The sequence below is a fragment of the Mus pahari genome, chromosome X (assembly GCF_900095145.1).
Source record: "Mus pahari chromosome X, PAHARI_EIJ_v1.1, whole genome shotgun sequence".
Lineage (NCBI taxonomy): Eukaryota > Metazoa > Chordata > Mammalia > Rodentia > Muridae > Mus > Mus pahari.
This window is the reverse complement of record NC_034613.1, coordinates 61594566-61656165: the sequence shown is the minus strand read 5'-3', so window position 1 is coordinate 61656165 and position 61600 is coordinate 61594566. Positions and strand designations below refer to the sequence as shown.

Sequence of the window (61600 nt, the reverse complement as noted above, 5' to 3'; positions counted from 1 at the left end):
AAAAAAAAGAATAAACAGGTAATATGTAACTTTTAGCTATGAAGTCCCTGCTGGGCTTGTATTTTGTGCTGGGCCCTATATATTGCAATCAGACACATACTTTGTGCTCAGCCTGTACAGTTAGACAGTTACACCAACCTTTCTCTATTTGAATATACAAATAACAGTAACTGATGACCATCGAGACGCAGCTAGTAGCCTATGAGGCACAGACACGTGAAACAGGAGAACCAATGGCTGCAGGGCCTGGCATGACACATGACATGTTTGGTGGTCTCTACTAAAACAAACTTTCGTCCAAACCTCTCGCCACTCAGTTCAAATTCTGTGTTCCTTCCACTTTCCCCTCCCCCAGGACCAACAGGATTGGTTAAGGCAACAGAACCCTCCTATTAGGGAGTAGGGGGGGGGAGAAGGGGAGGTGATACCAGGGTACAGCCCCAAAAGGGTCGTGTGCAACTCCACGGGCGTGGGCGGGGCCGGCATATATAAGATCTTCCTGCCCTGGTCTTAGGCCCATTTCACATCGAAGCGTCTGTGCTAGCCGGTCTCCTGGAGTTCTGGCCTGGCGGCCTCTTCAGCAGGTACCGTGCTGCCTTCCCCCTTGGTACCCTAAGGATTTCTGCCACTTCTAGACATCACCCATTCCATTTGTGTCATTTTTATGGCCTTCTGTTTTCTTCCACTAAAACTTTTTGGAAATGTGAGATAAGGGATATGAGGAATGAAGGGTACCTGTGAAGGGGTGCAAAGCATAACAGATTTTTGTTTTCTGGTTGTTTTCTCTTTGTGAGATAGTCTCAAATTTCTGGNTTCAGGTGATCTTCCTGCCTTCTGAGAAGCTGATTCCCAGGGTTTGTTTGGGTTTTAGAATAGGTCGAGGTAGGGGAATTTAGGTGTAAGTGAGGGAGGTATTTGGCAGCAAGAGTGACTTTAGACTGTCGCTAGGATGTGCTGGTGGGACATGGATGGCACGGGACCTGGCAATAAAACTTGAAAGGTAATTCGAAGGTCCAGAGCAGGGACTGGGAGATGGCGGCGGGGGTCTGGGAACTTGCCGGAACCGGGAAGGGGTAATACTTGGGATAGTTGAGAAGTTGCTGGAATCAGGATTGGTCAGTGTCTTGTTCAGAGCTGGAACTGAGATAGATGGTGGGTGGCCTAAAATGGCGCTGGAACAGGGAAGGGGCGGTCCTTGGGACAGCTGGCAGGTTGTAGGGACCAGGATGGAGCTGGATGGCNGCAGATTCTGGAAATTGGAGGGACTTTTCATCCTGAGTGGGGTCAGTGGAGTCTGTCTCAACANCTCCCCCTAGTGGAGCAGTCGCTGAAATGCATGCGAGAATTTTTTTTTTTTAAAGTAGCTACTGCCACATATGCAGGGACTTCTGGGATAGCATTTGAAATGTAAATGAAGAAAATATCTAATAATAAAAAATAGCTACTGCCGGCTTAGCTTTCAAAAATGACAGATCCGCCTCAGCCTACTTTAAGTGCAGGGATTAAAGATGTGCTCAGTCATACCCAGTATGGGGCTGTCTTTAGATTCTTGAGCAGACTCAGAATTAGCACAGCCTGCATGGGCAGGGACATTCAGGACAGAGCATATTAAATATCCTTTTGCCTTGCCATGAACAGATCAGTGGCAGGAACCAGCACCCTGCACCACTTGTCTGGATGGAGCCAGAAGCCTGCCAGGATCAAGCACCAGNGCAGGAAAGTCACCATATCCACACTTCAGTTGGAAAACAGCAGGGCGAGCATCTATTTTGGGAATAGCCTCTGACTGCAGCAAAGGACTGGTGAAGGGGTTTCCTGCNGAGACTCACAGACTGCAGGGTAGGGCCATACCTAGGATGAGAGTTGTCTGTTTACTTTCTGGGGTCTTTTTTTGCCTCTGATTCCAGATTCCATACTCTGTAAACCCATATGCTTAATCTATCAGCACTCACTCCTCAGTCTCTGCCCTATCCTATTCTCCATACCTGTTGCTAAGATGCTTCATTAGTGGGAGGGCCATGGCATCACCTGTTGTCCATAAAAGGCCTTACCCTATGTGGTAACTTCTGGTAGAAATCTAGATTCACACTGTTCTTGTGTCCATGTCACTACTTTAGCTTGTCATCCATTCTTTGCACCCAGCACTGGGATCACATCTGCTGAGTTCCAGTCACCTTTCTTATCTGTTGAGCATTTCTTCAGGTGGAGGAGAGTTTCTTATGTGCTGCCANTCTTGAACCTAACAAGGAATGGGCTAAATCCAGTATAGCACGGAGTGGGTGGCAGAGTGCTCTCCTGTGCTTTCCGCACTGGCATTGGTCTTTGCCTCCTGACATCGGCATTTTCCCCACAGGTACTTGCAGAATACACAGTGGTGTCCCTGGACTTCCAAGGAGGTTGCTGCAACCAAAGGTCAGCAGGGTTCAGTGAGGTTTGGGGAGNTTTCTGTGATTNCACAAGACTGAATGTCTGGGAAAAGGAAAGGTAATGGGAATCATTAAGTAANATCTTNACTTCATTTGCATTTCAGGCTGTGGAAACCAGGACATCACTGCCTTTCTATATGGCATTGGCGTAGAATCTTTGACTCCTAGAGTTAGGTCTGCCTATAGAGGGAGGGAACAATGACCGTGGCTCTCTTAGATGACTGCTGTAAGGGGATGGATCTGGACCCCAAGAAGGCTGTGCTCATTGTGGGCATCCTCATGCAGTGCACTGAGGCTGAGATAAAGGATGCTCTGAAAGAAGGCTTACCTCCCTTGTGTGCANACAAGGTAATAGGCAGGATGTTCAGGAGGGAAGATGAAGCTAAGGCAGTCTTAATTGAACTGCCTGAAGTTGTTGATTATACTATGATGCCTACTCATATACCAGCAGAGGGTGGGGCCTGGGAAGTGGTTGTCAAACCCCGTAGCTCAGATGACGAGTTTATGAATAAGTTGATCTACTTTCTAAGAGATGAAGGACAGAGAAGAGTAGATGTGGGAAAGCCCTGGGGTTTAGCACTGTCCCTACAGGGAGAATGGAGCTAAGGAATGTAGACCAAGACAACCCAAAAGGCTTGAAGTCTCTGTGTAATAGCAGCACATGTTACAAAAAACTGAAAGTATTTTCTGGCAGTCCCTTTCCAGGCCCAGGAGAAGAAAGCTTTGAGACCTGGTTAGAGGAGGTCACTGAGCTGATGCAGTNGAGAAGAAAGCTTTGAGACCTGGTTAGAGGAGGTCACTGAGCTGATGCAGTTATGGCAGGTGTCTGAGAGGGAAAAGAAGCAGCGCCTTATAGAGAGCTTGTGTGGCTCTGCCCTGTCAATCATGCAGGCACTGTGGGCTAGCAATGACTCCCTAACTGTGGAGCAGTGCTTGAAAGCCCTAAAGCACATCTTTGGAAGTAAAGAGGACTATAAGTTCTTACAGTTCAGGTTCCTTCAGTCTTCTCAGAAACCTGCAGAGAGGATACCCGATTACCTGCTACGTTTAGAGCCCCTGCTGCAAAAAGCAGTGCAGCAGAGCCCATTGTCAACACACAGTGCAGATTCAATTCGTCTCAAACATATCTTATCTCAGGTCTCCATGACCACTGGNCTTCGGGGAAAGCTATCCCTCTTAGATCAGCAAGGGTGCCCACCTACTTTTCTGGAATTAATGAAACTTGCTCTGCTTGAGATGAGGAAGAGTGGGAAACCACTGTGGTAGTGGAGGAGCAGAATCAGGCAGAAAAGGAAACCAGCACATGCGAGGCAGCAGATCAAGTTGGCACCCAGGCAGAGTATCGTAGGGAGATCAGCACCCAGACCACAGGAGAGGAGATCACAGTGAAACGGAGTCAACTGCTATGGAGACACAGTGCTGGGGAAGAGGGACATAGGAAGGAATCAGGTTTCTGGGCTGAAAATGAACCCGGTGAGCAGAAACCTTATGCTACAGCACAGGAATTGGGAAACGAGAGAGGGGCTTGGGCTGTGAGCCACCCCAACCCCAAGGAAATATAGGCTCAGGACATCCAGGAATTCCTTCCTGTGGCAGGCAAAAGAGATACTTTGACAAAATCATGGAGCAGCCCAGACAAAGGACAGGGGGCATGAGTGTTGCAGAAGGGCAACAGGGCCAGAGTAAGGCACCCAACTTCTTACTAGCTACAAATGATTCTAACAAGCAAGAACAAGTTCCACACAGCTCAGTGACTACCAAATGGCAGGTCCATGGGGAGTGTCAGAGACAGAAATGGGGAGCTAATATGATAACCAGACCACAGTGTAATCCAGACCCAAGTTGGGATACTAGTGGGTCACAAGATGGTGAGTATGGGTGCTCTGAGCTAAGAATGCTCACTGGCACTGAAGCAGCACAGGGTGTGGAGGAGCCTGCCACAGGGTTGTCTTGGGCAGAGGACACNAGTGCCTGGGAACAAGCGCGGCTAGGCAGGGAGACAGTACCCAGGAGAGGAGGCCNCAGGATCCAGCCTGTCTTCAGGATCATCTACACTGCTCTAGGGGAGCCCCATGAGGGCAGCACCCTTGAGTCCTTTCGTGAGTGAACTCCCCCCGGCCCCCGTAAAGCCCCCGGGTCTCTGGACCCATAGGACCCGGGAGGCCAGTGCCAACACAAGGCAGTTTCCTCCTTGACACCCTGACAGGAGGAGAGCCCCAGGCTGGGGCACATGGCACTACAGGGTTAATGCCCTCAGCTGGCCTGAGAGCCTGGGAGTGTGCAAGACAGGTTTTGTGTGAGCAAACAGGAGATGAAAGAGCAGCAGGAAGAGGGCTCTGTGTGTGTGTCGGGGGCTGTGAGAGAGAGAGAGAGAGAGAGAGGAGTGTGTGTGTAAGAGAGAGGTGTTTTGTGTGGCGGTGGGAGAGTTTGTTCTGCTCTCTTTTGTCCAGGGCTGCTGGAGAATTCCAGAGAGCAAGCAGGAACAGCCAGGTGAATACAACTCTGCCAGGCAGCTGCCAAGGCTGGCCCCAAACCCTGCCGACCTGGAGGGTGGCCTGGCAGTATTGCCGAGGTGCCATCCTCCATCTGCCACCCATACCAAACAGGTGGACGTCACAGAAAAGGCCATCTCAAGGGTTCTGCCGGCTGCCTGGCTCTCCCAAAACAAAATGCCCCTTCCTCTCCCCCTCCCCCTTACCACTGCTGCCCAGAGGCAGGCTACCCCCTGCTCTGGAGCTCTGCCCCCTTATCTGTTAACCTCATAGTGACCCAGCTGTCCAGTGAGTCCCTTTCCCCATCGAGTGCTTACCCACCACCGGATGCTCCTGTATAAAGCTGTGAGGGAGGGCAACTGGAGGCCCTGACTACCTACCTGGTCAGCCACCTCTACACCCTGGCACATGTTGTGAGCTTCTGTGCCAGCCTAGGCTATGCTAGCTGCTCTCCCACCCACCTGGTGTTGTGAACTCCTTGTTAGCTTTCCTGGGTGTACATCTAGGCCAGCTGCCTGCTGCTTGTTCTCGTGTGTGTGTGTGTGTGTGTGTGTGTGTGTGTGTGTGTGTGTGTGTGTGTGTGCTCTAACCTGATTAGGTGCTCCCTAGAATTCCTGAGCCTGGTTCTGGAACCATGGATGATGACTTCAACTTGGGACTATGTATGATGTTCACCTGTTATTACTTATGATTTTACTTTCTAGGGTTGGTGGGTGTTGCATGCTATACTTCCATCTATTCCCTGTGCCTGGACTGTGTATGCTATAAGGCAGGACTACACTGTAGTGGGTGTTTTCTTGAGATAGCAGAAGGCCCTGTGTGGGCAGAGCCTTTGGCTTCTAGTGACGACTCAAAGTTTCTGTTATGTTTTTAATGGTTTTAATACAATTTTTGTTGAATAAATTTCATGAATGTTCTGGCTATGTTATTTCTGGCTACGTTCTGCCTCTACTATGAGTGAGTTGGGCAGCAGTAGTGGCTTGGTTGACACTGGCATATATGCATGTCAGAGACCATGAGGGGCTGTAGTGGTCTCCTAGGTGGGAAGGAACCAGGCTACTGGTAGCCAATGGGTATGGGGTACAATAGCTGTCTTCCTAGGGCACTCGGCACGAACAGGGATAAAGGAGCTATGTGCTGAAGGGAGGATGAAGTATAGAAGGCAGGCCCCAAGATTCCTGGTGCAGCACTGTACTTGTAGAGAGCACAGGGCATCTATGTGATGTGTTAACAGGTATGAAAAGATGCCCCTATAAATGTCATGCCTAACTCAGACCATGGTGTTTTCCATCCACCTTGTTCAATCTACCTCCTGACTGGTTAGGAGCCAGCTTCTGTCTCCACTGAAGCGTGTTTGAGCACTGTAGGACAGTGCTTGACAGACATGGGTGTCACAGGAAAGAGTGGAAGGAAGGACTCATTCCAGACACCATGTCATAATGTTCTTCCATTCCTTTGGTGGGGATATATTTGACTATTTACATGCACTCATGCATGAGTGCACTCACATGTACATGTGTTAGTGTGCATTTCTGACTGACTAGGCCAGTGAATAGGTATGTGAGTCACTGTGTAGGAGCTTCTTTTTGAATGTAGGTAGTGTGTGTGCTCATGTATCAAAATTTCTGGGCACAAGAAAACCAAGAAGGATGACCATCGTGTGGATACTTCATTCCTCCTTAGAATAAGGAACAAAATACCCATGAAAGGATATAGGTACAGAGACAAAATTTAGAGCTAAGATGAAAGGATGGACTATCCAAAGACTACCCCATCCGGGAATCCATCCCATCATCAGCCACCAAACCCAGATACTAATGCACATGCCAGCAAGATTCTGCTGAAGGGACCCTGACATTGTGGCCTCTTGTGAGGCTATGCCAGTGCCTGGCAAACACAGAAGTGGATGCTCACAGCCAGCTATTGGATGGAACACAGGGCCCCCAATGGAGGAGCTAGAGAAAGTACCCAAGGAGCTGAAGGAGGCTTCAACCCTGTAGGTGGGACAACAATATGAACTAACCAGTACCCCCTGAGCTTGTGTCTCTAGCTGCATATGTAGCAGAAGATGGCCTCATCGGCCATCATTGGGAAGAGAGGCCCCTTGGTCTTGCAAACTTTATATGACCCAGCACAAGGGAAGGCCTGGGCCAAGTAGTGGGAGTGGGTGGGTAGGGGAGCAGGGGCTGGGGGGTATAGGGAACTTTCAGGATAGCATTTGAAATGTAAATAAAGAAAATAATAATAATAAAATTTTTTTTAAAAAATTCTGGATGTGAATGTTTGTCTGTGTAGGTTAGTATGATCACATGACATTGTATGTGAGAATGAGTGTGTCAGAGCATGAGGCTGGACTCTGAGGGTTAAGTGTCTTGAAGGTGAGCCATGTGTATGTCTGTGAATGTAAGTGTGTGTGTTTGTGTGTGTGTGTGTGTGTGTTACTGGGTGAATGTGGCTGTCATATGTGTTACTATATAGCTTGTGAACCGTGTGTTATAAATTTGGTGGGTCTGATTGGATCAAGTGAAGATGGAAGGAGGTATCAGGAGGCAGAACTTCATTCGCACAGATCCGTGTACCACTCTCTCATGGACCAATATTATCCGTAGTGGGTGCTCAGGAAACACGAGTGAGTAGGCAATTCTCCCCTTTCCTTTGGGTTTACAGCTCTGAGGTTACTTCCCCTAGGAAATTTTCTTTAACTTGAAAATCCAGATTATACACCTCTTATACTCCTTTAGTGGTTATTACTGGAATGGGCTTGTTGACCACTATTTTCTCATTGGAGTAGGAGAGCTCTCTGTCTGATACAATTAAAAAGAGGCAAGGAAAACTTTATATGCCCCAGTACAGGGGAACACCAGAGCCAAGAAGTGAGAGTGGGTGGGTAGGGGAGCAGGGCGGGGGAGGGGTATAGGGGATTATGGGGATAGCATTTGAAATGTAAATGAAGTAAATACCTAATAAAAATTAGGGGAAAAAAAAGAGGCAAGGAGAAAGCCTGTGTATAAATTCATACTAAAGCCACACATCATTGTGGGACCATGAAAAGTAGCCTGGTCCTTAGCTGAGCTAAGGCTAGAAGCCCTGGAGACCATAAAGGAACGGTAGGAGCTTTGCTTCCGGGCACCAGGCTCCTGTCACTAGCCACAGACCCCCATAGATTTCTGGCCATCAGTCACATAAAAGCAATGCTCCAAGCCCTCCCCATGTAGATGAGGAAAAGGACATGACCTGTGGTCGGGTAGGCTCAAGACAGAGATTGCCATTCTAATGAGGTATCTTGAGGCCACGAGGGCTTAGCCAATAAGCCTTCCTTCCCAGACACTCCTCCCTGCAAAAGGTATTTAATCTCAGGCCCACCCTGAGAAGTGGGGTATGGTTTTACACATCCACTTTTCCATGGCAATAAATGATTTGGAACTACAAAGTGTCTCNATTCATCGGGATCTGTGGTGGGGAGCCATGGAGAAGGCCTTTGTTTACAGAGCTGCTGTNTAATCTGAAGAAGGCNTCTCTGCACTCCCAGCCACAACCACCACCAAGCCTAAGCCACAGCCCACTGAGCCAAGGACAACCACAGTGGGACCGGCTGGAGCTCCCTCCTCCCACCCCTCTCCAGTCCCCCCCGACCCCAGGCTAGATTCAGCCTTTGGGCCCAGATTCCGTACTCAGCTCTTCCTCAACTTCTAGCAGCACCTGGGTGTCCAAGAGCCTGGGAACCCCATGGCACCAGTCTCTTTGTAGGCTTGGGGACCCTGAGTCAGCTCCAGCTGTCCCTTGCCTCAGACTTTGCTCTCCCACCCCAGAGTAGGGTCCTGGGGCTTCCCTACTGCCCAACACTTGCCAGGAGACAGCATGGGGTAAACATAGTCAAATTTCCCATGTCCCAGCTCCCCAAACAGCTGTGCCCCATGGTGGAGCAGACTTGGGCCCTACATATCATCCTGTTTTGTTTTAGACAGGCTCACTCTAAGTAAGAAAAACAAAACAAGAAGACAACAATTTACTCCTTCTTCAGTGTTCCAAGATTATATCAGGGATCAGGCCTGTCAACTCAGAGTGGCCCGTCTCCTGAGTGCTAGGGATAAAGGCATGAGCTACCATGTCCAGTTTTGTTTTGTAGCAAGAATGGCATCTGGTAAAGCACATGCCTATAACTACCAAGTTATTATACTTAAGTACACACATACACACAGATTTTTTTAAAAAAGAAGTTATAATACTGGTATGTAACATCTTAACATTTATTATAATTTGTGTACATTAATGTGGATTAAGCAAGGATAATTAAAAACAGCAATTAAAAAGAAGAAAATCAATGCAAAACCATCTCTCTTTAACTGCAGAATTTTGTATCTAAGACACAAAAGGGCTGATTTGGACTCAAATCAATACTAACCTTACAAGCTGTCTTTGCGTATATTTCATATTTCTAAAACTCCTTAAATGGCAGAGTACACCTTTAAGGTGGGAAATCCATAAGATTTAGAGCCTCTTACTCTTGTCTATGAGGCCTGCACTGAAATGCCCAGATAACTAAGGGAGTGACTTAGTTTTCTCTTACTAATTCATTTGGCACACATATGCTATTGCCCACCATCTGCTAAGTCCCATCCTAGAGCTGAACTTGAGAAAGACTAGTTCATAATTAGTATTGGGCCCAATGTACTCCTTCTTCCCTTCAGAGTACAAGTAACAGATAAATAGTCAAATAAATAGAATGTTCTTTTCCAATTACCTGGTAGGAAGAACAAGTCCATTCAAAGTCTGGAGAGAGTAAAAAGCTATCTTATAAGTAAATCCAACAAAGAAGCCTCAATTTTGCATCCCCAAGTCTTGAGGACTATTTTTCCTTTCAAGGAGCTTCCAATGTAATCCTGGGCCCAAAGGCAGCAGAGTGAGGTTGACTTAGAGCAGCATATTAGCAAACTGCAGGGATGAACCTGCCTCTGCTGTGCTAGACATCAACTGGTAGTGTTTTGAGTACCTGGGGACCTAGAAGTTGATGTTAGTTTGAGACAGATTCAGGACTAGAAAACAGGTCACAAAAAGCTGTATGATCAGGGCAGAGAGCCTACTTCACATTTCACTGGATAGCAAGCTTTTCTTTGAGGAGTTGCATAAGCCAAATTTGTTCCTGGATGAAAGCCTCTGGAGGAGAGGGAAAGGGAGCAATTAAACTACCATAGTGTTTCAGGCAGGGACCCAAGAAGCCCAGAGATGAGGTGAATTTCACACTTTTCAAAGCCATTTCTAACACTACGCTTCAGGGAAATATTTCACAGTAGGAAGAGAAATCTCAAGAAACCTTATCTGTTTTCTTTACCCTTTTGAGATCTACACACCTTAAAAACTGTTCAGAGAATAAAAGTTCAGGAATACTGAGGGTAAAGATTTTAACCAACTAACAAAATTCAAACAGACACAGATATCCCTTTGGTAGAAGCCTCCTAATATTGTATCTTACCAAATTTAAACCTGGGTAAACTTTCCAACATATGCTGACATACGTTACTGGAAAAACCAAAGGAGAATGGGAGGAGGTAATTTAAATCTGCTACATAATTCAATCAAAAAATTAACTATTTTAAAAAATGTGAGAAATTTAAAAATACACACACATACACACACACACAAAGTGAATAGACAAGCTAAACATTAGCCTATTGCCAACCCTTAGTATTTAATGCCTGTAATTTCCCTACCAGGGATCGTCAACAGTTTTTTGGCTTGGCCCCTCAGAAGCCTCAGAAAGTCTACATACGCTGATTCCTAGACTTGTACCCGTGTATAACATACTAGGTCATCTACACTCATTAAAAACATGTCTCAGGGAAGTCAAAGTGGACTCATTCATCCTGGAAGCAAGGATTTCATGCCTGAATTGAGATATTCCTAAGGTATAAAAGGCTACACAAAATTATAACATCACTGCTATACAATCTTAGATGTATGCTCCTTCAGCACAAGGTAGGCAGAAGTACAGTGGAACCATGGAGGATGTAAGGGAGGAGGAGCCAACAATTTGGGTCAACTGGACAGCCAAATATAGCTGGGGATCATCAGTTTCTTTTCAGCCTGGAGGAAACAAAAAAGGAAATAGAGGTACTGGTGAGACTTGAAGTACTTAATCCCTTATAGCCAGGGTCCCTTGGGATGGGTAACTGTTGTAGTGATTGTGAGCCCAAGCCCAACACAAAAGCATTTCCTGGAGATAAGGCAACCTTCAGGTAGCCAGAGAGGGAAAATATGCTGTGTTCCGATACTTGGGATAATCCCACTGGCTACTGGCCCAGAGAGTGCTTTTAGTCAACATCTTGGTTACTAAGCCTAAATCTAAAGCTATGCAAATAATGCTTGAAGATGGCAGAGACTGGTACTAGAATTTGAGAGCTGAGATGAGGTCGAGATTTTACCATATACCACCTACATGTTTGTTAGAACCATTCCCTTTCCACATATTTATTTCCTTGTCACAAAATAGGCCCAGGTGTGTCAGGGTTAACAGATTTAGCTGAGGTTCTAGATGGGAGAGGTATTTCTGTAAAGGAAGATACTATGACTCAACAACTTGGAAAGGGTTGTGGGGGTGGAGGTGAGGGTGGGGAGGGGTTCATACATTACTTAAGATCTCAAAGAAGCATAGGGCAAAGGACAAGGACTTGAGATTCTCTAATTAGATGGCTGAGAAGCATAGCAGCGTTCTGAAGTAAAACCTAGGTCCAAACCAAGGCAAATTTTTGTCTTGCTCCTTTAGTTTAATGCAGCTCTTGGATGCTTATCCTATGAGCTTCCAGAACTCACCTAGAAGAGCTTCTCATAGCATTTCCCACAGTGGATGGTGTCACGGTGAATGAAGATCTGATCTAGGAGATCACCCATCGGTTTATTGCAAATCCCGCACTAAAAAAGCAAAATGGATATGGACTTCCAAGGAGATAAGACATTGCAAATATAGATATTAAACATGATTTATAAAACAAGATAAACACACAATAAAACACCAAAAGTAAGCTGGTAGTGACTGGGGAGATGGCACTTGCTACAGATTTGATCTTCAGAGCTAATATAAAAGCTGGGTGCAGGGCTGGAGAGATGGCTCAGCGGTTAAGAGGGCTGACTGCTCTTCTGAAGGTCGTGAGTTCAAATCCCAGCAACCACATTGTGGCTCACAACCATCCGTAATGAGATCTGATGCCCTCCTCTGGGGTGTCTGAAGACAGCTACAGTGTACTTACATGTAATAAATAAATCTTTTAAAATAAAAAAAAAGCTGGGTGCAGAGGTACAAAACTGTAATCCCATGGCTGGGATGGCACACATGGCATTTCTAGGGCTCTGAATAATATTCCTGTTCTTAAGTAACACAGCAAGCAACCAAGGAAGACGTTCAGTGTTGCTATTTGGAATACTCACAGTTTCATAATCAGCCCAGGTTAAAATCTTGACTTTTATTTATTTATAAGCTGAATTACTAAAACTTTCCCAGCCTCTGTTTTCCTCACCCATAAGCTTAGGAGAGGCTGGAGGATGTGAATGTTTAAGGTCCAGAAGAAGGTGATAGGGAACATCCCCACAGAAGAGGGGATGTTTTATTAGCACAATCCTTCCCATAAACCTGTGTCCCTAGGAATGTCAGTGGCAGGACTTTTTGTTTGTTTGTTTTGTTTTGTTTTGTTTTGTTTTGTTTTGAGACAGGGTTTCTCTGTGTAGTCCTGGCTGTCCTGGAACTCACTCTGTAGACCAGGCTGGCCTCGAACTCAGAAATCCGCCTGCCTCTGCCTCCCGAGTGCTGGGATTAAAGGCATGAGCCACCACGCCCAGCAGTGTTCATGCTTTTAACCCAAAATGATATCCCAGGCTTCTACTATGACACAAGGTATGAATCTACTGCTTTTTCTCCAGCATGGATTTCAGTATAGATTACAAGCAACAGCAATGCTAATATATATATATATATATATATATATATATATATATATATATATATATGACTTATCTCTTTTGTAACCTGAAAAAAAATTCTTGTAAGCTTTGGGTAATCAACTTAAATCTACCTCTCTTGGATCAAATAGACTCCAGATAAATGCTGTCAATCAACAGCCTGTTTCTGCATCTGCCTATTTCACTTATTCCTGAGAGTTAGATCGCACCCTATTTCCCTGGTCATGGGGCTTCCCTCCCTCAACTACCAGGACCTTGGGCCTGGAAGTTTCAAATGTACACCTAACAAAAATATTCCCCCCAAACTCCTTAGCTTTATCTTCTGCCCCTGATATATATATACATTATATATATATATTCCAACATCCTCCCAGCTTTAGGTGTTCCAAGACATCCAAGACAGTTCCAAAGCAGCTAGCCCCAGGTAGTCCAGCCTCAGACTGCTTCAATTAAGCCTGCACTTTCCTAGTCCCAGACAGTCCTGCAGAGAGCCTGGACATTGAGGGAAACAGTTCTTCCTGGACTTGGCCAGCATATCAACTTTCCTGGGTCCTCAAAGATGTCAATGCCTTCAGACAGCAGGAAGCAATCTAAAGAGCACAGCACCCCCATTCCTGCTTCACCATCACCCTTCCTTTTTCCTGACCTTTTATAATAAAAGAGAAGAATGTTAGAAATCAGGCACTTAACCAGACTACTTCTCAGAGCCTCAGAACCTGCAGATACCAGCCAGGTGCAGGTGCATTTCCACTGGTGCTACAAGTTCCATATTTTCCCTACGCAACACACATATTGTGGTGATTTGAATATGCTTGGCCCAGGGAGTGAGTGACACTATTAGGAGGTATGGCCTTGGAGGAAGTGTGGCCCTGTTGGAGGAATTCAATCACTGTGGAGGTGGGCTTTGAGGCTTCTTTGGTCAAGCTCTGCCCAATGAGGAGGGTAACCTTCTCCTGGCTACCTTTGGATCAAGCTGTGGAAGTCTTGGCTCCTCCAGCACTATGTCTGCCATGCTATCTGTCATGATAGACTGAATCTCTGAACTTGTAAGCCAGCCCTCATTAAATGCATTTAGTGTCATCTATGTCCTAACTTGTTCCTTTTCAGTCTTTCCCATGGTAGCAAATAATATCACATTTCTTTACCATGAGGCTTATGCACCCTGGGATATCTTTTTTGTTTTGTTTGATTTGGTTTGGTTTGGTTTATTTTGGTTTTTTGAAACAGGGTTTCTCTGTATAGCCCTGGCCGTCCTGGAACTCACTCTGTAGACCACGCTGGCCTCAAACTCAGAAATCCACCTGCCTCTGCCTCCCAAGTGCTGGGATTAAAGGTGTGCACCACCATGCCCGGCTTGGGATATCTTTTGAATCCTCACAACTTGCCAGCTGTGAGCAATCCAGTCACCTTCTTAACATCTTCATTGTCAAATCCTTGGCAAGTGACCACTCTCTCTAGATTGATTTGTGAATGAGAACTCCTAGAAAAAAATCTGATTGGCTGCTTAGAACATTAATGATGTGGAAAGGCTGGAATAGTGAAGTTCAAAAGCCTAATTACAATTATCTTGGATTACCTTTGACCTACTAAACAGCAATGTCTTGCTTCTTCTCATCCTCTCACTAAAAGAAAAAGACCTCACATATTAAGAAACAAAAAACACTTCTGGAATCTAGCAAGTTAATCAATCAATGAAATGCTAAGTGTGTACTTAACGTTTCAACCAATGTTGTTAAAGTAGCTTGATTTATAGAATTCTTTGTTGTGAGAAAAACAAATGAGTACTTAACCCCAGCTGGTTTTATGTTTGATTAATGTAGCTATTCAACTTACAAAAGTAAAACCAAAACCAAAACCAAACCCTAACTATAGGTAAGATTTCCCTTCAACTGGAGAAATTTATCATCTTAAACTGATTTATTTTAAGCACTTAATTAAAAGCCATAGGTTATATATAAAATAATTAGAAATGAGCATTAAATTTAAAATGTAAAATGATCTGTAACAAAATGATAAAATTGTTCATAACAGTAAGATGTAAAACTTATATGTAAGGTCAACAGTGACACTAAAATGAATTTAAATTAATAAAAAAATTAGAGGTTATATCGAAGTTACACATGCTTTCTGAGATAACTGTCTATGTTCATCTCTTCCTCTGACTTGCCACTTCATTTTTATCTCCTAACAATGAAATTCTTTATCAAAGGGGAGGACAGTGGCCTGTATTAAGTTATTACAAATTCCCATGTGTAAAAGTCACTTTCACTTGGAATGCTAGACCCATGCTTACCTGTCATATTTTTCTTTTAACATTCATGATTAAGATTGTACTAAAATATCTTTATTATACAAGCCAGTTCTAAAATTCCTTTCAAATTCCATACTAAAGCCACAAATGTCAGTTTGGTTTGAGTTGAATTCCATAAAGCTTAAGGGACCACCTTAGACTGCTAAGTGTTAGGTATCAAAGAAATCCATATCAAAGCAAACATGGCAGCCAGGCTCTCCCAGTACTTGTTATAGAGTTCTGGTTCTTCTTAGAAATTCTTAGCTCCATCCCCTGTGTAAAACCTCTCCAGGATCTGCCCTTCCTCCAGTTTTTCTTTTCCTATAAAACCCAGCCCCTGTGGGTACATGCTGTCTTGATTCTCTTGGCTCCAGCTTCTTCTCTTGGCCTCTTGGTCTACAGCTCCTCTCTCAGTTCCCCCACCCTGCCCTTTTCTTCCTCTCTCGAACTCCACCTGTCCTTCCCCTGTCATGGTTCAGTTCAGTCTAGATTCTTCCAGATGCCTCTGGCTGTTCTCTCCCTCATATCTGCAATAAACCCTTCTCAGCAACTATACCTAGGAGCAGTCATGTCCTCATTTTTCACTCATCTCATGCCGAAACCATGGGAGTAGCATATATTAATTCCTTTCTAAGGCACCTGGCCGCTCTGAACTAACCTGCTGATTTGACTTTCCTAAGGTATGTATAGATCATTTGTTTCTGCTGGATTCTGCCACCTACCATATTATACTCCAAATTCCAGACTCCACTTCAGACACACCTTCCCTCCACCTGCTCTAACCATTTGTCTTTCCTTGTCTACTTGGTAAATGTCTCTCTAGCTCCTGCTCTTTGCTATACCTCCTGTACACTTATCATGCATCTCTTGGTCTCTCTGGCTCCTGGAGCCTCCTATATCCTCCTGGGATGCCTATCACCTGGGTACCTCTCTATCTCTCTGACCTGTTAAGCCCATGTGGGCACCTCCTATCTAAAGATGTTCCTTCTTTTCCCCTCCCCAAAGCCTCTCCCAGTCCACCTCTTCAGCAGTTTTCTCCACTACCTTCTGTCTTTTTCTACTGGATAAATGCCACCCCAGAGTTGTCTGCTTTGTCTACTATTACTACAAAAATCACACTGGTGTGCTAAGATGCTCCTCTTGTCCTACTGGGCCCCTGTCTTATAGAAAGGTGTTGGGAATTGCAGGCTGGTCTCCAGTTGAGCTGAGGTCTGAACCCCAGGAGGGTGATAATTCACCTACATGACACAATAGGCATTCCCTCATGCTCCTGGAATTCTGGCTCCTGCCTAAGTTACTGCCCCCCACAGCCCCTACAAGAGAAGCATGGCTAGACGTCATGTAGGCAATGGTCCAAGCTTCTGACCTTCAGGCTAAAGTCCTACCCAGTTACCTAGCAACAGTGAAGACCATAGAAGGGGCTGTTAGGCCCCACCTCACTCTCTTACCTCTTACTCCTCATTCTCTTACTTGTCTCTCTCTTACCTCTCACCCCTCACTCTCACCCCCTCTCTACTCTCTGTCTTCTCTCCTCTCTCTGTCTTCTCCTCTCTTCTTTTCTCTCTTACTCTCGTTCTCTCTAGCCTTTCTTCTCTCTCCTCTCCTCTCCTCTCCTAGCCTTTCTATAATAAAGCTCTAAAACCACAGAGAGTCTCTGCTCATCAAGATCCACTGCACTCACTCTCGCAGGTGTTGGGAACCTCTCTTCTCTCATCCCTCTCTCCTATAACCCTGGTGGCTTTAGCAAAGTAGCTCCGGGACTCCCTGGTAGGGCCGCCCCTTGCCACCACCCCCCCCGAAGAGTGGGTCAGAGTCTTGAATGCTCACCCAGGGATGAGTGGAAGGTAGATAGCAGCCCTCCCACTCCTGACAGACCAGAGAATAGGTAAAACTCTGGCGGGGTATGGGTTTTCCCTTCCCCTGGACCCCCCTATTTAATTCCAACAGAAAGGGATGCCTCTCCTTTGTGATTTGATACATTTCTCTCTGACAGTTCTCTCATTCTGCTTGGGGACACCCTGGATTGAAATTATTTCACCACTACACTTACCCTTTCCTTGCCTCCTCTCCCCCAGAGTTCTATCTCTCCTTATGCCCTCCTGGGCCTTGTTTGGCCCATCCTATCTTTTCTCTTGGACTCAGAGATTATTAAAACCTTGCTGTCTTACAAGAAATCCTTTGGCCTCAGTGCAGATCAATCAATGGCCAAAGATTGGCACATTAGATTTTCCAACAACTTTTGCCACTGTACAAATGACCCCAAAATCTTCTGTCTAAACTTGTTCTGCTCTATACTCTCAAGGTTTCTCATCTCTAAGGTTGACTTTATTTTCTACTGTTAAAAGTTTTCTATCTCTATAAGTTCTTTGCTTTCTACTCTCAAAACAAAAACCTCTTAAGATGTTTCTGTAAAAAAAAATCTCAGGATTTGTAAGTTCATTAGGTATGGTTAAAAAATCTGTAACAAAATTTAGCTTTAAAGTTATAATAAAAGGCTTATAATGAAAAACACTGATATCTTAGTTTGCTACAACTTACACCTGTTTTAAAAAATAGATCTACATCCACATATAAGTGGACATTAGCCACAAAGCACAGGATAAGCATTCTACAATTCACAGACCCAGAGATGCCAAATAACAAGGAGGGTCCAAGGGAGAATGCGTGAATCCCACTCAGAAGGGGAAATAAAACAGCCACTGGAAGTGAATCAGAGGGAGAGAACTGGATGGGAGAAGGGGTAGGGAGGTAAATGAGGCAGGAGGATCAGATGTAGGGAAAGGTGGGGCAGAAGAGGGCTGGGAAAAAGAATGGAAATCAGGGAGGTTCGTCTCAGGGATAAGCCAGAGACCTGGGATGGAGGAGGCTCCTGGGAGTCTATGGGGGTGACCCCTAGCAGATATTCCTAACAGCTGGGGATACAGAAGACTGAAGTAGCTACTAGCTAAGAAAGTGCTGCTGATGGAGAATTGTCACCAACAGATTTACTTGGATAAGGATCCTGCATGCTATACTATGAATACTGCAGGTATGTGCACTGGTGCAACCAAGAACATTACAATTGGATTTAAGGCCAGCTTCATGGAAGGGAATTCATATCCCATACTGTAAGCCCTATCAAAGGCAGTGAGTGACTGGGGAGTGCATAGGCCCTACTATGGAAAATACTGCTACTGACTTATTAAGTAGACATTTGTTCATGGCTACAGACTATGCTGCTGTTAATTTTCATCAGGAAGCTTCTTTTTGCAGTGAGAGATGGTTACTGTAGACTTCTAACTAGTTACAGTGCTGACTGATAGAACTGTTGCTGAGGCATGGTAGCACAGTGCTTAGGTCTAAGTGGGAGAAAATAATCATGCATTTATACCACAATCTTCCAAGAGCCAGGAAACATCAGAAAAGATGGAGGAGAAAAAGATGTAGGATTCAGAGGAATGGATAATGTGCTGTGGAACTCTGTTGTCCTGGCAAGACATGAATGTCACATCTTAAAAATCATAGCATTTGTGATTACTTGTGTGAGATCTTTATAAGATTGGGCCCAATAATCGATTGTAGTACTCACAAGGAACCTTGTAGCTTCCATGAGTCATACTACTAAATGCAGGAGGCCTCACCCTACTCAACTCCAAGAATATATAAGTAGCTAATGATTGCTAAGGGGCAGGTACTTTTCTTGGTGGTATAGCTATGTCATAAGTTACATATCCTGTAATTAACCCCAATTAAAGTCATTGTTTCACCCAACTTGAATTGAGTGAAATAATTTCTTTTATCTGTTTTTGGTGCTGTATATGGGGTACAATGACATCTGTTCACATGTTCACATGTGCCCTAGGAAAATTTAATCCTATCCTCTCATTCTTGCCATCCTATTCATGCCCGCTAGACTCCCACCCCACCCCTTTTTTGCCTCCATTTTGTTATTAGCCATGTGGAACTATCACCACTCTCTCTGCAGCTCAAAGTGCTGATGAGCCTCTGAGATTGTTTACAGCTGTGAACAGAAATCCAGTCTCTTCTACACTTCCATGGTCTTTGATGTCATCATCAGAATACTCACACCTCTTTCTTACCTTAAAACAATACTCATGGCAGCAGATGCCAAGATGTTCAAGGGTAATCTTCGGACAATCTTGGATTTCATGGCTACAGTAAGTACAGACCCCTTCAGTTGGTCTAGGAGATAGAAACAAGGACCAAGCAGTCAGGCTGGTTCCACACTTCTGATATGATGTAGCAGATCTTCTAGGTTTGGGAATCTAGGTATTCCCAGATTTCCAATGTGTTCTGTGTTCTATAACTGGGAGTATAACCTATGCCAAAGCAGTTTTTCAACTTGTCACTATTCTCCTAAACCAGTCCTGACAGCCTCTTCTGCATGCCTGGGGCCATGGAGCTCATCCTTTCTTCTATCAAGGCTACCCATCTTTAGTTTGATTGTATAGCCTGCTCAGAACTCATGCTAAAGTCCTAGAAGATACTTCTTGATCAGTTGTATCCTCTGTTCCAAGATTCTTGAGAATCATCTCTGCTTTTCCTCCCTTTTCTTTTCTTCCCCCAATAAGAACTGCTGAAGCAGGCTTTATTCTCTGATCCTACAGGCTTAAATTAGGAGTTCTGTCTTCCAGAAATGTAGACATGATTCCAACAGAAGCCATGGTGTCACTAGTAACCAGGACCTAGCACTGCCATGGGCACTGATGTTTTATCCCTTTGTGGTGGTTTGAATGAAAATGTCCCCTCAAAGGCCCATAAGGAAGTGACACTATTAGGAGGCCTTGTTGGAGAAACTATGTCACTAGGGGTGGGCTTTGGGGTCTTAAGATGCGTAAGCCATGCCCTGTATCTCACTCTTTTCCTGCTGCCTGTGGATCCAGATGTAACTCTCAGCTACCTCTCTAGTACCATGTCTGCCTGCATGATGCTGTGGTTCCTGCCATGATGATAATCATAAGCTATTCCCTTTATAAGAGTTGCCATGTTCATAGTGTCTCTTCACAGCTATGGAAAGCCTAAGACACCTTGCCATCCTGCTGCTGGTTTATAGCCTACTCTCTGGATGTAAGAATTGTCTGAGAATCCACTTCTCAGTATATCCATGTTTCTCCCATGTTCGTTGTGTACACTTGTGCACAAGTGACTGGGGTTGTCCTTGGAGAGAATCCCAGTCCTGTAACCAAGCCCAGTGACTAATCAGTAATGTTAGATTCAAATATTGGAACATGGAGAGTCAGAGAACCATGGTATTTGATCTGTCATGCTACTAGAATATGATATATGTCATTTGCTACTATATAATTGTAGAATTCTCAGGCACCTGAACAGTCTACCTTCCATGGTTTTTACAAAGCTTGAGTGTATCCTCCAGAGATTCATGTGCTAGAAGCTTTGTCCTTACTATAGCAATATGACATATGGTAAGACTTTTAAGAGGTAGGGCCTAGAAAGAGGTAAATAAGTCATTGTAAGTGCTTCCTTCTTTGTATGTTTGTTTTTGAGACAAGGTCTCACTGTGTAGCCCTAGGTGGCCTGAAACTTGCTATGTAGTCCAAGCTGGTCTCAAATTTACAGAGATCCACCTGCCTTTGCCTCCTGAGCCCTAGGAATAAAGGCATGTGTCACCATACCCAGCCTTGGGCATTTTGGTAAAGTAGCATATACAGACTATGAAATTATCTGATAACATGACTTACCAAGTGATTTGTGACTGTCCAGAATTCAGTAATCTGGTATAATGGAAGGGACATCTGTCACTTTGTCTATATACAAGCTCCTGTACTTGTTTGTGTTGAGGTAAAAGGAGCACACTGTTAAGATTTGCTTCATCTTAACTTTCTCCCCAGTCTAGCTGTGGCTTCTGAGTGTAAACCACAGTAAGTTAGATCTCATAATAAGTGAGAAGACACATGGCAGAGGAGAAATCTCTATAACCTGTTAGTAGTCAAGCCCCAGGATTCATTTCTGGCTCTGCCAGTAACTAATTTCCTGTAAATTATTCCTCCTTCCTTTTTTCCTCACTGTAACCTGAGTAGATGCACTCCCTGATGCAGATTCTATTCTTTCCTATTCCAAGAATTTAAAAATAACCCTTTTTTGTCCTTAAGGCCATCCTATTATTGCTGACATCTAGTGATCAGTTCCATGGCTCCAGGACATTGTGCATTCTTAGTTCTGACTTCTTGATAATAAAACAAACAAACAAACAAAAATATTTTTCTCTACATACCAATCTCTTGTGTAGTTGTTTCTTTCGGCATCTATTGAGATGTGCAAGCTAGTCAAATGAATCATTAGATTCTATTCTGAAGAGTCTATCTTGCTGACAAGAGCCTCCTTAGGCTCTCTTTCGGACCCTATTCTTCATCTTGGTTTACAGGCTTCAGTTGCCATATATGTGACATCCTGATTGGAGTAGTAACACCTTATGCAGTGTTCCACTATATGACACAACTGCAAACAGATCAAAAGCTTCAAAGCAGCAGAGAAAAACCCATGTGGAGATCTGCCTTAGTACTCTCTCACCTACATAACTGGAAGACCTCTGTCAAGAAAGCAGACATACCTTTCAGAAGGAGTGCCTTCATGTGGGGGTTTCTTTGCCAGATCCAATGAGTCTTCAATGCTGCTGGAACTGTAAGAAGTGTAATGGAGAAGAGAGCACAACATGACCCACATCATTATCATAGTCATACATAGAAGACACTTTTGTCATTAGCCTTGTGGCCACACACAATTAGAGATATGACTACACTGACAGTCATCACCATTGTGATCAGAAATCACTTTTGATACAAAAGCTTATACTAAGGAAGCACACTTTTCTTGGTGAGGAGTTCTTTCATGGTGAATGAAGAAGACACTCTGTGGTAAGATTCTTGAGACTTATGTACCAGTGGGACCCTCAGTTCCTTCGACCAGCAGAAAAAAAGTAGTCTTACTACATATGGTAATGTATGGGCTACTATGGGAACTTTCAGGAGCCTATACACTGAAGAAATCAGAATGTATATATACTGCCTACTTTTATGACAACTTGATACAAACAAGAATCATTTGAGAGATGAGAACACTTTGGGGGAAATGCCTCCGTAAGATCAGACTATAGAAAAGGCTGTAGGGAGGTTTCTTAACTAGTGATCGGCATGGGAAGGCCTAGCCAATTTTGAGTGGGGCCACTCCTGAGCTGGTTGTCTTAGCTTCTTTAAGAAAGCAGGCTGAACAAGCCATAAAGAGAAAGCCAGAGAGCAGCAACCCCTCGCAGCCTCTGCATCAGCTCCAGTGCCACCTGGGCTGGTGCATCAGCTCCTGCCTCCAGTTTCCTGCCCTGTTTGAGCACCAGTCATTGATAGACTATGATAGACTATTGATAGTCAATGATAGACTGTGATGTGGAAGTGTAAGCACTTTCCTCTCCACGTGGTTTGTGGTCATGGTGTTTCACCTCAGCAGTAGCAACACTAAGCAAGATAGAAACTGGTACCAGGAGTGGGGCACAGCTGTGACAGACCTGACAGACCTGTTGTTTAGGGGAGGGTTGTGGGACATGAGAAATTTGGCTAGAAAAAAAAATCTATTGAGCTGCCTAAGTTTGGTGAGCTGTTCTGTGGTAGCTTGGAAGATAAGAAAGCTGAGAACAATGCAGAGGATGGAGGCCTGGCTTGTGAGGTGCCAGAGAGCAGTCACAGGATCACTTAAAGACTCTATGGAGGCCTTGTATATTTTCATTAAGAGTCTGTGGTATTTATGAGCTGGGACAGACTGACTGACTGTGAATAAGAGGAAACAAGCAGCATTAAAATGAAACGTTTCCTATACTGGGATAATCAATGCCAGTTTGCTGGAATTTAGTGGGGATCACCAGCATCATGGAGGTGAAACCCTCTGGGAAGTATGTCCTCAGCATTAGCACTCAGAAGGTCTGTTCCAGAGGTGACCAAGGCTCCACCTTGTGCTGGCAGTTGAACTTGGTAGTCACCCAGGTGGCACTAGATTTCATGGCATGAGTCTGGAGGGCAGTGGGGGCTTGGTACTATATGGTAGGACTGGAGACCCTGAAGAGAGGCTGGGAGAGGCTATTATTGGTTAAAGTACAGTCCAGTTGCAGCAAGAGACCCCAGTTGGCTTAACAGCAATATGTTTGTGTGTGACCCCCTGGTCAATTGTGCTGGCTAGTTTTATATTAACTTGACACAAACTAGAGTGTAAGTGGGTGGAACAGTACTGAAAAGACTTAGAAGTAACTTCTTGCATGGCATCAGAAAGCAAACAGACAAGAGGTTCAGTGGGTTCATCTAGCATGAAAGAACATGGGGGCTAGATTTTCTATCCATCTAACTAGAAAGAAAATCTGAAAATCCATACATCATGCATTAGTAGGCAGTTGCAGTATGCTGTCACTTACTGGATTATTACCCAGTAGGTACTGTCCACTAAGTCCTGCTTGAGGTAGCAGGATGTAGGAATGAAGGCAGTACTGGGCCTAGTACGGGCTATGACAATAGAGCAGGTGAAACCTGTTCTTACCTGTCACAGTGTGAAAACACTGGCTTCCCAGAAGACACTTCACTAGTATTCATGTACTCCTTCACGAAGAGAATCCCTTTGCTGTAGAAGGAGCACAGCAAAATAGGAATGTGTACTAGAAGATTCTAGAGGACTGGGCCTGGCCCACAGAGGAAAGTCAGTGCCCCTAGCCCAGTGTGAAGGAAATGCAGAAGCTCAAGTGAAGGCCTAGGGTAGAAGGGCAACTGGGTTCCACAAGCCGCTGCAAGGGAAGCCTCTGCAAGCTTTGGAAACAAGGTTTGCTTCAGGCTGGCTCAGTGTAGCCCCACCATTAACCCTCATTTCCATGTTCCAGTCCCCTGGCCTAATCAGCAGAGATCTTACACATACTGCTCACTCAGTAGACTCCCTAGAATTACATCCCTTCTTGTAGGCTAAAGGTATTCACCAGTATAGGTAAAGCAGTGAAAGAGGGGTGGGAGAGATTAGCCTGGCTTCCCTGGCTTTCATACAGATGGCAAAACCTGCCACTGGTTCTATCTGCTAGCTTTGTATGTTCCACATCTTGTTGAGATGTGAAGGAAAGCATGTTACAGTCCTGCCAATAGGTTTGGGGAATGTAAAATTTATACTTGAGGGACTAAGGACTATACTATATCTGCACATATGCTACTGGGATGCTAGGAGCTGGAGAAGTCATAAAAGAGAAAGCAACAGAGAAGGAAAGTGGCATCCTTTACTTGCAAGGATATTATAAGGAAACCCCATGCTTAAGGACACCAAGACTTGCTAGATGGCCCTTCTTACACAGTTGAGCTGGAGTCCACCTTGCTTGAGACACCAGGAACACACAACTGAGATTGTTCAGAGGTGTCAGAAACTGTAACAGTGACCATGCAGCTTGATGGGCTCTTCAGCCTGAAAGAAATGAAAAAAGAGTAAGCATGCCTCTACTTCTTGATTCAAATAGGCCTTTATGCCCTAACCCCAAACTTTGCTACTTCAAGACCTTTAAAAGCATGCCAGTGTTTTGGGAACTGTGTGTGCAAATCCCTTATTATTGCTCTTGAATGACTCATGGGTGAGACTGCCATTTTCCAATTTTTACTCTGAATTCTGGACTCCACGTAGGGTATTGGTGTTGGTAACTTGCCCATCAGGTTAGTGTGGCAGCCAGGGTGGAGGAGCAGGGAAAAACAATCTAGTTTGCTAGTTAAGAAATCAGACAAAACAATCCTTTTGTAGGATTAACTTCCTCATCCAATATCAAACTCTGGTGAACTGCAGGCCATGGGAGGAGAGTAGATGGGCTCAGGGATTAATGAGGAGGCAGTCACCTTGGCTGCAACACATGGCCCTGATCCAGGACACTGACCCCCTAGGTAGCTCACAAGTACAAAGACTGGAGTTTGGATCCCCAAAAGGAGTGAAGGTTCATCTTATGGGCCCTTCCTGTTTCCTTCTTTTTGTGTGGGTTCTTTCTTTCCAGCTGCTGCAGATCTTCCTCATAAATAACACTTTGACTGAGTTCCTCTATGTCATATTACAAGATTTTTTTTCTTGGCTTATTACAAACAGCAAAACAGTATGCACAGTCTGCTGATGAACAGTACAGACTCTGTGCTCTGACTGTATCCTCATTCCTGCCAAGACTCTTGGAACTGAGATATGGAAAGGCAGAGGTGAGAACAAGACAGTGGGTCAAAATCAGGTCTGGCGGCAGAAGAAGCCAGGAAGCCCAAAAAATAAAGGAGTACTGAAGTGAAAACTTAAGGCTTCTTTAAAAAGTCAGTTATGTTGGAAGGTGTTTTGTTGGGGCAAACATGGGAAGGAGTATTTTTTTTAAATAGACACAGATTAAAGACTGAGACAGACTCGTAAGGGAACGTTTAACTGAAGCAGACATAAGAGAAAGGATTTTTTGTATGTATATATTGGTCTGTCTTATACTGTGTACTTGAGCTCTATTTGTTGGGACTCTATAGAGAGAAACATATTAAGAAACTTTTGGTGGTGTGTTATTTTGTCACTTTTGTGTATTGGGTTGCTTGACAAAATGATATCAACTGAGACAGACACATGTGCAAGACCAGTGCAGGACATGTGATGTTTACAGGGCATATAAAAAGGACTTAACAGACAGTGACAGAGGCAGAATTTGGCTTGTTTATACAACTAGTTGTATAACATTTGTTGGTCTGTGTCTTTGTTGATTTTTGTTTTGTTGATAGAGACATAGTTGAGAACTTTTCCTGGTATCTCTTTGGGTGTCTCTTGACTTGAGCCAAGACTGAGGCCTGACTGTCTCTGTTCATTTCTTATTTCAACTCTATCGAATTAAACTGTTGGTGTATCTATAACGTGTTTGCGAATGGATTGAGCTATCATTATTAACCTATGAATTAAATTGTTGATTTTTAGACAATATAGACAAGAGTTGTTTTAAAGAACTTTTAAAAATTATTTTCAATATCCTTTCTTTCCCACTACCCCTGGTGGATGGTGGGCTAAAAGAGAGGCTAAAGTATTTAAGAACCATCATTAGAGTAAGCCTTAAATAATGAAAGTTACAGAGTACTGAGGATTACCAATTTAATCCCAGCCACTAATAGATTTTATTTATAAATAAGAATTGACAGAATATTTTGGAATGGAGAACAATCATACTATACTTTGGAAAAATATATAAGCAACCTTGGTGTGGACAGGCTCTGCTCTTCTGAGGCTAGGAATCAGAATGCTCACACTGTGGGAGGCCTGAACTGCTCTCAGAAAAGTGGAAGGGGAAACACTATTTCCTACTGCTTTACACCTTGGTCTTTTGGACTCTCACAGAAAACTTATGACCCTTGTTTCCTCAAACTACTGCTGTCAGCCTATTTCAGTTACCACACAGTCCTAGGTCAGCACCACAGAGGTGAATTATTGACTCACTGGTCCCTTCTCTGGCCATCCTGGTAGTAGTAACAGTGAAAGACGCGCATCCACTGGCAGCTTTAGTTATGGCAATAATCTCATTCACACCAGGCTCTACCTTTCTCAGACCTTATAACCCCATGAATAGAGTTGTAAAACACCCCATATCCATAACTCCAACCCACATCAGTTTTCCTGCTTCAACTGGTTGCTGGATAACATGGTGCTCTCGTTCAAATAGAGCTGATGGTATGACTCCAAAAGACCACCTGCACTCAAATCCTTCTGCTTTTTTAGCCTCTCATATCTGCGAAGAGAAATAGGCTTGTGCTGTAAGTGCATGTGTTTTTCCTAGATTGTGGCCCCTGAAAGCTGGGACAGGGGCAGTAAGAAGGTAGTGTGTCTCTTACATGTTGGTACAGTCCTCTACTTTGATTTGCTGCTCGGGTCCACTGGGGCTACTCTGTGGCTCTAGGATGCTGAGATCTGCAAGTTGTTGAGAAGCCACAGTTGGGCCACTTTGTCCATCCTGTAGGGTGCCAGGTATTTCCTGTAAGGCCTTGGTGATCTTGGGGGCTGCATTTTTCTCCTCACAAGAATCTGGAGCGCTGAGAAAGAATGAATATTGCATATCATATGCAGAGAAGACCAGAGGCTTGACCTTTGCTGATCTCTGGTATCTGAATGTTACTTCCCAAGGGCACTGGGAGACCCATCTTAAGAGGCAAGCAACCCCCCAATTCCCAGAAAGCAAGCAGTTTTGAAAAGTGTCCTAAGTTAAACCACCAAGAATTGAGAAGATAAAGAAAATTGGAGAGTTGGGGTCAGGAGGTCTTGCACAAGCTCATGGCTTATGCCAAGCATGTTCCTGGTTTAGAGAAAGAGTTATGTTCCTTCTTCATACACCAGGCCCTCAGGAAAAGCCTTGGATATATCTATGCACTGGCTTCCAGACTGTTCTTGTATGCTCCTCTCACTTGTCAGCTATAAACTGATAACCCTCAGGTCTCTACTCAGTGGTCAGATCGTAACTCAACTCTGGCCTACAAGGGCTTCTTGTCACCTGGATCTTCTACAGTTCCCACCCATGTTGTGACCCTTGCAGAAACCTTGGTCATAAACAGCAGGAGACCAGTGTAAGACCTTACCTGCTGGCACAAGCATCATGTTTGATGAACTGATTAGGTGCACTGGGGCTGCTCTGCAGGTCTGAGATGCTGGGATCTGTAGAATGTTGAGCGGCTGTAAGTTGGTCTCCTTGACCACATCTTGTATCAGCAGGCATCTCTTGCCAGGCCTCGATGGTCTTAGGAGCCACATTCATCTTACAATCAGCTGGGGAGCTGGGAAGAACAAATATCATTATAGAAAGAGGCCCAAGGCACTGGCTCTCGTTGTCTGACTGTACTGACATAAATAGCTCAAGCTACATCGGAGGACATCAAGGAGGGTATGTCTTCCTCAGTTTGTCTGCAATGTACTCTCAAAGGTGGGGGCCACAAGAAAGACAGTAGATGGTGTTGCACTCGTCTCTCATCACTACTCCTGTCTCTTTGTTTCACCATCTTAGAACCTGCAGTGCTCTGGGAACTATTGAGGTATGGACAGAATAAAAACACATTATCAGTGACTACCATCCCTGGGAGGTTCTAAGCTGGCAGAACAAAGAGAATGCATGATGGCCATGCTTTTCAGGGACTAGGTTGTAAAACTAATTGAAATTTTCAACCTCAGGTAAGAGGAAACTAAAACTCCTCTGCAGTGAAAAGAAGCCAATTGTCATCTCCAGCTCTGCCAGGAAGAAGTGCTGAGTAAACAGAGGCAAGATTCTTCAGAAAGGGAAGCTTGGAGGTAGGGCAATATGGGGAAATCCTAGGCCTTGAAGCAGGGCAACTGCACTTTCAGTTGTAACCCTTATAGGTCATGAAAAAGATATTGGTCAAACACTCACAGGATGCCTTTCTATGCAATATAGCATCCTGAAGGGGGTATCTTAATTTCCTGCCACTAGGCCTCAGCTACTGCTAAACTGGAGTGGGGAGAGAAAAGGAGGCCCATGGGATGTGATATTTGTTGAATTCTCTGAAGCCTCCACAGACTCTGGTAGCTTAAAGCAGCCACTGCCAATTTTTGACCTAACTACATACTGCACAATAAGACAATGCCACTTTCTACACAATGTAATCTGCTGCCTGACCACAGTTGTCAACAGTGAGTACATGTCTAACACTCACCTTCGTGTGTCAAATACAAACTAGAAAAAATCCACACTTGCAACACAACAAAGAAGAAACCAATCTATGTCTTAGATCTAACATGTGATACCAAAATTTTGAAGGAAAAAGGCAAGACAGTGTGCTATCAAATGACTGAATAAACAACAACAACAACAAAATGGCACTGGGGAACTTTATGTATCTTGAAGGTTTTATAAAGGTAGTGTCTTAGTCAGGGTTTCTATTCCTGCACAAACGTCATGACCAAGAAGCAAGTTGGGGAGGAAAGGGTTTATTTGGCTTACATTTCCATACTGCTGTTGATCACCAAAGGATGCTGGACTGGAACTCGAGCAGGTCAGAAAGCAGGAGCTGATGCAGAGGCCATGGAGGGATGTTCTTTGCTGGCTTGCTTCCCCTGACTTGCTCAGCCTGCTCTCTTATAGAACCCAAGACTACCAGCCCAGAGATGGCACCACCCACAAGGGGCCCTCCCCAAATGATCACTAATTGAGAAAATGCCTCACAGCTGGATCTCATGGAGGCATTTCCCCAACTAAAGCTCCTTTCTCTGTGATAATTCCAGCTGTATCAAGTTGACACAACGCTAGCCAGTACAGGTAGCATTTGATTACTGTAGCTATGCAGCACTCACAAAAAGGGACCTATCATGACTGCCCTCTGAAAGACCCAACAAGCAGCTGAAAGAGTCAGATGCAGATATTTGCACCCAACCAATGGACAGAAGCAGCTGACCCTTGTTGAATTAGAGAAGGCTAAAAGAAGCTAAGGAGAAGGGCAATCCTGTAGGAGGACCAGCAGTCTTAATTAACCTTTACCCCTGAGATCTCTCAAACATTGGACCACCAAACAGGCAGCATACACCAGCTGATACGAGGCCCCCAACACACATACAGCAGAGGGCTGCTAGGTCTGTGTTCATTCAGAGAAGATGCACCTAACCCTCAAGAGACTGGAGGCCCCAGGGAGTTTAGAGGTCAGGTGGGGTAGAGGGTGGGGGGATCCACATGGAGATGTGGAGACAGGGTGGGATGGGGAGGAGGTGTGAGATGTGGAGTATACAGAGGGTGGATGGGGGGAACAGGGAATGGAATATGGAGTGTAAAAAATAAATTAAAAATAAAATTTAAAAAGGTAGCATTTGATAATATTTTGTACACACCCCTCAGCGTCCTGAATGCTTTACATATGTAAATCCATTTAACTCTTTGAACTGTCTATGGTAGAAACTATTTCCATTATTGTTCATATAAGAGCTGAATGATATGCCAAAGGTCCCATAAAGTTACCTTGGGCTTAAATTCAAGCTCAAGAATCCCTGCATTTAGTCCACTCTGCACAATCAAATGAACAGTGGGTAAAACTCCTACAGCTTCTGACAGTTAAATTAACATTGTCACCTGGGTCTGTCCTCAAGCCCATCAATCACTGTTTATCAAAGGAAAGAGGACTGTGAATTCACAACCGAGGGGAAGTCAGTCGTGGGTGGAGGACCAGATCGCCCTTGAGGTCCAGGTGGGTACCTCAGTGTTCATTGCAGACTGTCCTTGGGTTTGGTCACTCCTAAGTAGGCGACTGTAGCTAACAGACCTCTGAGATTACTAGTAGGGGGATGGGTAACGGGAATGCACTGGTGCAACAGGGACCATTTGTGATCTTGCAGCGCCATCTGGCGGCTGAAGCTAGCACTGCCTCAGGAGGAGCCCCTTAGAAGCTGGTCTCTGGAGCAGCCATTTTGTACTCTCCTTTCATAGCTTGCACCTCAGCCTGAGCTAGCAGCTGCAGGAAATGGCCGCGCGAGTAGGCGTATTCTTACCCTGGAGCCGGCTAGCTTATTCATGCGCATGCGCGCGCCCCCGCAAGCAGCGATCAAAATCTGCCTGCGCAGTCTGCTGCAGTCACGGGTGCAAGCGTCCATATTCGTGGTGCCTGTCTGTGGCAGTCTGTGGCGGTCTGACTAGATCTATACTCACACACTCCTCAGTGTGTGTGTTCCCCCAAGTGAACACAAGTTGCTAGAGGAAGGCTTGTCAACATTAATATTAACGTTTTTGTCTGGATAATAATACTGTGTGTGTTGAGAATGAGGCATTATTATCACGTGTCACTATAGGTCGTTTAGCAGCATCCATGATTTTTATTCTTTAGAAGCCATCCTCGGTTGTGGCAACCAAAAAAAAAAAAAAAAAAAAATTCGGTTACTACTGTATGACTCAGGAGGGTAGGGATGGGCAGGACAAACCTCTGATTAAGAACTGCCATTTCCAGTGTATACTGGAGAAGAGAGGAAATTGAAATGCTTAAGAAAAATGCTGGAGACATATCCTCTAGTCTCCGAGGAACTACTGTCCTCTCTCTACTGGCCACCACTGACGTGGCAAATGGGTGGTGTGCAAACATACATGTGCAGGCAAAACACTTATACATATAAAAAATTTTAAAATTTTAATGGGAAAAAATCCAAACATAGCCAGTTATTAAATAGTGTCATCAGAAATGTTTGCTTTGATTTTTCAAACAGGTAAATATTAGAGCAATGTTACTGTCTGGACCTGGGCTCTGTAGTAGGACAGATTTAGAGTTTATTCCTATTTGCTCATAACATGTATGGACCCAAGTTTTCTCCCCTATCAAATTGGACAATCAGAAACCTTTCTTAGTTTGGGGAATGATAACACCAGATCAAGTACACCAGCTGGAAGGTGACATTATTATTATTATTTTGCCAACATCTGCATAAATTGCCTCCATGTTGCTTACTTCTCTCTTTACAGAAATGGGGCAATCAAAAAAGTGACAGTTCTACAAATTCCAACATGGTTCCAAACTAAAATGGAGTCATCCCTGGAGACAAAGGCTAGTTATGCAGATGAGTATGTGGGGAAGGCAGACTTTATTAGGTCATTTGTTAGTCTGTTTTTTCTGCCTTCCCCACACACTCATTCTGCCTTCAAACACATTTCATCAACTAGCTTGCTGAAGTTTCTCGGAAGATTTCTCTTTGAGGGTGTTCATTAGGACTCAGCTACCACAGGTATGGTTTTGGATAAATCACTTAACCTGTTTGTTTTCCCATTTACCCATCTCACAGGGTTATTGACGCAACTGTAAGGTACATAAAGACAACATACTGTAACCATCATCAGCTATTATTTTCCTCAGTTCTAATCATTAGTAAAATTTAAAAGAAAAAAATGGTGCATAACAAGGCCTATAGCTTACAGATCCATTTTCCACACCACCTCCCAGCATATGATTTATTGTAAAAGGCGACTGTAGTGTGATGTTAAAATTTAAATAACTATTCATCTTTAAGTCTATAAACCACAGCAGTTCTTCTTTGGATTAAAACCTGATAAAGTTTCATTATATGGAACAAGGCCCTGATTCAGTCTCCTTACTCATTAGTATTCAGCTACTCTATGCTTTGGAACATGTTAAGTCCCAGGTCCCGATAAGAGACCCTGTCTCACAAAATACGATGTATGGTGCCTAAGGAATGACACTAGAAGTTGATCTCTGGTATTGACACACATGTGCATATACAAACACACACACACACATAAACACGTACATACACAGGAGCATATACATGTGCACATACAGACATGCATACACATGTACACCCACATATACATACAAAATCAAACTAGTATAAGTAAGATAACTGTGACAGAGTGCACTAAATCCTACAAATCTACAAAGATACTTCATGTTATTTTGCAAATGAGTTTGAGGTTTAGTTTCATGTAAAGCAAATGGAACAGTCAAAAAGAAAGCCACCAGAGCCAGACTAGATCAGATGTCTTCTACAGTAGCCAATTGCACTCTGAAACAGTTTGCACCATTGTGGTACAGGAGAAAGAAAAGGCTGGATAGGGAGTCCCAACTGCCGTGCAGAACTATAGGAGCTAGAGACCGGGGTTTGGGCTTAATTTCAAGGAAGTAGAGAGACATTGAGAAGTTGAAAGAGGGGGATAAACACATTGTGGTTTATTTGGAGAAGATCTTTCTGATGCCTGCACAGATAGCAAAAAGTTACATTAGTGGCAACTCAGAGAACTGAGTCCCTGCCTTAATGGTCTTTCTTTCTTAATCTCCTTCTGTAAAAGAAGAAAATCCAACAAGAAGTAAAACATCCATGGGCAAAGGATGTGGTATTGGTAATGGTGGTGGGAAGCACTGGCATCTCACCCTCTTCTTTCTGCACCAATGCCTGTTTCAGCACTTTGATTAGGCTGTGACCTTAATTTAGATGACCTGGGAGCAGAAATCTTTCCCTTTATAAATTATTCTGATCAGAGCCAATCCAAGTCCCAGTGGACACTAGGCAAACAAGAATGGAAACAAAAGGTGAAAACTCAGAGGGAGGTAGCCACATTGATGGTCAATGGTCACTATAGAAAGACACAAGGAATTTTGGGCTGCTAGTAAGCCAGAGAGAGAAGACAAAACCTTTCCCATTCATCCAAGCTCCCCCTCCCAGGGATCACTCCACTCTAGGGAGAGGGTTCTAGGGCTCCCAAATGACAACATAGTGGGGGCCCAAGGACTTTGAGAGGGATAGCCTGGTCTGGGGAAATATTATAGTTCTGCTCCTTATAGACCCACCCCCTCTCTCTAGCTCTACTTCTTCCGCTTCAGACATGCAACAGTAGTATGTATGTATGTCAGCTGCTAACACTGGACCCAGGCTTTCAGAAACCCTTAGGCTGAGTGCACAAGGCTTTTTGGGAAGACCTGCAGAGATAAGAAATGACTTTACTCCTCCACCCACACTCTGATGGAGGCAGTTACTTCATCCTTAAATGCCAGCTGCCTTGAAAGAGCTGAAAATTTCCTAATGATGAACTGACCAACTCACAAATCCTCACTATTAGTCACTGTTGTTGACTAGGGGCCAGACTCTGTTCTTCCAATTTTCCACACATTAATTCTCACATCGACTTCAATATCGTTATCCATGCCCTTTTTCCAGATGAGCCACCTGATGCTCAGAAGGCCTGAGTGGTGTCTTCCAAGTTCCACAAGTGACAAGAAATGGAATGTTGGGGCCTCCCAGCTCTTTGTCACCACTGGACACCTGCGGTTATAATCTTCAGATCTGCCAAGCCTTACTGTCTATACTAATCGCTCTTTCAAAGCCCAGATCCACCTGCGGAAAACTTCAGACCTGCCAGAGCTGCTCTGCTGTAGCCGTGTCTCCACCACCTGCTGAGAAGACCGTTTGATGTCCCAGAAGACAACATCCTTTGGACCCGCCTACGGACATTCACCTGTGCCTCCATGTCCCAGAGACAACATCCTTTGGACCCGCCTACGGACATTCACCTGTGCCTTCAAAGACTGGGGATGGGGACTAGGGTTTTTTCCCACGCTATATAAACTGAGCTCCTACATTAAACTTTGAGCCTCGATCAGAATATTTTTGTCCTGGCTTCCAAATTTCTCTCACACATTCCATTTCAGACCAGCCCGCCTCTCAGGATGAACCCAGACCAGATTAAAGTGAGTTTTACTACAGGCAGAAACTCACAATGGAACTCAGCTTTCTTCTGAGTTCTTGTCCTAACCCCTCAGTCAATCCTGAGATCATCAGGAGCCCTGTGTTAACAAGTCCAGACGTCAGTTTCAGCATTATTTTGGGTCACTAGTGGGTCTCTCCCTCAGACTTACCATCTCTCTTCCCTCAATCCTGGGATACCTTCTACTTCCTTTGCCACATGTTTCTGGTCTCCTTTTATCTTTTCCCCTGTCTGTCCTTGAAACGTCCATGCTTCAGTGTTATTCCCAGTCTGCATAACCTGCTAGGCTACTCACTGTACTTTCATGCTATCAATTTAATGTCCCCAGGTAGATATGTGGAAGGCAGCATGGGGGGTGGGACAGTAAGAAAGATGACACAGAGTTAGAAGACTGATGATAGAGCTGGCCTGTCTCCTGCATGCCCATCCCAAGGAAAAGGAGCTTGGATCTTTGTGCTCTTTGATGGATGCGGCCCCTTCATCCATTCTTATTCCAAGCACAGGGCACTGTGGCATTGTGAACTATGGAGGCAGACCCAAGGACCACACCCAATTCCCAATGCCTTTTCCTATAAGCAACATAATTAAAACTCTGGTTTTAATAAAGGGTTACACAGACACATTGACCCCACCCAGCTCTGCTGACCAGTCTTGTCACTTTCTGAGGGCATTGAGGTACATGGCATGGCCAGCACTATAGGCTGATCTCGTTCATATTAGCATCTATCTGTCTCCTTCATCAGATGAAGTCAATAGTTCTTGCCCAGGAAGTCCCAATCATGATTAGATCCCAAGGCCAGGTCTTTGACCTCACAAAATTACATTGCATAATTACTCATCATATAATTATTTTAAAAGTATATCAAGATAGTGATGGAGAAGCCAGGTTTGCCACACTTGTTACAAACCAGTCTCCTGCTTCTCTCTCATCTTGAGAAAGGTTAAAGAGAGACAGGACAGCAATGGGGCCTCAGTACCTCGGGGCTTCCAGGTCTGGGGCCACCAAGTGGAGTTCTGCTCTGGGGGTTGTAATCTGCAGATGGACAATCTTCTCAGTCGTCAAGCTGTAGGCCAAAGGAGAGACTGGAGAATGTGTGGAGGAGAAGCTTCTGCTCCCCTCTGTGTCAGCATCCATAGGCATTCTCCTTCTGGGGCCTCCCTGCAGTGTGATAACCAAACCCATCTACCTCTCCCTCCTTGTCCTCATCTTTTCTTTGTCCTTAAGCCTTCTTGGTACCAGTCTCCCACCCAGAGCTAACCCTAGGCTACTCTCAGACAATGAAGGGGCTTCTAGGTGGGCATTCTAGCAGATGTGCCTGGTAAGGGGAAGCTGCAAATGAGCTTGAAGTGGAGACAAGGGGTTTGACACGGTCAGTCTGACATTTTAGAAAGGTCACTGGGGTAGCTACCACTGCTAGACCTTCCCTGGCTGCCAAATCCAGCCAGCCAGGCCAGTGAGAAGCCATATTACCAGCTCGTAGACTAGAGCTGGTTCTTGACATGTACCTGGGTCCCTGGCTTCCAGAGGGGCTAGGCATATTTAGCATGCACTCAATTAGAATGTCCTGAGATACTTGGGTCCTACCTTCATCCACACTGGCAAAGAAGGAAGATGTAAGAAGTGCTGGAGACAAGTGTGTCTCTCAGGTAGGATGAACTTGGCCAAGTTATAGAAGTACCAGGTGCAAGCTTAACAATGGGATGCTACTGCTGCAGTGGCCAAGCCCAAGATGAGTGACTGATTACCTGCTTAAGCCAGGGTCAGGTCTTGCCAGAGCAGGTGCTTCCTGTTTTTTCTCAGGAAGGACATCCTCATCTACCACATCAACCCTGTGGGTGAAAAAAAGTGGCACCTGTGGTCTTCTCAGTTACCTTGGTGCTTTCTGGCCTTTGAAGGATGTGCTTTCACCAGTGTCCAGATGAGTCAGGTGACTCTAAAACCATTGGAATATTCCCTGGAACCCATGAGTCTGACTTCGTTTAGAAATAGGTTCTTAAGAGATGCAAAGAGGGTAAGCTGTGTGTTCCTTGTTGACAGACAATCCAAATGTTCCAAGCCCAAGGCCTAGCCACTGCAAAGGCCCAAAAGTAGACATACAGCACTGTGTGACATGACACTAGCTGACTAAAATACAATAAGCAGTGAGAAGTACGGGGGTTGCCAGCACTCTGCCCCTCCATAGACAAAGTAACAGAGAATAGTGTGTTCTTAGCTGTGGCTACTAGAACAAGGTACAACCGACTGAATAGCTTAAAACCCCAGAAGCGGAGGTCAGAAATCTAAAATTGAGGTGTTGGCAGGGTTGGAACAAATTGTATTTGCCTCATTCCAGTTTAGGCCACTGTCTTCATTCATGTGGACTTTTGTGTCTGTGTCCACATTTCCTTAGTCTCGAAGGGACACTACCATTGGATTCAGGGCCTACCCTAATTTAGTATGACCTCATCTTTCCCTGTTTACATCTCTACAGAAGTTGACCTGTGTCAAGTAATAAGACCCTTACCTCACTCAACTAGACTACCGATATAGGACTCATTCCCTCTTTCACCCTGTTTTCCCCATAGGACCAATCAGTAACATCACAGTCAGCTCCCATGGAGTTTCTCTTGTTGATTCTGGTCCTAGATAGAGCACAGGGCAGGGCAAGAGCAAAGAGTCTTGCTATATTGGTTTCTTGGTGCCTACCAGCTTGTGGAAGGAGTGAGGACATCTGCTAAGGCCCCTAAGCAAAAAAAGTATTCTCTCAGCCAGGCTCCTAACTGCACAGAACTGGCTAAAAGTGACACATGTGTCACCAGTTACCCAGGTCTTCACCTGGCCTCCAAAAAGATGCCTGAGTTGGCATCACATGACTCTCTTTGCTCAGAGAGAGCTTCCCTCCTTTTCCCAGCATCCCTACTGACAGCAGGCTTGCTATCTTGATAGTACCTGGCTCCTGAGGCTTTCCTGACTGATACTTACCTTTTTGCAATGAATGGTGACTGTAGCTCCTGGGTAGGACTGCTAGAAAGGAAGCAGAATGGGGGACATGTTGGAAAAAGGTCAAGGGCAGGTGTCATCTTAGCCCCCATCCGTAGAGGGTCCTGAACCTTTCCAATTCTCAGAACCTTACCTAATTTTAGTCTGTTTATCTTTCTAAGAAATGCATCTGAGAACCCTGGAGCTCAAGCTGGAATTCTCATGGAGGTATTCAACTCATTCTTTCACCAGTCAAAGAAAAGCTGAAGCCCCAATCAAAGAAGAAGGACCCCAGAACATGGAGTCAGTAGTGGCCAAGGTAGGCTCAAGCTCACGGGGACTTATTCCTGGACAACTCACCTAGTGGTCTTCTTAGCTGCTGAGAGGACGTAAGAGTGCTCCCGGGGGGCTGTCTTCCTCAGAACACTGATTGCAGCCTGGGACCTGGGGTAGTATAAGGGGGGACATTTGATGGGTGTCAGTCTAGCCTCTCTGTCAGTCTAGCTTGGGATGTTCAGTGGCTGACTCAGGAGTACACCATGGGGTTGAGAAGGATAAGCCAGGGTAGCACTGCTCTAAGAACTATTCAGAGGGACAATGGATACAGAGGGAAGGACCCTTATTTAGGGAGCATGTAGCATGTGCCCTGCCCAGCAATGCTGACATCTTCACAATGGTTCATCGACTCTCCCAACCCAGGCAAGTAGGTGCCAACATACTCCATCACTGACTGAGCCCGGCCACTGCTCTGGTGATTTGACTAAATGCACACACTTAAGCAGGTGACAGAACAGCATTCAGTAGGAGCCACCATCAGAGCTTCTTTATTCATGTGCCTGTCCCTTGCACTATCTAGATTTCAGGCCTTGTGCAAATGTGGTCTTTTGCATAGAATGGACAGCCTTACAGGGCCTTTAGCAAGGGGTTGTCACTATGCTTTCTAAATCACATAAGGCAGATGTTGGGCTTTAGTCTGGATTCCTTCTTTGTAAGCACGGGGCATTTGAAATTCTGGATCCATTCCTGAACTCAAAGAACACTGCAGACGTCCCTCCTAGGGCACTTTGCCCTGCAAAATTTTCAAGTTCCCTGGGGCCTTTTGAATCTGCACATGAGCCTTTTTTTGTGGAGCTGTGTTTCCTAGATTCTATCCCTAGAAGGTTCTCAAAAGTGCCTCCTGAGCTGGCCTAACACTGAAAGATCGTTCCTAGACTTCTGGAAAGACATGTGGTGTCCTCATGATTTGTGTCATGCATTTTGTACTCTGGCTTGTATGATTCCTTTCAGCAATCTATGAAGACTCTGGCATCTGCCCTGCCCATGGGTAGGCCCATAACGAACACCATCACCTCCGTTTCTGCTCATCTGGGGTGAATGGCACCTCCTCTTCATCAGTCCCTGATATGGAGCTGCGCCTGATGTTGTACGGTGCTCTGCGGGGGAGAGATGCAGGTATGACTCTTCTTCCTCCATGTCCTTCCTGTTCCCTGTTACAGGCTACCATCCTCAGCATCTTGATTTATTGCTGTTGCAACACTGAGCCTTAGTTCATGGCACTTGCTCTAAATTAAAAACCAGCACTCTTTTCTCCTGTTTTTGGTCCAACAGCCAATTGCAGTTTCACTACTTCCCTAGAAATACCTGCCAGCTGTGACATAAAACAAGATGATGGGGGCAAGGAATAATCTGTATAAAGATGTGGACTAGTGGGAAGTACTGGCACAATCCAGACATCTATCTAGAACCCCCTTCCAATCTAGGGTCCCTTGGAAGGAACCTCAAGGGAAGTTCAGCTTTAGATACAAAATACCCACACCAATAGTCTACGGGGACAGTGGCAACCTAAGAAAATCTGTGCCTCAAAGCATAGCTCAGCCCAGCCCAAGAACCTGAGACCTGAATGGGGAAGGGAGCTCATCTACAAAACCCAGAGAGTGAACAGCAGCCCCCATAGCTATAGCTCATGGTCCACTGTCTAGACCCATATGCTCCTTCCAGAAGCTTCCAACAGTCTTTGCTTTGTCTCCTAAAAGGAGTGTATTGGGCATGGCCATTCATTTTTCTAGAGTTTTGTCATCCTTTGCTCCAGGCCACATCTATAAGTAGCAGGGGTTGTTAAGCCACTAGGAATAACTCTTCCCAGGTTGTGCTCAGAGGTAAGTGTCTACCTGCCTTCAGTAGGTCCAGTATCTGGTACCATTGTATACTCACAGTTTCTTATAATCTTCTGTAGTCATCTTATAGCCAGACGACTGAAGAGGATGACCAAAATTAGCTGCTCCCAGCTGCCCAGAAGCACTAGAAGAGCAAGTCATTTCCATCTGCCCAACCACAGGTCCCCTCTTGCCTCTAGGTTTACCAACACAGCCCAAGAGAGACAGGACAGGGGCCAGGCAGTCTGAATAGGGCAGACCCAACTGGGTAGGAAAGAGCCCACTGGACTCCTTTCCATAGCTTCTCCAATAGTGCCCCAGTTTTGACTGGTATCAAGGTGTTTGGGTAACATGATGCCTTGGCATACTGGAAAGGTGAATGAAGCACATGGCTCAATGCCCTCAGCAAGTGCAAGGTGCTTGCTGTGAGACCAAGGGGACAAGGGGTAAGTAAAATGAAGATGTGTGGTCACAATCTACATCTCTGTCCAGATCCCCTCTCCCTGAGTGAGGATCTCCACCTCCCAGCCTCTGTCCCTGAGAAAAAGCCAGACAGGACATTCCCTTACTGCTTTGCTAGCCCTCTCTCAGACTTGATTCTGAACAAGGCTCTCCCAACCTTCCTATTGACCATCTAGCCAGGATGTACCTTCTTGGAACTCCGTTGGTCTTAGAGGGGTGATGCTGGGAGTTAGAAGAGCTATCTATTGTTCGGGTGAACACTCCCCTACAAGAGACATCAGAAGGTATTGAGAAGTCTGGGTGTGGCTCTAGTGGCATGAGGATGCAGATAGGGTCTGGAAGTCACTTACCGGATTATGTAACCAGCTGGAGCCCTTGTGTTTGGAGACCTGCCAAGAGAAAAGGAGACAACAAAGGAATCATGGCCTTACTATGGATTTCAGACCACTTATTCCATCCGATTTCCAACTACAACAGTTGATAGATCTCCTAATACAGTGGCCAGGTGCCAACTCTGCTCCACCTATCTCTCCTTCAGTCTCTTCCAGGAACACTGCCATGTCTGACTCCTCCACAGCCATGCTCAGCATAGCCTAGCTTACAGCAGGTACCAGGCCAGGCTTGCTTTTTGGCTGGACATTTACTGCAGAGTCTGTTCTCTCCTGGATCAGACTGAAAGTCCTTTGGTCAGAGCCTAGGCTGATGCAAACCTGGGGCTGTAGTGATGGAAGGTAAAGTCCCATGGCTTTCCCTCTGGCCCTTGAAGCACTCACTCCCAAATGGCAATGAAGTGTGAAAGCAGAAGGCAAGATGACAAGGACTCAGCCAAGAATTGTTCTATTCAGCATATGAGTGCTCTGGGCAGGTCTAATAGTACCACAGAACTCTACTATTCACTCCTATACACCTTGTTCTTAGCAGATTCTTGGAGATGGCCAAGTTGCAGAAACACTAAAAGTAAAGTTCAAAGAACATTACAAATGCCCTTCTCAATTCATGCTCCCTATGTGTTCCCTCTATGAGATCTACACCTCTTTGCAGAAGAGTTCCTGGGGTCCATTTAAGAGTCAGCTTGGTAACACCTCTTACCTGGCATTTGATTCATCTCTGACTGGTGAGAAGGATGTGGCTCGGTTGTGACTTGAGAGTGGCTCTCTGCAGAAAGACAGGTCCTGAAGATAGTGGCTCCCATGCTCCTCACCACCTCTTACTCCTGTGGCTCTATCACAAAGTTAGCCTGATGTGTACCACCATTTCACCTCACCTTCCCCTTTCCTGACCCACTTTACACATGCCTCTCAGCACATAAGATTGCGATATTTGTGGCTGTGTACAGCTTTTCAAGTTTTAATGTCGCCTGGCTAGCCAGTGTACACATAGCCTGACCGGGCTCTAAATGGTGGCTGCAATAGTGCCTTCCCCTCTGGCCTTCTATCCTGGACTTACATGGTATGGTCCTCAGAGTCGTCATGCTTGGTGATCCAGCTCTGGTCACCTTTCAGTGTAGTCCGTACTTTCATCTGTTTTAGGATATTATTGCGCTCCTCTTCACCAGATGGTACAGGCCTCCCTGGCAGGGGCAAGGCTAAGAGCCTTAAACAGGGAACCACAGCCCCTAGACCCAAGGCTCTTGCCAGCCCACCCATTATGAGGTCATCCATTAGGTGCATGGGCAGTGTTCATAGCCCTCTAGGGGTTTGCCTGGGACAATTCAGGCAGACATGGCACTCAGGCTCACCTTTCCCAATACCTCCTAAGGAAGAAATACTCATGATGTTTATCTTTCAGCTCTGTAATCAGTGGATTCAGTGAGCTCCTGGGAACAAAGACAAACACAAATTTGTCAATACATGAATTGTAATGGCTTGCGGGTCACCATTAGAGTCTGGATGTGGTTTGTCCCCTAAAAACTCTTGTGTTGGAAGCTTGGTCCCAATATGGCAGTATTAAGAAGGGACACTTAAGAAATGAAATTTGGGGGAATGGTAAAATGACTCAGTCAGAGCAGGCCATGGTAACATACCCTTATGCTCTAGCACTGGGAAGGCAAAGACAAGAGGATCCCTGAGTCTTGCTGGCCAGCTAGTCTAGAAGACCCTATCTCATAAAATAAGGCAAACAGTGATAGAGACACCTGATGCTGACTTCTGATTCTGATGTGTGCATGTGAACATGTACACAAATGTGCATCCATACTTAGCCCCTTTACCCACACATTCACACCCATTCCCATCCCCACTCCCTCACACAAAATAAGTTTGGATTAGATAATTGGGAGAACTTCTGTATGATGGAATTAATGTCCTGAGAGAAACTGGTTAGTTGTCATGAGTGTTTGTTATCAAAAGGCAAGTCTGGCCCAGCTCTGGTTTCTCCCTGGCTTTCCATCTCACAAACTCAGGTTCTCCTGCTTGCAACTGTAATGCCTCCAGCCATGAGATCCTTACCTGAATCAAGCTGATGTACCCCTATGGCCTAGAGTCTCTAGAAGTAAATGAATATATTTTCTCTATCCTAGCACCCAGCCTCACATATGACATCATAAAAGAGAAATGAACCTGATGTGATCTTAGCACACCAAGATCATGCAGTTTTCCTTTCAGGTATCAGGGGTGACAAGAATTGGTGGAATTCCGAATGTATGAGAGAGGCCAAGGACTAAGCACACATTCCACCGTGGGTGCTACACCTACCTGTATAGCCATGGCTGCTCACCTGGAGAATATGAAAACATGTGGGTAGTCAAGAACTGACTGTTCTAGTCAGTTATTAAGGGCGGACCACAGAGAGTGCTAATGGAAACTCTGGGGAAAGGAGCTGGTAGTTCCAAGTGTCATGGAGAGTAGTATGGCACTGAGCCAGACAGTAGGATTGAAGGAAGCACATTTCAGGCACACCACCTTTGAGGGCAGGCAGATGATTTGGAGGTAGGGCAAGGGTTCAGGGAACCAGCAGTTTTAAGACTCAACCATCTTTCTTACACTAGCTGTCATGCTTTGGGCAAATCAGTTAATCTCTCTGGGTTGCCTCAGTTTTATCACCTGTAAGATGAAAGTGAAATGATCTACATTTCTGGACTGCTGTAAACTCAGGAATATCATTGGCAGCCGGGCATAAGCCAAATCATACTGACTTTAAATCTGTTTGCTGGAGGAACGGCAGTTAGTGTTCTCCAATCAGTACAGGACAAAGTGGGTATTTGCAGCCCTATTTGAGGTTGGCTCCTCATCCTCTTTCCTCACAGGGACCAAATGCTAAGAAGTGGCCTCAGCATCAGATGAGGAGACCGGTCAGAGTCAACAGGTTCCAGGTTCCTTATAATCTGTTCGCCAGGCTGAGAGACCCAAAGCTGAGGAAGAGGAAAGGACTAGACTATGGGTTTGGATATTTTGGATATATTAATAACCAAACTGGCTCCTTTGGACATAAAGAGAGTCTGGGAGGTTCAGAGATGTGAATAGGACAAAAAGCAAGGCCCTGGTGGTGCTAAGGCAGAAAGACCTTTCTCCCTGGGGTCTGCCACCCCCTTGGGTCCCTCCAGGGTTAGGCTTTGACCAGTTCAGTAATGGTGCCAACTGGCAGGACCTGGATATATTTTCATGGAAGTCGGGGAGACACTAAAAGAGTAAGGGAAGGAGGCCAAGACCAAACTAAATTAGCCACATCAGCAAGAGCCTGCTCTCCCATAAACTGTACCAAGTGAGCAGTCCAGGCAGGCTGAACCTTCTACATGCCAGGAATGAAACCTCATTATGGCACTGAAGCTGCCACATCAGTATTCAGTTGCTCTTATGGTTGCATAAACCCAATTGTCTGCATCCTAGCAGACATGTGTAGTGACCACATGAGCCTGAATGCATGATACAGTCAGTAGCCTTCAGCCCTAGGTCTTTTTCTGCAATTAAATATGAAAACCTTGGACAGTCCCTCTCCTCTTGCATGAAAGTAAATGTGCCCCACATTGGTCCCTCAAATTGTACTAGGTCACTTTTTATTTTTGCTATCTTAACTTATTTTCTGTAAGGTACCTCAAGGGCATTCTCCTTTCTAAGACCCCAGGGACTGTGGCCACTGGTTTCCACATACTTGTTCAATCACCCTGGGCAAACCCTCCTCCCCACACACCACCATGTATGGGTGCAGGACCAAACTTGAAAATAATCTGCAAGGGAAACAGGCCCCTGATTCTATAGCTGTCCTGCAAGAGCTTAGTTTGAGCTCTACAACTCTGAGAATCCAAACTTCCTGAGCCGAGTACTTCCACTCCTCCCTTCTTGCCCAATCCAACCTATGCCAACAGATGCAAGGATGGCCTTAAGGAAGCCCTGTTATCAAAATGCACTCAAGCCCTTATATCTGTTTTTTTTTCCTGTGGGGAAAGCAGAGGCTTTAGAGCAGCGTCTCTGCTCATCAATGGAGCCCAAGAAGAGCTTGCTGCTTTGTATGTGATACCAGCATAGTAGTGAAAATCTTGGCTGTGGCAGTCTCTCTCTAGAGGCTTCATAAGGAAGTGCAAGGATGAGCAGGTATACTTGACCTGAAGTGGAGTATGAGAGGCTAAGAAATGCTAAAATTCAGGAACTACTACCTCAATACCCCCACTCACATTCAGCATACTTAGCAGTGCTAGTCCAATCCTTTCTCAAGGAATGCACTTGGCCCACAAACTGGACCCAGGCTGACCTAAACTACCACTCAAGCTGCCAACTTGATTCTCTTTCCAGGCCAAAAAGACTGGAATGATGAAATGTTCCATTTGTGAAACAGGTTCCCTGTGGCCAGGTTTTGTAACCTTGGGCATTCGGATTCTCACTGTGTGGCACTGGAGTGTCAGCAGCAGTAAGCAGATGAGTTGCTTTCCAACTGTAAGGAGCTAGCAGAGACACTACTGTTGCTGGTCCAGGAGGTACTAAGATCTAGTTCCAAGTGATTTAGAGACCTTAGACAGCACTAGCTCTGCCAGAGCAAAGGCTGAGCAGCAGCTGGCTCTGGTCTGAGCTCCTGAGTCTGCTGCTCAGTGTACAGGTCCCAGGAATTGAAGGCTGGGCCTCTCTGGCAGGAGTGTGTGGCCTGTCTGCAATGCTCTAGTCCCTGGAGCTCCCGCCTGCAAGCCAACAAGGCAGCAGGAAGGAGGTACACTACGTGGAAAAAAAGAGCTGGAAGAGACTTGGGTTGCAGAGGGAAAATGTAATATGGAAAAAAAGCAAGTATGGAGGGAGGGGTGGTATTTGTAAATGTGCTTTACAGGTAAATGACTTCTGCATGAAAGTCTGGAATTTCACCTCCCACCATCCCATCCCCAAACCCCAGATTCTAGACTTCTTGGCGTCTGTGCTAGCAGAATCCTGGGAGGAAGATGTCTGAGGCAGGCCAGGTCCTTTTCAATGGGGTAGGGAGCTGCAACACCAAGGGGGAATGGGTTCTCTTGGCTATCTTCCATTTCTAAGATCCTAGAATCCCCCGACTCTCATGTATTCATTTTCTGGTTCTTAGGGGGATGTATTAAAAAATGCTTGAAAATGCTGAGAGACTTCAGGGGTACCTTGGCCTATAGGACCACTAACGGCAGCTGGGAAGAGCTCTTAGAGATGCCTCTGAGATATCTGGAAGAGGGCAGCCTGCTGAGGATAGTGGAAACCATCTTGCTCCCAACAAGACCTTGGCTCCAATTCCCCATATGAGCTATTTACATTGCTACTATTGTTGTTACCTCTGCAGCTATCCCACAAGAAAGGGCACAGAGGAACTCCTAGGTCTTCCTCCACAGTCCTAGACACCTCTCTCACATCTGTACATCACAACGGTTATTTCTGCAAACTGAAATCTAAAGTCTCAAGCCAGCCCTACTCTCTCAGAGATGCTATATCCATCTACAGATGGACATGTCATGAGGTCAAAGGGACTGGGAATCCTGGAATCAACATTCCTCCATCCTTCATGTATATCCCAAGTCCTCACAGCTGCCACCTGTTTGGCCTTTTCCAGAGCACACATGATGACAGGAACTCAGCCCCACTTGCTCCTAAGTTTGGTTAAATTGCTTTTGTCCATCTTGAAAGTGATCCTCTACTGAGGATGAAAAAAAAAGAACTACCCACCAGCTCTTCTAGCACCCAAAAATGTTTTTCTTTACAGCCTTCTCCCCATCAATCCCTCTATATTCTCTTGTATTTCTCTGTCCATCTCAAGCCCAAAGTCCCCTTCACTCCACCCTTGCTTCTACAACTACCCCCATTTTAGGATAAAAATATGGAAGCCAGGAGAGAAGAATGCATTTGCCCAAGGTCACATTTTCTTTTCAGCAACAAGCTCCTATAGAAAGCTACCAGTCAGGCTGAGTGCTGGGGAGATAAACAAGAGTCAGAGGAAAACAGACAGGCCCTGAGGCCCCTGCCAGAGTGCTGCATTTCCCAAGGAGGTGCCCTTGGATCAGGTCCTAAATTATGAAAGAATGAGTAGGAGCTGAGGGTGCGCATGGTCAGAAATGGTGAAACAAGGTCTGCTTTTGGGGTTTTGTGGGGTTTTTTCTCTTTATAGGCTAAACCAGGCAATGCCTGATGTCAGCATTTTCAACAGGGATCCCCATTCGTGTGACTGAATCCTGGGGCCTCCGCTCTCCATAGCAACCTTCTGCCACATCAAGCTCTCTGGGAATGTGACTTAGTCATCAGAAAGTGGTGTTCTGAGCCAACCATCACAGGGATCAGCCCAAGAGGGCTGAACCTCATGCCTGATGTGTGCCCACAGATGGAACCAAAGACGGGGACCACCAACAGCCACCACCAGTAGCTTGGGTTTGCTCACTACTGGCCCTAGGGGCCAAGTCTTCTCTGAATCTTGTGTTTATCTCCAGAGCTCCACAGCCTCCTCAGGCCACCAGCAGTAACTTCAAGGGCAGCTATGCAAGAGGAGGGGTTACAATGTAGGCATTAACAAGTAGGTAAAAAACTGCTCTATGTACTCCTCAAATTACCAGCTTCCCCTCAAAACATGAAGTGAGCACTGCCCACAGGAAAAGACCAGACAGTGTTTCTGAGAGCAGCCTTTTAGTTTCTTCTTCTTTAAATTCCCCCAGGGACATCTGCTTAAGCTGCAGATTGCTTCCACCTTCCTCACCTCTGAGTTTGACTTTGCACATAAGCCCTGGAGAACAACATGCACAGGGCCTCTAGGTCTTTCACGTGGATCCACAAGAGAAGTTTAAGGGCCTCCATTCTGTGTCTCAGTTTCTCTTTGGGAAAAATGAACTGACACCAGCACCATGGGTAAGAGAAAGGCCAAGAGGCCACTCTGAGTTCAGAGCCCAACTAAGTAACCGTCCACATGGACAGGCCTGAGCATACCACCCAATCTCTTATGGTTTTGATTTCCTACCTTGTATTCAAGCAGCTTGATAAAAGGAAAGTGTTTAACCTAGGATGGTATTTCCCTTGTCATTGGTCATGGGAGCAAGAGGTGAAGTGGGGCCTAGTTTGGGAGAAAGAAGCCAGACAAGTTGTCTGCACCCAGGCCAAGTACCCACCATGGGTGCCCAAAGTCTGTAGTGTAATATGAGAAGTTTCTCCAAGCACCACACCCCAGACCTGTTCCATGTTACTATAGGACTGGCAATGAAGGGGGCCTCAGGGTTTAGCACGCAGAAAGAAAATTTGTGTTATGTGTGACCCAGCACAATATAGGGTATGGCTTGAGGCAACATCTAAACTAAAGGGATAAATCACATATGGAGGTTTCAATGAGAAAGGAGAAGAGAAGGGCAGGCTCCTGCCTTTCATCAAACAGGATTCTGCATCAAAGCAAAAATTGGAGGGATCAGGTACCAGTGGCCACCTCAACCAGGTCCTGATGCTACGAAACCAGAGTTCCTGCCCTATCAGGTCTTAGAAGGCCCAAAGCAGTTTGAGGAAGGACTTTGCTACATTCTAGTTGTTCCTGGGACCAGTACTCTTAAGTTGGGAGGGTTTTGTCCTGTTCCGATGGCAGCTCTTTCTGGAGTAGCCTATGTCTCTACAGACTTCTTCTTCCTAATCTTTCCAGCTTGGGCTGCATCCGTGATCCAGGCTATTAATACTTTTCCCCCTCAAAACTGCAGTTGAGCAGGGCACTGACTCATGAGTGCCCAGAGGAGGAAAATGAACATTTTGAGCATCTGTTGTGTACTTAGCTTTGACCTAGGCACCTTCTATCATTTCTGCTCCACTGAGTGCACAGCCTCGGCCAGCACTGATAATTGACGGGAGCAGGTCAGTTGGGATGGTTCTGTTCCTTCCAATCTTGCAGTGAGTGGGCTGAGGGTGGTGAACACATTCTCCTGTGCCCTCCAGTAAGTTGTACCTGATATATGCACCTGTGCCCTGGAGATTTGTTGGCACCCAAGCTGGCACTGTTTGGGAAGATAAGAACTTCATAAGCCTCCTACTGCAGCTCTCTGATTCAGAGCCCCTCACCACTATTCAGGTTTATCAGCCTGTGGAAACCCACTTCCTGCCCCAGTCTAAGCACCATGACTAGAAATCCAAAGAGCCATGAGAGCAAGACAAGACCAAGAGCAGGTGTCACCACCTGCCTTAATGGCAAGACTCAATACAAATGGCTTGTGGAGAACAGAACTCCCAACATCCTTTATAGACTCCACAGCCTTGGAGGGGAAGTGGGCCTGGTAGGTTTCTCCTTTTCCTCAGTGGAGCTAGCAGGTGCCACAGTGCAGAAGGAAGTGGCAGAGCCGACAGGAGGATCTTCGTTTTCAACCTTTCTCAGAGGCCAAGCTATCACTAAGCAGTTGCAAAGAGGATGAGGCTATCGGCTCTCCCCTGGCCCGGCACAAACAATCCAGTTACAGAGACTGTGCACAGCAGATCCCGCTGATAACACCACACTGACACTTGATTTGGCGCCTTCTGTCTGAGTATGAGCAGCTCCCTTCCCAGCCCTGAGGTAGCCCAGTGCCCAGTACATGTCTATCACAAACCACCATTAAGTCCCTTTGCTCTGGGCTCCAGGCCTGTGAGGGGATTCTTGAGTAAGCTTGCCTCTGTACCTCAGTTTCCTCATCTATAAAATGGGCACATTTTACTAAGGATGTGGGATTCTGTGATGCTTGCAACACACCAACTCTAGGCTCACCCTGCCCCATCCCCGCTGGCAGTCTACTAACAATCAGTCTCATCCACAAATGATTAGGTCAGAGGGGCTAGACCAGCCAGAGAGCCACTTGCTTTTGTTAGTCACTCCGAGGAACGGTGCCTGTCTCTTCACTCGCGGTGAAAAGCAGAAACCAAGGGTACTGCCTCCCTGACGGGAATCCCAAGAGGGATGCTTGGAGCGAGTATGAATTATTGGTAGGGAAACTGAGGCCCTGGTTTGTGTCCAGGAGGACACAAACTGGGTGCTCCTTGTTGCCTCCCGGTGGTCGGGCCACTTTTTTAGGAAGGCGACTCAACAACCCTACCTGGTACAGGTGCCCAGCTTGTGTGACGGGCAGAGTGTCGGGCAGGCGTGGTGCGCGGGCTCCCTCGGGTGGGCAGCACTGGATCCAGCCGGGTCGCGTTAGCGGGCGCGGGAAGCGGGGCGCAGCAGGAAGCCGGGCGCAGCAGGACGCGCGCTGGGCAACGAAGAGGCACGGACTGGGCTCCACCCGCCCGAGAACAAACAGGTTTTCCCCGCTGCCTGGAGCCTCGTCCCTCGCCCCTCCCCTCGGCCGGCCCCCTTCCTCTGCCCTCTCCTGGGGTAGGTAGATGCGCCTGGCACATTCCGCACATTCTCCAGCCAGTGTCCTCGGTCCTCCCACCCCTTCCCTGCTCCGCCCAAAGAAGCTGCTGGAGAAATCAAGGCTGGGGCTCCACTCACCCAGCTCAGAGCGAACTCCACAAAGGTTTGACGCTTTGGAAAACTTCCAGGCTAATTCCTCTGGGCTCCCAGTCCCAGGGCCAGGAGGACTCCACCACGTGAAGGGCCCTCGCTGACTAGTGGCGCCCCTGCGTGCGCCTGGCGAGATATGGCCAGGCTCTGGGCCAACGACTTCCACAGATGCGGGCGGGTCAGTTCTGTCGAGAACTACTATGCCTAGATCCATTTTACAGATGGAGATCCCAGACAGGGGCGGGGAAAGGACCAGGCTTGGGGGCAGGGGGATGCGGACTGATGGCTGAGATCATGCAGGAAGTCAGGCATAGGAGAAAAAAAATGAGCAAGAAACTTCTGTCTGGCACCTGGGAAAACTTGTACCCTGGAGATCATTTTTGGAGCCGGCAGTGAGGCAAAATAGGACCACCTTTCAGGGCAGGTCGGAAGACACACACATTCAGTTTAATAAATGAGATTCATTCACGTTTTTTGGATACTTAATGTGTGCAAGGCACTAAGTGTGGGGATGTAGTAGCGCTGTGGAACTTAAGAGAACATCCAATAAAGGCTCCTAACCCTCACTGTGAGGTCAGGGAAGTCCTTCCAATAGAGGAGATAATTAAGCCAGTGTACACAAAAAACCTATCAGAATGATAATCTTAAAAAGAAAGAAAAAGAAAAGATAAAAGAAAAAAGAGAAGAGAAGAAAAGAGAAAAGAAAAGAAAAGAAGAAAGATTAAAGGGGGGGGAGTCCTGTTGCCAATTTTACAGCAGTGGCCCTCAAATCTACTCACTTTGTCCTTTCCTGTGACTTATCCTCCTTCCCATTTCAGCCATCACACAGTATGCAGCTTCACTGGGTATATGACCAGATGCTAGCTGCTTAGAGCACTTTCCTACAGCTTCCTGTTGGTCTTGGGATGAAAGCAGATGCTTTTAGGAGGCCTAATGTTTGACTGTGTTCAACCTCTGTCTGTAAGACCAGCCACCCCAGCACTCCACTGTAATCTCCCCGGCTTCCCCATGTCTTCTGACTGCATCTGTGCCCTCAGACCTCAGACCTTTGTTCCTGCACTCATACTCTCTGCAGTGCTCTTCCTATATCCCTCTGCCACTGAACTCACCCAGTCTTCAGATGTCATCCTCTCCTGCCTGCCACCTAGTCAAAATGACCACTTCCTTCTGTGCACTCACTCTCCCATTTCCTCGGATGATAGTGTATAACCCTTTATTCTCAGTGGTGAGCTCTGGGAGGTTGGTGCCCTGTCTGGTTATCTCTGGATCACAGAGACCAGCCCAGAGGATCTGGGGCATTTTCATGAGGAAGGGATAGAATGGAGATTGCAACTCTGAAAGGAGGGTTCTTTTCTCTGTGGGTTTATCAGACAGAAAGGAAGTGCCTTGTGTGTTCTGGAGGAGTGGTTAATCTTTGTCTCCTGCCAACAGGTGTTTTTCTCCTTCCAATTCTGTTAGTCTCAGACCAGTGACCATCATCTAATGCTTCTTCTCCTTCCCCCACCAAGTCTACTGATGGCCTTCCATTTGGCTTGGCATCCTAGCTCCCAAACATACTAACTGTATGGCCTAGGATGGATCACAAGACTCTTTTGGACCTAGCCCCAAAAGAGGCAGAATGTAAAACACAAAGTGATACAACATGGGTGGGAGGGAGTAGGTGGTAACAGTTGTCTCCCAAGGTCCTCCAGAAAAGAGAAAGCTCTGCTGCAGAGCCTTGATTGAGGATGGGCCAGCTGTAGGGCATGAGCAAGAGTGGTACCTAATAACATAGCTGGCCATTAAGAGCTACACCAGACCTCAAGCTCTTTCCTTGTCCAAAGTGACTCAGCTCTGCCCAAGACAGATGGAAGCTCTAGCCAAAGAAACTAGCCTTGGACTCCTCCCTCCTACCTAGGCTGCCAGGCCCTGCAGCGGATCTTGCCTGCAAACGGGTTTGACTTGAATGGTAGGTGCCGTGCCCTGCCCTGCCCACCTGTTCACTGCCCTAACAGAATCTTCCAATGATGCTTTCAACCCACACCTCTTACAGGGCTACCTCCAGGCACCTTAGCCAGTCACCATTTGGGGGAGGAGAGGTACTATGTAGTCCATGTTGGTCTCAGATTTACAACAATCCTCTTGTCTCAGTCCCCTAAATGCTAGGATACAGGTATATACACGTGCTATGCATTCAGATAAACCAAGCTCCTTTGTTTGAGATGACATCTCTCTAGGGATATTCGGTAATCTTGTACCCATTCTGAGCTGTCAAGTTGTTGTCTCCATGAATCTTTCCTTGGACTCCCCTTAAGTTCTACCCCAAGGTTTTGGTGGTTACTGTCTCTTAGACTCAACTGTACCTGTGCATGGCCTGAGCCTGTCCCTGTCTCTCCTTTGCACTTTTGTGCCTTAGCCCCTGACTCAGCTCCAAGACTGACCAAGAAGCTAACCCTTTTCAGAGTTGCAATTTTCCCCTCCATCCTTTCCTTCTGGCTCTGGCATCCTTCCAGCTTGGGTAGTAGTGCCTGCAGCAGCCCCCCAGGAATGCCACCAACAAGGCATTGCTTTGAAAGCACAGAAGCTGTTCCTAAGGGTAGGCTTGAGGAGCAGGCTGGACTACCAGGAAAATCATGGCATAGTAGGTAGTATTCCTGTTCAGAGGGGCCACAGCTCAGGAGTAGGTAACCAAAACAGCTTCTCTGGCAGGCCAGACCAGAGGACAAGTGGCTGTCTGAGAGAATGGGCCAGCAGGATTACTAGACTCCCTAGGGTAGCCCTTTCTCATCTGCAAAGCTAGAAGCAGAGCTCAGACAGGCCTATTTAGCTGAAGAGTTTCCAGGCTTTGAAAGGAACAACAGATGGTACACTGAAAGCTAACAGGACCCAGAGGTGGAGCAGGCAGGATTCCTATAGGAGAAGACAAATGGCTTGAACCTTGCAGCTGCACACACACACAGAAACAAGCAGGGAGAATGACTGTACCTAAAGATCCCACAGTCTGCTGTAGGACTCCAGAGGCTTTGGGTGGGCTATGTGTCCAACTGGTAGAAACTGGAGTTTGTGTATAGGGAGTGCCAGGTTCTTGTTTGTACCCTAATCCCCTGCTTCCCCTCCTTCCTTCTTGGGTCCCGCCCTGCTGCCTCATCCTGCTAAACTCTTTAACAAGTTTATACTTGCTAGGTGACTGCTGACTCTCAGCAGGGTGGGTCCCCTGGGGCTAGGGGTCCCCAAGCTAGGCAGAGCCACACTCAGGAATGGACCTATGGAGCCCTGAGCTTGTGATGCCAGGTCACTGTGTTTGTAATCAGCTCACCTGACAGGAGGTGACCCAGATTCTCAGCAATTGGGGTGAGTTCCTTACCTATAAAATTTTGTCTTCAGTGACCCCTTACAACTCCACTATGAGGCTGTGCCTCTTCTCTAGCATACACAAACACTCATACTTGTCAAGAGCTTCCACTACACTCCATCTTGCCCAGAAAAAATGTAGCTCCCAGTCTTTTGGCCGAGGCCGGACAGTTCCTTTCTGAGGAGCAGCTTATGTGTCCAGGGATTGCTCCAAAGGCTTCAATCCTGCTGAGAGTCTTGAGCTTATGTTCCAGTAAAGGGATTGGAATGTCATGCACCTCCTGAGATGGGCCACTTTCAAATGTCCTCCAGCCCTGTTCTTGGAGCTGTGCTGTCTTCAAACACACTGCTTTGAATAAGCAGGACACTTTCTACCAGTCTCTGTCTGCATGACCTGATGCCCCAGAACAAACTCTGCCTTTTCTCTCTGGCTTTGAAGCTGCCCCAGGCCAGGCCTCCGGAGCACGAGTGCACACGCTGAGCCAAGGTCTTGTTGGCAGATAATCCCCACATGCCCTGAAGAATGGCTTTTTGCTGCTTTAAGAATCATCCCACAGATTGGAAAAAGAATGTTCTAATTGGAAAACCTCCCCGCCATGGTTTTCCGGAGTTTTAGTACAGTTGGACGGCAAGGAGGCTCCTGGGATGAGGAAGAAGGAAAGTCATGAGGAGGAGACAGTGGGCTCCTTGCCCAGTGCCCCCTCATCTCCTGAGCTAGCTCAGCCACTGCTGGCCAGCATGGGGCCATGCTGAGGGCTTGGGCTTGCTAGCCTTGGGAGTCCAGAGGCTGTCTGGCTTTAGCTGGGAGCTTCTTCCTGGAGGCCAGCCCAAGCCAGCTCCAGGAGGCCCCATTATTGCCCCAGAAGTGTTTCAGGCTCTTGAGACCCTCTCATAGGAGTATTGTGAACCAGTGCCTGGAAGAGGAAAGGTCTGGAAGTTGCTACCTGCTCAGAAACAGGAAGGCATAGTCCATACTGGGTTCTGTAGGGCCCATGATATTAATGGACCCTGTACTAGGAAGCCTGGCAGCCTGTACTTAAACTTCGGAATGGCTCCATCTGTTGCAGGAAGCAGAGGAAGAGGTACCTCAGACTCTGAGGTAAGCCACTGCCTGACAGACCTGTGACCACAGCTACTCGAGGTGTTTTCAAGTACTAGAGCTATGAATTTGTTCTATTGAGTTGAACTCTTCCCTTGTACTTGAAAAGGACAACCTGGAAAGGGAAGTGCAGCACACCCCTGAAGCCACAGTGCATCTTCTGTACTAAGGAGGGGGCAGATGATTGTGGCTTACCTCTTGTAGGCTGTAGACTTTCTGATCTTTCTCAGAAACCTTCCTAGATGCTTAGCTGCCTTGACTTCCCAGGGGCTTAAGAGGAGCAACATTTGGGAGAAGAGAGGGAAGAAGTGTAATGTTTTGCTCCTTATCCATCTGAGCAGGATCATTACTCCCCCACCCCATCTTTCAATTGAGATGAGTATCTTTTTTTCTTCTTGTCTAAGTTGGTCCTGGCCAGATTCCTGGCCCCTACATGGAAAAGCAGGCTCTGGGCAAAGGTCTGGCTCTCATCATAAAGTATCATACAGGCCTAGCTGGGGATGCCCTTGACTCCTGTTTGTGGCATATAGTTTTAGTAATCTGTATCTGTGGATCATGAACTGACCATATGGCTCTAGGCTGGTACTGTGCCTTCCATTCTTCCTCTTGTCCCATTCTAGGCCTAGGAATCTGTGATGATGGAACCTGAAATGAGTATATATCTGTACAGCTATACTTACTAAGATAGGCATCAGTAGCCATTGGGGGTTGGGGTGTCCATGGGATCCCTGAGCAGACAGGAGTCCTGGATTGGGAGACCTGGCAGAGAGCTACAAAGTGCACACAAATGCTCATTTCTAAATGGCTATATCTGTTCTGTAAGGGACAGCAGCTTGGACTCAAGGGCCCTGCTATTAAAGTTTAAGTGAGTCACAGTGAAATACTCTTGGAAATTCTGTTGTTCTGTCATCTGGTTACATTTCAAATGGGATTGGTGGCTGCTGTGTTAGAATGCACAGACAGAAGCCACAGCCATCATTAACGATGCTGCTCTGAGTACCTGCCTCCCCTTGAAGGGAGCTCTCTACTTCATTCTTAACTGAAACCCTTCCCAGGAGAAGCTCCCCACACTCATCTTTCTCGAGATGGTCTAGTCTGTTCTGGAATGAAAATTTAGGTCTGATTCGCTTTGTAGAAGGTGGGGGAAAATAACTAGAGAGCAACAGTAGGCTAATAAGTATGTGACACCAGTGACTCATATCTCAGTACTGGCCATCCCCAACCTGTAGGCTCCCAATTTTCCCTACCTTTATGTCTCCAAAGTCTGTCAAGTCCACTTTAAACACCTGGCATGATGTCCGACTGCTAGAATCTCTAATACAGGCTTCTATTTTTTACAACTTCCCCTCTTTCTAAGGGTTTATTTAGTTGGTTCAGGGACAAATATCCATGAAGATTTGCAGAGCTCCAAACCTGATTTCTCTCTTTGCTTTTCATTCATTAGCTTTTCAAAAAATAAAATGGCCAAGTATCTTTAATTCTAACACTCCGGAGCAGAGGCAGGTAGATCACTGTGAGCCCAAGGTCAGCCTGTTCCAGATGGGGTGGGGGAGTAATGATCCATATATTGTTCTATACAGCAAGTTCCAGGCCAGCCACAGCTAAGCTACATCTTGAGACCCAGTCTTAATAAATAAATAATAAGCAAACAAACAGAGAGCAGTTGAAACTGAACCCACAACCCTAGTGCTGAGATTACAGATGTATATAGAGGCACCCGCTTTTTTGTTTTTTAATTTAAACAGAGGTTATAGGGATTGAACTCAGGTACTCATGCTTATATGGCAAATAGCTTACTGACAGAACCACCTCCTTACCCCCATAACCAGTCTGTCTCACTGGGAATGCAGTTCAGTGGTAGAATGCCCACTTAGCATATGCAAGGCCATGAGCTCAATCCCTAGCACTTCAAAAATATCGCCCATCTTATCTGGAGTATTTCCCATCATCATCATCATCACCACCACCACCACTATCACCAATCAGTGAATCCCACTGCCACCTCTATTTCCTTTTCTGGACTGAGTGCCTCTACTTCTCCCATGCTTTCACAATCTCATTCCCATCAGTATTTCAACCCTACCACTTGCTTAAAAATCACTCTTGTCAGCAATTCATATTACCAAATTCACACCCCTGCCCTTACTTCATAGGTACAACTGATAATTCCTTCCTTCTAGAAAGACTTGTTTTGTGTGGCTTCTCTGACACTCCACTTATCAGGAGATGTGAAAGTTATGTTCACTTTCTCTGGAACAAGATGATGTGGGTACAAACACTGGATATGCAAATTAGCCAAGTTACTTGTCGTGTTTCAGTTTTCTATCTGTATACTTGAAGCAAGAGTACCATTACCTGGGGGATTGTGGGATGCTGAAAATGTTGTAAAGTTGTCTTCTGTTTATACTACAGTTTGTTTCTTGGAAGTGCTCAAAGAACTTTTGCTGTTGCAAATACTGCTATTTGAATTCACCACATGGGTGTTTAAGAATCAACTAAAACTAACATGTTCAAAAACATTCTTGTCCCTCCATTCTAAGCCGTTGTTTTGTGACAGACTTTTATAACACACATAGACACACAGGCACAGAAACACAGACACATACAGACACACAGACACATAGACACACACACACACACACACACACACACACACACACACACACACACAGGCACACACAAACACGCACAACTCATCCCAGATAGGGAGACTATGACAGATCAGACAAATTATGAATGTTACTCAAGTCCAACTTGGTGGACCAATGACTTTTATTGGGGTTACTTACACGAATATGGATGGGTGTTACTTACAGGAACAGAAATGACTCAAAGACAGCTGCATCACCAAGGCCCACACCAGCGTGGGTGATAGCACACAAAGGTGGGGACCTGGAGCACACTGCACAGCCTGAGGCAGCTCTATAGGTTAGAGAGTGTCACTTCCAAGTGACTCTCCAAGTTGGTCTAAATTTCTTCTAGGCAGCTTGGCTGGTTTCTGAGTCTTTAGGCAGCTGGTCCGTTCTCAGTCTTGTCTGTAGCTTGGTTTGTCTGAGACAGAGTCTCAGCAGTCTTATTTACTCTTGGGAGGGAGGGGTCTAGTGAATCTGGTCAGTTTTCGGGACTTCCTGAAGCTGTTTTCAGTTGTTTATCTTCTGTTTTAAAGAGATTTCCTAGGAGATGGAATACTTCAGTTTGAGATTCTCAGGTCCCTGTTGCCCTCCAAAGCAGTCTTCTCTCCCTGACTTCATTATCAGAATAGTCCATCCACATTCAAACAATGAGCAAGTCCTGCTGCAGCTCTACCTTCCAGAGCACTTCCTACCAACACCAATTGCCATCCAGTCTATATTGGTGTCCTTACCTCTTCTCTGCTCTCTTGGCTGCTGGTGTCAACCCACTGTGTCCATTCATTTAAAGGACCCAGAGGGGTTTATCTCTGTGCTCTCTATGCGAGCAGGCAACAGGGCACTTTCTGAGACTCTAACTTCTGATCCAGGACTGGTGCAAGCTACAGCCCCAGCCTCTTGCTCACACTGAGTTCATACTGGATTTCTGCGTGTTCACATCTAATACTTATTCTGTGTCCAAGCTTTAGTGCTGACTGACGTCTCCTTCACTTGCTTTACTACTACTCTCGGTTTCAAGGCAAGTTCATTGCTTCTAGCAGGAAGTTGTTCTTTTTTCCCATTTTTTATTGGTTATGCTTTATTTACATTTCAAGTGTTATTCCCCTTCCCAGTTTTCCCTCCACAAACCCCCTATCCCATCCTCCTATGCTATCCCTTTCCCCCTGCTTCTATGAGGGTACTCCCCTACCCACCCACCCACTCCTGCCTCCCTGCCCTGGCATTCCCCGATACTGGGACATTGAGCTTTCACAGGACCAAGGGCCTCCCTTCCCATTGATGCCAGATAAGGCCACCCTCTGCTACATATGCAACTGGAGCCATGGGCCCCTCCATGTGTACTCTTTGGTTGGTGGTTTAGTCCCTGAGAGCTTTGGGGAGTCTGCATGGTTGATATTGTTGTTCCTCCTATGGGGTTGCAAACCCTTTCAGCTCCTTCAGTCCTTTCTCTAACTCCTCCATTGGAGTCCTCATGCTCAGTCCTGTGGTTGTCTGCGAGCATTTGCATCTATATTGGTCAGGCTCTGGCAGAGCCTCTCAAGGAACAGCTATATCAGGCTACTGTCAGCAATCACTTCTTGGTATCAGCAGTCTGGGTTTGCTGGATGCATATGGAATAGATTCCCCAGGTGGGGCAGTCTCTGGATGGCCTTTCTTTCAGTCTCTGCTCTACTCTTTGTCCTTGTATTTCCTTTAGACAGGAGCAATTCTGGGTTAAAAATTTTGAGATGGGTGGGTGGCTCCATTCCTCAACTGGGGGCCATGGCTAACCTCTGGATGTGGTCTCTATAGGATCTCTCTCCCCTTTGTTGGGTATTTCAGCTAATGTCATACCCACTGGGTCCTTGGAGGCTCTTGCTTTCCTGGCATCTGGGCCTTTCTAGTGGTTACCCCCAGTTCCCCATGCCCCATTGCTATACACCTCTGTTCAATTTCCTGATACCTGAACTCTCCTGATTCCTGTCTCTTCCCACACCTGATCCTGCCCCCTCTTTCCCCTTTCAAATCACTGCATTAGAAGTATTATCATCCAAGAAATCATGTTGGAACAGCAAGCTGGGTTTCCCACTTCATACTACACATGAAAATAAACTCCAGATGGCTCAGAGGTTTAATGTAAAAATGAAACCATAAAAGCACTAGAAGGAATCTTGGGGTGGGGATAGTCTTTCTAAGTATTTCATGAAAACCAGAAATCATACAAGAAAAGATGGAGAAATGAAAAGCTTCTGTACAGCAAAACCCACCATAACTGTCATTACAGAAACGACAGATGAGCAAGATTTATTTGCTCTATATGAGAGCAAGCTCTCATCTTCTTAAAATTAACCCAACAGGAAAATAGGCCAGGAAAGAATTGGACAGACAATAGGAAAAAGAAAAGTCATCAACTGCCAATTAACATATAATGGAAAATACCCAGGAGTACTAACATGTACAGATTCCTTTTAGTATGATATATATGCACATTTACATATTATATAAAACATGATGTGTATAAATATCTATCCATGCCAGTAGCATTAGCTAGGGACTTTAGCCTCTGTTCTGGAGCTTGGGCATGTCCTGTCCTGACTCAGATGAAAGGTTAACTTATAGGCAGTACATCCCATATCCTGCCACATAGTACACTTCTTCCTTCCTTCCTGGTTTAGGAATTAGTCCCTCTTAACCAGGCCATTCTGAGAGTGTTCTGAAATTCTCACACAGGAAGCCAGTTTTCTCTTGAAAGCCATCTTTCCTCCAGACAATCATCTACATTTTTCTGCTTCTTTTTTCTCTTCCTCATTTGTATCACTAGACAAAAGTGGCTCTTGTCACGGTCTGGAGTCTGCTGTGTTGCTAAATCCAATGGCTACTTTTAAAGTTCATATTTTTCCGGACACTAGTATCATTTGAGACCAGTCACTCCTATTTCCTTTAGTTCCTTCTCAGTTCCTCCTCTCTCCACAGGCCATACCCTCTTAATTTGGGGGGTATCCGGAAATCAGTTCTTGGAACTCTATTATACTCATATCTAAGATGATTTCAATCCAGATTGTAACTTTAAATAGAATTCTAGTCTTTCAAGCCCATTCCATGAATTCCAGGTTTTGGGATCACATGGTTTTTTCAGTATCCCCATTTGCATATTTATTATGTGTTAACTAAAAAGACAACCCCTACACACAAACAAGAATGCTTAGAGAACCTTGTTGAATATGATGTTGTAACAAACCTGCTTGACCTGACAATAGAATACTAATTTTCCTGCCCTAGCATCCCTAGTGTTTTAAATCCTTGCCAACACTTGATGCTGCCAGATATGTTATGTTTGTCAGTACAGTAGATACAAGATGTTTATTACAAGAGTTCCCAAATTTATAAATTTAGATATTTATTCATAGTTTGCACCTGCATCATCATCATGGTGAGGAAAATGAACCACAAGTATGCTCACTACAACACTGTTCACTGGTATTTTCAAAGCCTTTTTATGCTGGGCGTTACAGTATAAGCCTGTAATCCCAGCATTCAGTAGGCAAAGGCAGGAGGATCAGGAATTCAAGACCATCATGACTTGAAGAGGGAAATATACCTTGCATGAAAATAAGGCACATTGGAGCCTGGCATGTTGGTGCATGCCTTTAATCCTCAGGAGTAGAGGTCTTTGAGTTCAAAGCCAGACTAGTCTACATAGCATTCAGATGTATAGTGAGACTCTGTATCAAAAGAACAAATAAAGGAGGAGGAAGAGAAGGAGGAGGAGGAGAAGGAAGAGGAAGAGGAGGAGGAGGAGGAGGAGGAGGAGGAGGAGGAGGAGGAGGAGGAGGAGGAGGAGGAGGAGGAGAAGAAGAAGAAGAAGAAGAAGAAGAAGAAGAAGAAGAAGAAGAAGAAGAAGAAGAAGAAGAAGAAGAAGAAGAAGAAGAGATCCACAACAACACAGTGTGATTTTATTTCTATAACAAAGGTATTGAGAAACACCTTGGAGAATATTACTCGTTGTTATGGTCTATAAGCTGAAACTTGAGTCACTTTGTGGTTTTGTTGTTGTTGCTATTATTATTATTATTATTAGTTATTCTTTTTCTTTTTAATTGGATATTTTATTTATTTACATTTCAAATGTTATCCCCTTTCCAGTTTCCCCTCCAAAAAGCCCCTATCCCATCCCCCCTTCCACTGCTTCTATGAGGGTGCTCTCCCACCCACCCATCCACTCCCACCTCCCCACCCTGGCATTCCTCAACACTGGGGCATTGAGCCTTCACAGGACCAAGGGCCTCTCCTCTCATTGATGCCAGACAAGGCCATCCTTTGCTACATATGCAGCTGGAGCCATGGGTTCAGCAAGCACTTCTTGGCATCCACAATAGTGTCTGGGTTTGGTGATTGTATATGGGATGGATCCCCAGGTTGGGCAGTCTCTGGATAGCCTTTCCTTCAGTCTCTGCTCCACACTTTGTCTCTGTAACTCCTTCCATGTATACTTTGTTGCTCCTTCTAAGAAGGACTGAAGCACCACACTTTGGTCTTCCTTCTTCTTGAGCTTCATGTGGTCTGTGAATTCACGTATCTTGGGTATTCTGGTTTTTGGGCTAATATCCACTTATCAGTGAATACATACTATGTGTGTTCTTTTGTGACTGAGTTACCTCACTCAGGATATTTTCTAGTTCCATCCATTTGCCTAAGAATTTCATGATGTCATTGTTTGTAATAGCTGAATAGTACTCCATTGTGTAAATATACCACATTTTCTGTATCCATTCCTCTGTTGAAAAACATC

The 61600-nt window shown here is 45.7% G+C and overlaps 2 protein-coding genes across 2 annotated transcripts; one reads left to right on the top strand and one right to left on the bottom strand.

Annotated features, from left to right (window-relative positions):
• Positions 1-2624: 2624 nt before the first annotated feature.
• Positions 2625-4533, top strand: Pnma5 (PNMA family member 5). The gene is given in 5 exon segments (XM_021187289.1): positions 2625-2982; positions 2985-3169; positions 3222-3659; positions 3662-4067; positions 4070-4533. Coding segments are annotated over 5 exon segments (1851 nt in total).
• Positions 4534-9732: 5199 nt separating this feature from the next.
• On the bottom strand, positions 9733-49418 carry Znf185 (zinc finger protein 185 with LIM domain). The gene is made up of 20 exons (XM_029534198.1): positions 49364-49418; positions 41654-41731; positions 41362-41485; positions 41005-41070; positions 40266-40304; positions 40103-40180; positions 39512-39598; positions 38650-38733; positions 37661-37744; positions 37304-37345; positions 36088-36171; positions 35319-35405; positions 27728-27922; positions 26990-27187; positions 24471-24581; positions 23685-23765; positions 21724-21792; positions 19235-19337; positions 11726-11824; positions 9733-10999 (listed from the first exon to the last, which is right to left on the bottom strand). Exons 2-19 carry the CDS (start codon positions 41685-41687, stop codon positions 11726-11728), a joined length of 1665 nt encoding a protein of 554 aa, XP_029390058.1. The 5' UTR covers positions 41688-41731; positions 49364-49418; the 3' UTR covers positions 9733-10999.
• Positions 49419-61600: the final 12182 nt, after the last annotated feature.

Coding starts and splice junctions, on each gene's coding strand:
- Znf185 (XM_029534198.1), bottom strand. CDS start 41,687: ATGAGTATTTCTTCCTTAGGAGGTATTGGGAAAG. Junction 35,406..36,087: donor CCTGACCCTGGCTTAAGCAG/GTAATCAGTCAC, acceptor TTTGGCCTACAG/CTTGACGACTGAGAAGATTG. Junction 27,188..27,727: donor CATGATGCTTGTGCCAGCAG/GTAAGGTCTTAC, acceptor ATTCTTTCTCAG/CGCTCCAGATTCTTGTGAGG.